The 55,798-nt window shown below is 41.9% G+C and overlaps 2 protein-coding genes across 2 annotated transcripts; one reads left to right on the top strand and one right to left on the bottom strand.

Annotated features, from left to right (window-relative positions):
• Positions 1-458: 458 nt before the first annotated feature.
• On the bottom strand, positions 459-10,793 carry LOC115797530 (cyclin-T2-like). Its single transcript, XM_030754128.1, has 9 exons — positions 9,775-10,793; positions 9,170-9,251; positions 8,957-9,085; positions 6,135-6,195; positions 5,764-5,826; positions 5,598-5,643; positions 3,278-3,441; positions 2,014-2,084; positions 459-1,906 (listed from the first exon to the last, which is right to left on the bottom strand). Exons 1-9 carry the CDS (start codon positions 10,086-10,088, stop codon positions 815-817), a joined length of 2,022 nt encoding a protein of 673 aa, XP_030609988.1. The 5' UTR covers positions 10,089-10,793; the 3' UTR covers positions 459-814.
• Positions 10,794-23,172: 12,379 nt separating this feature from the next.
• LOC115794058 (transmembrane protein 163-like) lies at positions 23,173-53,942 on the top strand. The gene is made up of 8 exons (XM_030749299.1): positions 23,173-23,436; positions 26,472-26,591; positions 34,988-35,031; positions 35,128-35,219; positions 41,991-42,087; positions 50,105-50,216; positions 50,379-50,520; positions 51,181-53,942. Exons 1-8 carry the CDS (start codon positions 23,238-23,240, stop codon positions 51,239-51,241), a joined length of 867 nt encoding a protein of 288 aa, XP_030605159.1. The 5' UTR covers positions 23,173-23,237; the 3' UTR covers positions 51,242-53,942.
• The last annotated feature ends 1,856 nt before the right edge of the window (positions 53,943-55,798 follow it).

Raw genomic sequence — 55,798 nt, 5'->3', positions numbered from 1 at the left:
AAAAAAATACAAAAAAAACCAAAAAACAAACAAACCAAAAGAAAAAGCAAGGGAGGGGGGAGAGGAGGGGGAGGAGAGAGCGAGGGGGGGGGAGAAGGGGAGGAGAGCGAGGGGGGGGAGAAGGGGAGAGAGCGGAGAGAGCGAGGGGGAGGATGGGGGGGAGAGCGAGGGGGGGGAGAAGGGGAGAGAGCGGAGAGAGCGAGGGGGAGGGGAGAGGGGGAGGATGGGGGGAGAGAGAGGGGGGGGGGGCGAGGGGGGAGGGGAGGAGGGGAGGATGGGGGGAGAGAGAGGGGGGGGGGCGAGGGGGAGGGGGGAGAGAGAGAGGGGGGGGGGGAGAGGGGGGGGGGCGAGGGGGAGGGGGGGGGGGGGAGAGAGAGGGGGGGGGGGGGGGGGGGGGGGGGGGGAGAGAGGGGGAGGATGGGGGGAGAGAGAGAGAGAGGGGGAGGAGGAAGGGGGGGGGGGGGGGGGACAAAAAACATGAACCGTAAATTGTCAATGGACAAACTCTTCTTCCCTTTGGTGACTGAAAACAGCCACATTTAAAACAGATGTCAGCTCAAGTTAAGAACATTTAAAACCACCATCCACATCCCAAAAACTTCTCATAAATTTTTTGTGTTACAAGCTCATAGTACACAGCTCTGTGCATATAGTTTTACATTTGACAGTTTGATGAGAATCATCAATAATCAGTGTGTAGACACAACTGAGGGTGATGCAGAATTCAGATAACTTAAGACAAATAAATTCATTTTCAACAGTTCTAATAAACATGGTAATACTTTCTTGTAGACAACACTGGGGACTCTCAGGGTTACAAGCTCATTCCTTGGGCACTTAGTAAAGAGTCCAGCATGTCAAAAGTGTCTTTGTAGTCAGTGTGCTGGCCATTGGATGTCAGCATGCCGTTGGTTCCATCATGGCCATGGTGCTCCATCACCCTCTGGTTGCTGTCCGAGTAATGGGACGAGCTCAGGCCTCCTTTAGATGACCTGCTGCTCTTAGATGGGTGGTGGTGGTGGTGATGGTGGTGGTGGTGGTGGTGATGGTGGTTGTGATTGTGGCTGCCACCATCAGGGTGAGGTCTCTTACGAGACGAGCCAGAGGAACTCCCGTCACTGCAGTGGTTGCTGGGAGCCCGGGCAGATAAGGAAGAGTTGTCCATTGGCCCCCTGTTGTTGGTGCTGAGGGAGTATGAGTGTGAGTGGCTGTGTTTCGAGTGGCGGTGGCCACCGTGCTCCCTGTGTTTGTCTTTGCCAGGCAGCGCCCCGCCCTGCTCTGAGCCACCGTGGCGCTCTGATGAAACTTTGATCCGCATTTTGAGCTCCTCGCTAGCGGCCGAGCCGTTCTCCGTGTACGAGGAGGAGAGGCGAGGCTTTTTAGAGCTAGGCTTTTCTTTCCTGTCACCCAGCTGGCTGGCCTGCTGTGGCAGAGGACGTTTCTTGTGGTGGTGAGAGGAGGAAGCTGGGGGAGTGTACACATCTGTGCTCGGCTCCTCCTTTACACCGTTCTGCAAGGCCAGCTCGGCCGCGTGTTTCTCTCTGTACTTTTCCAGAGTCAAGACTTTCTGTGGGCGTGAAAATGCTGCAGCATTCACACCGAGCTGCTGGTGCTCACTGCTAGACCCGCCTGCAGCTTTGTGTTTGTGTTTCACCACGGTGAAGTCTGAGTGGGGAGGCTGGGAGAACTGGTCGTAGCTACAAGCCTTTGATTGGTCACTCAGTGGCTGGTATGAGGCGTATGGCGCTGCGATGGTATTTAGGGTAGGCATGTCCATAGAGTCGGACACTGAGGTGGAGGGGAAGAAGGAGTTGGTGACACCAGGAAGACTTTCTAAGGATGTCCCCTGGAAGGCACTGTCCACAGTTGGACCCTCTGTCTTTGGCTTTTTAGCAGCTTGAATTGCCTGTACAAAAAAAAAAAAAAGCACAACTCAGCACGACACACGGACACTTAATCTCCACAGTACCAACTGTGCTTTATGTTTTGTGCTGCATGATGTTTTTGCCCTACCCTCCAGTTTCGTATCCTCTTCAGCTTGCTGGGTGTTTTCTCCAGGATTTGAAGAAACTCATGGGTGAGCTCTGAAACAAACATACATATCAGTGACCTCAGCTCTCTAACATTAACATGGGCTTGAATAATGACCTCACAACCAACTACACTGCTCAAAAAAAAAAAAAAAAAAGTACAACACAGTATAACATCAAGTCAGTTAAACTTCTGAGATGGTGATCAGGTCAGAGCATTGACATCTTTATCATATCTATTTTTCACTGGTTTTGCATTTGCCAGCATGATTTCCCCCCCCCATTGAGATCTGATGTGTTTTTCTGAGCAGTGCATACAGGCAGGGTTCAGACTGGGCCTTCAGTAGTGATTATGCCCCGAGTGGTAATTCTATATGTTAATACAGCTGAAATTATAAAACAGCCACAAGTTCAATGTATGTGTGGGGACCTCAGTGTTATAAAATCAGGACTTTAGGACTAAAGCGAAGCATTTATGTGCATTAGTCTTCATGAGTGACGCATCATTATTTCATACAGTTTTCTGAAAATGTATATTGTATATTGTGAACTGGGCTGACTTAAAATACAGCCGATGTTTGCACGGAAAGTCGGAGAGAAACAAAGATGCAACTTTAGCTGCAGATGATTTTTATGCTAAACACATGCAGGTTTCCCCGCTGATGTGGAGAAACTGCTATTAGGGGGACAAAGTTAATTCACTAGGTCCCCAGTTACTGTGATACAGTGAGTGCACGATATGGAAATGCGCTGGTGCTGAAACATGGTGGTTGACACAAAGCAAAGGCTTGTGTCACACCCAATTGAGTGTTGGCAACCCTGTAATACTGATGAAACCGCCGGGAGAGACCGGGCTGTAACTGAGCGTTAACTTCAGAGCATTGAGAACATGACCAGTATATAAAAGTCAGACCCAGTCGAGACCAAAATACCGACGCTTGACTGGCTTATTCTGTAAAATAGAGCAGCTGTGGACGAAGGGAGACCTCACTGCTGGAAGACGGCATTAAGATTTTAAGTTTGTGTTAACCACTGTACATTCAAACACATTTGCAGAATGCTTGATTTTTTTCCCCCTCCTCAAATGTTATTTTCACACTCATGATTTTCTCAAACGCTGGCTAAAACAGCTTTGCAGAAAGTCAGAATACTTTATAACCATGCAGGTTTTGTGCTTTTTCTTATGTGAATTATGTGACCTTTGTTTGCAGGGATATGGATTTTTAGCACTCCAAATATGCTCTTACCGTCAAGCAGCTGTAACGTTACTGTACGGTCCACATACTCCCACCAGTGTTTGCCATCTGTAGACACGGGGATCTCCCATTTGGACCACTTACAGGCCAGGTGGATGCACACACATGCAACAACTGTGGGCCTGTACTGTAGGCAGAAGGTGGTGAGATGCAAACTGCAGGAGACAAGAAACACAGAAAGACAACTGTCAGCTGAAGTGCTTCGTACTGTTTAACAGACACAAAAGTAAAACAACGGTGAGTCTCAGATTCAGATATCTTCACATACACATACCCTTACCTTACAGGACTGCCCTGTCTAAAAACAAACCTACACCTGTTAGAATGTGCTCCTAAATGTCTCACTGAGCCCATATTACTGTTTATGACTGTTTGTGTTAATGTAAAAAAAAAAAAAAGAGGGAGGGGGGAAAATTACAAAACAGTGTTTCTTAATCTCTTAAGAAAAATGAAAACTTTCAGTCTTATTATTATTTACACAGCACAAAATTAGTGATGCTTCAAATGTGCCATCACTGAAGCTTTGAAACGTCAAATACAGCCACTCTGAGACTGAGAAACACTGATGCTGGTAGCCAAGACAAGTGATTAGGGTTTAAGTTTTCCACAGTTAATTTCTCCCGCACCCTAACACCAAAACTACACTGCAAACTGGCCCACACGGGCTAATGGCTCTTTCACTGGTCCTCCGCAGAGCCTGTAGGCAGCTTAGTAAACTGCTATAACATTACTGTCGCCAGGGGCAGCGTCACAAACAAGCAGTCTGTGGACTAATCTCGCTTGCGCTGTTTTTGGTCCTTCACAAAGAAGCGCAAAGGAATAAAACACAAACAGCTAAAGTAAACCTGAGTATTAAACTATGAAAAGCATCCACTGCAGCTGCTGTCTGTGCCTTCCATGCCGTTCTTGATTATTCCTGAATTCTTTCGCGTTTCTCCTGTCCCAAGTTCTGGCCAATTAGTATTCAACCTACACTCAATGTCATCCCCACTGAGCTACATGCTGTTGGGTTTTTGGAGGAAAGCATGGAGGCAAGTTTGCGTAGGGTCTGTATCTCTGATTACAGGCAAATACGTGCGCAATCGGATATGAATGCAGTACTGTAAAACAGGTTTTTACTTTAGTCTAACTTTAATTCTTTGGGCAGAAATAAGTAAAGACCCGGTCCACTATCTGCTAATTAATCTGTAAAACAATGATTCAAAACACTATAGAATCAGAATCAGTAGCTCAGTCAAAAAGTATCTTAAATATTTATTATTTCTGCCACAATATTTCCTCATTAAAAAGACCATAAGCCTACAATACGCATGCATCCATCATTTAGTCGTGAACGGTGTACTATGAAGCGAGATTAAGGGGTTAGAAAGCTATGCTGACCTTTGAGTCAGAGTTTCATTTTGACCTGCCGACAAACTAAAGCGTCTCCTCTATCAGCCTATGGGACAGCAACTTTTAATGTTTACGTATGTCCAGTTTAAAGTTTCAGCTGACATAGTACAGACAGACATCAGCATTGAGAGCGCACTCAGCCTTAAAATAATTAACTGCAATTAAAATGTTTATTTTACTGATTTGTGTGCTAAATCCCAAGATTAACTATATTCTACAGCATTAATTTCCCATCTTGTTTGCAACAGCGCTGCATTTCACGGGTATATTTTTTAATATTTACATTTAATATCATCTGATAGCGTCTCTGGTCTCTGACACTCATAAGGATCATTTCGTGAGCGCACACCGAGCCTGAAGCAGAAAGCGCGGCTTCACAGAGGAAGCTGAGCGCTGACGCTCATCATCTCTTACTGGGGTTTTTAGGTTTTGACAAACCTCTGGAGTGTTATTAAAGCACGCTAAAGTCCTCTACAACAAAAGCATTCAGTTTGCAGTATAGTTTGGTGTTTCATTGTTAGCTCCTCTGGGGTGAAAAATGTGTAAAACAAAAAGTAAAAATGAGAAAGAACTGTAACCGTACTTACCAAAAAACTCTAAAAGTTTAAGAATCTTTAGTGGAAATCTATATTCAGGCTACCGTTTGAGTTTGTTTTTTTAAAGACATGTGCACTCGGTACCAAACAAATTCGAGAGGTAAACAGCAACACTACACTCCACATTGTGCATTCAACCCCTATGTGCCAACACAGAGCCCTTGTACAATACACCGCACACAGCAGCCTGGCCGGTACTTCCCCATTTCGGGGGTTCCCAGGATCCAAGCGCAAACAGGGCGTTGGACACAGGAAGGGGGATCCTGCAGTGCAGGAAGCTATAGTGTGCCATTACAGTGCAATAATGGGAACAGGATAACAACCTGTTGGTAGCCATATAATAGGAAGTCTGTGCCAAATCCTTGCTTGCTGCAAAAGAAGAGAGAAAAAAAAAAAAGAAGTTTAGAGCTCAAGTGATAAAACGCAAAAGCATTTTTAGATTTCTCAGGAAGTCACAGGTGAGAACATGTGAGGAAAGGGTAATAATACCTCGCACTAGCTGGGAACATCGCACGACATCTGTGTGCGGATGATCAACTGTTATTTCAAAACCTGCAACCAAGAATGAAGATCATCAGCTGAACAGAACACCAGTAAGATACTGTTTACTTTCGCTTAATAAGAGGAAGAAATGCAGTATGTTACATATTTGAAATAAATAAATAAAAGCTGACTTCATGTGCCAAATGTCAACATGCCTGTGTGGTATTTAAGTGATTTTGTTCAGTGTGTGTGTGTGTGTGTGTGTGTGTGTGTCTCTCCTCTGAGAATACTGGTGTTAAACTGATTTACTGCAGAAACCAGGAAAATGCAGGACAGTAGAAAGTGTGTGCAGTCTGTGCAGTACACCCTGTACTCACCCAGAGTTTGCAGTACTATTGTTTCCAGTGCTACAAGCTCTTGTGCCTGCTGCTGGAATGCCTGAAACAGATCAAGCAGTGAAGAATTTAAGACGGGCCTCTCAACAAACAGCTACACTGCTCAAAAATGAATAAAGGAGCACTTTAAATCAGAGTAAAGCATCAAGTCAGTTAAACTTCTGAGATATTGATCGGATCAGTTAAGTACACCATTTTTTGTAAGCAGCCCCACAAAAATAACAGGATTAACAGTGGACAAAAATATAAATGGTGAAAGCCTTTTAGCATTAGATATAATAGTTTAATAACATGCAGAGAAGTTTATATATAAATGGTGAAAAGGCTGAGGTGTATTGCTCTCTTCTGTATGGGTGGAATATCTTCTGAAAGAGCTTGTGATGGTCACCTTGTGCTGATATCAGTCAAGACCGAATTAACCCCAAATGCAAAAATCACCATTAAAAAAATAAATAAATACATTTACTTCTGTCCTTTGAGGTAAATGGAAGTTTAAAACCTGAAAAAGATGCAATAGCCATTCTTTTACAGCTTGCGATGGGCAAGAAAAGCGAAAGGAACCGCCAACAGAGCAAAGCTCCAAAGGGGATTCAAGCTGTGCTGCATTTCATAAAAAAGGAGTGCACATTAACCAAATTATCTGTCCTTTCTCCTAACAAACTAAGGTTGAAAGGCATTTGATTAAATTAAGCAAATTCAGCATACAACTCACGCTTAACACTCTTTGATACTCAAACCTTATCTGTGATGATATCAAACTGCAACCGAGGGTACTTCACAAACAAAAAGCGGCCTGCCACTCCCATCTCATCTCAGGACCAGCAATAAAAGGAAAAAAAGGGAGCAATCCACACTGACTCCAGTACATGTGTCACATGTATTGCCCCCTTTCCCCCCTCCCCCCACATAGCCACACGCATTCTACACAGCTTTAAAAATAAACTTGCTGTTTATTTGTGTAGGCGTTTTTATGGCATCAGTAATAATCAAAGAGGCTTGTATCAATGCAATCTGGTATCTGCTTTCACTTTCTTTCTCCTTCTGTAGCAGGTGGGTGAAAAAAATAAAAATAAAACACACCGCCAGTCCAATCCATATTTGAAAACAGTGCCAATTTCTTTCTCTCGAGCTTACATTTCACTGCCCATCAGTGAGCAAAGTGATCACCAATACCTTGCTAATCAAGGCTTTTCAAGCTCATTTTCACATTAAATTATCTTCCACGCTGGTATTAGTGTGGTTGTGGGGAGCAGCTGCACAGTTTCTTCATCATCCTGACATGACAACTGTTTTTATTTTAAAATCGGACGCACCAAAACTGTGCACTGCTGTTCTTTGATTTCCCCAACTTTATGTTTCACTGGGGGAGCGCGTGTTTGTCAGTGAAAGACTTCGATATGTGTGGGGTGAACACGATGGAGTAGGGGAGACACGAGTTATTTTACACATTTAAAAAGAGTGAAAGATCCAAAAAGATCCCCAAAACAAAAACCAGACAAATGTTAAGAGCTATTTTAACTGATGTCCTCCCACTATTTAGCACTAGTCACTAAAGCCATTTTCCACTAGCACCTACTCGACTCTGCTGGGTTTTGGTTGTTTTCCATTACAATTGAATACCGTCTCAACGTGGGTGGGGTCATTATAGCAAGAGGGCCTGAAAGTCCTATGACATCAGTTATATGCGACAAACACAATCGGTCGCTCTCTCTCTCTGTCCCTCTGGATTCAGCCACCAAACACAAAAACATCTGCTAGTGTGCAGCCATTAAACTCATCGTAAGGTTTTATTCTTGCTCTCATAACTCATCTAGTGACGGTACCAGACACTACTACCTAATGGAAAACCCTAAAAACCGAGTACAGTCGAGTCAAGTAGGTATTAGTGGAAAAGAGGCTTAACGGTGTGTGAAGAGGGCTCTCCAGCCGACACCCTCACTCTTCACACCTGAGGTGAGATAAACCCCCAGGTGTGTCTCTCCTTCCTTTTACTAGGAACAGTACTAGAAACAGTGCTCTTTTGTGTTTGGGGCCACATAGTATGCATTATAAAAGGAAGGATAGCACCACTTTAACGATCACAGTGTGGCCCCCAGACGACCCAACCGCACCCCAGCAGTTATATTGCTGGGGTGCGTATTGTTATTGTTATTCTCAACCTCACAAGATGAGGACAGGACAGACTGTGGAGGAGACTGTGCAACCCTGAAGCTGTGTGAAGATGGCTTTCATTTAGCCCACAGCTCACAGCCAGTTTACAAGACAGATCATTTTCAAAGCCAAATTATTCTTTAGGAAATCTTTATGCACCCTCAAAACTGGCAAACATGGATTAAAGGTTTCCAGAGCCAAAAAAACAGATTTCAAATGAATACGCATCAAGTAGGGCACATATCATCCCTTTAGAATTATAAGGTTCTGATATTTTTGACGAAACTGACTTATTGTCATATTCTTATTCGTTGATCACTAATCAACACCAAGATTTTTTTCAATTATATACAACTTTGGCCATTTTATTTACGAAACAAGAAGGGTCTATCTGCAAAATCAAGCTCTAACTTGGTATTATACAGTTCTATTATTTAATATCTCAAAACTGGTCAGAATGCAGACAGAACCTTATATTTCTAAGGGGACAATAATTCAAAGAAAAAGACAAAAACCTCAGCCTCACAATTCTACCAGTTTCAGCAAAACCGGTAGAATTGTGAGGCTATACAAGCCACATATATCCTATAAAGAGTGCATTTTGACCACATTGCAAAGCCTGTGAAACAGAAGAGCGGTCACAGTTAACTCACATTGCTTTTAGTGTCTAGGGCAGGCTCTTGTGGGTTAATCCAGGCATGGGCTATTTTAATGACATGCTCCAGCTTCCTGGGCTGCTCCTCAACTTTAGCTGCCAGGAACAACGTAGTCTGGGAAATCATCTATGGAGGAAAAAAGGAGAGTCAGTTTTGATAGTCTGCAGCAAAGGTGACCTGTTACTAGCCAAACACTGCAGTGATACTTACATTTCTATGGAATTTGGTGAAGGAGTGGATCATATAAAACCTGTGCATATAAACTATAGCAGTGTTGATAATTAGTTGAGAGCTGGGTAAACAGTTAAGGAAAAAACATGGATGGTACAGAGCCAAAACAAACAACGCCATCAGAATGGGAGCTTAGTACTGAGCCACGGAGCTGGCAAGATTCGAGGCCGCGGGTTAAAACCGTATCAACACACTCACAATTAAAACATTACCGTTTCCGATGGGGCCTGGGATCCTCTGTAGAGTGGTAACAGGTTTAAAATACACATACAATCAGTATCAGTACTCACTTATTCCTATTTCCAGCAGACACAAGCTAACAATAGACTCTACAGACTGACGAGCCAAACAATAGCTAAGCTAGCTAAGCTAGCTAGCGGGCCTCGACCCCTCCGGCAGGCGGCAAACGCATTAAACGCATTAAAACAAGTTATCTCATCAGAAAGAACTCTACATATGATAAAAGATTTCATGCGTGTTTACACAACTGCAGTATGAAATATAACAAGCTTCACTGCGAGCTAATCCTAGCCAGAGCTAGCTTAACTGCCGCCCGGCGAGCCTCGGCTTTTCAGAAAGGATACACGTTGAGTCTCTGGCCTATTTCTTGAATTAAGTTGGCGGCCTGCTGTCGGTAAGAAAGCTCTCTGTCGGGCTCAATTCCGCAGCGTCGAGACGGCGTATTTTCGAGCTGCTCCCGGGTGAAGAGCCATTTAGTAGAGGGTCCCCGGTGCGCCGCCATTACGCTCCCACTGTCAAGCCCGACGGTATAGGACCAGAAGGGAGTGGGGCTACCGGGCCACCGGAAGGAAGAAGAAACTTCTTCTTCTCGTCGGTGTGTAAAGTCAGCTGCCATCCAGGATGGCGCATTACCTCTCCTGTAGGACTCTCCAGCCATTTAACCCTCTGAACTTGTTCGTTTTTACTACCCTTTCAGCTTGTTCGTGGCCAAAAATGGCCACTAACAAACAGAGGGCATAATTTTTTACTTTTTTCTTGTTTTTTGATTTTTTTTTTGCATAACGTTCTTAACTAACATCAGTTCTTCACGTAAATGTAAAATGTTCATTCCTTTTTTATTTATTAACCCTTCAAATGCCAGCTTGTTTGAACAATGCACTTGTTGGCAAATTACCTCAAAACTGAGTACTTCATATATTCGCAGTGCTATGGGATTCTCTTGTATTATCAAAAGTACAGCCTGAGATATGTAACTGATTAATAAGAACACTGATTATTATGCATTAATATTTTTTTGCAGGGAAGGCAAAATTGAAGAAACTCCCTTTCAGCTTGTTCGTGGCCAAAAATTGCCACCTCATGTTTATATTCAAAAAATGTTCTAAAATTAACATTTTTTAACCAATTTTCACACTTTCACAACTTGATTTTTTAAATTAGCATCGGTCCTTGTCATTAGAACCAAAATTTGATTCAAACTCTATATTTTAACCTTTTAAATCCCAGTTATATCATGTAGTCCTAATAATTTATAAAATGAGAAAATTATAAATTTACATTTTTTTACCAAATAACACATGCAACCTGATTTATTTTTTTAACCTTCATTGCAGCTAAATGCATGTCAATTATCAGCAGTATCATTGATTTTTATGAATCATTACTTTTTGTGCAGTGATGAAAAAACCTAAAAACTCCCTCTCAGCTTGTTCGTGGCCAAAAATGGCCACCTCCTTTTTGTGCTCTAAAATGCTGTAAAATAAATATTTTTTAACTGATTTTCTCACTTTCAAAACTTGAATTTTAAAATTTGCATCAGTCCTTGTCATTAAAACTAAAATTTCATTCAAACGCAGAATTTTAACCCTTTAAATCCCAGTTATATCATATAACTGCTATAGGCTTCCTCTATTCCCCGTCGCTGACCGCTGGTTGCCTGGGGTTTGTGCACAAAAGAAGCACATTCTTCCCTCGCTTGGGCATGTAGGATACTGCCATGTTAGTTTTGTGAAAAGAAAGACAGATGACAGAATCTTGTGCTGTCACAGTTGGAGGAGGTGGGGAGGTAGCTCTGGTTTGTTTCTCCTTGATTGTACCAACCAGAGCCAGTTGTCTTCTGAGGAGTTCCAAGAAAAATGAAGTAAAGATGTTTTCACATGTGACAGTGTGTCCTTGTAGCTCCTGTCAGTTGGAATGTGACCCTCATTCCATGGTTAACTTCCCAAATCAGAATTCCAATGTAGGCTCTCATCTCCACTTCATCCACATCCTTCCAAACCTCACACCTCCTCCTCCCATGCAGGTTTGTGTGGGTGCACAGAAGATGAATGATCTCTTCTGTGACAAACAGGTCAAAGGCAGACTTCAAGTTGCTGATGTGGGCAATTGCATACAGGGTGGGCCCTGGGGTGAGACCAGCAGATACTGGATTGTAATGCAGGGTCTCTTCAGCAGTGGGAAACCACATAAGTTTCCAATCATGAGACATCCACTGATCCAACTGCTGTGTCTGTATTGTCCTCACACCCTAAAGAAGTAGAATCAGGCACTGGCTGGTACTCTTCATCATCAGTGCTGATGCTGTCAACCTCTGAGGAAGGTGTGCCCTCATCTTCAGGAGTTGATGTGTCTTCAAGTACAGAGGATTTCTCCCCATCTTCGCTCTTTGAGCACATTACATAGTCAAGTGCTTGAAGCAGTGAATATGACCTTCTTGCTGGAGAAAATACGATCTTGAAGCTGCTAAGTTTACTTCTGGCAGCAGTCTTTGCTGCACCTGCACAAACTCCGGGACAGATTTACAAACAGTGCCAGAGGTTGTTGTTGTTTACCCTGCAGCTGCAACTTTGAACTCTGCAAGATGGCCAGTGAATTTTTTTTAAACTTTTTTTAGAGGTTAGATATTTGGGTGTGGTATTTTTTTTAATGAAAAGAACAAAGCTACAAGTGCTTTGAACATGTGCATCAAAGCCAAGTTTACCTGGGAAACTCAAAGCTGAATAGCTGGTAACTTGGAGGTCATAATTTATTTCAGTCTGTCTTTCAAATACATATTTCTGCTAGAATGTCACATAAAGGAATAATTATTTTCATGCACACACACAAAAAATTATGTGACATCACTCCTATGTCAAAATTGTGTGATTTATTTGCTCCACTGGAGTGTAGTAAGCCATCATACGCCCCATTGGAAACTAAGAATATTACATAAAATTGCCTGCTCAGCAAAAAATTAATAAATTATCTAATCTGGTAGAAACTGTTAAAAATTACAAATTCCATGTCTTGAGTTTAGAATGAAAGCAGTTGTGCCCAAAATGCATGCTTTTATGTTGCATATAACAAGAGATTTAAAAATGTAGTTTTAATGGGTTTCAATGGGCCAAAAGTGGCCACGATAGAGCCAAGAGGAACAATTTGATGTACACACTACATTATTGACATATTTCAGTAGCTGAAGTGGAAAATTAAAAAATCAGAATGAAATCTAGACCCTTGTGAAATTTTATTCCATATGCATTAACACAGTTAAAATGGTTAAAAAAAAGAGAGTGAAGTGGCAGCAAATGGCCAGCATAGAGCTCAGAGGGTTTTAATATCACTAACCAGTCAACTTGCGTCTGAATCGGTGTCAAACAGGAAAGGAATGAAATAGAACGAAATAGAATGGAACGTATAATGTTTTAAATTTGATTATGACGTGATTGTACAAACTGTCCAATGAGATTGGAGGGCCACTCCTGTTCAGTTCTGTAGAAAGTCACACTTTCTAAAATATAAAAATATACAGGAAAAATAAAATAAAACGTATAAAAATATATACATTGTACAAAATTAAATAAATATATACTTATGAGGCTCGTGAGGCCAGACTGAGGCAAAGACTCCAATCCGGTTCACTGGATGGCTTTGGAAAATGTGAAGGAAGGCATACATTTTGGACTTTCAGAAGAATTTTCAGATGTTTCACAGCCTTTTCCACTGATTAAGACCTCCTCCATGGCCATTCATGCTTCACCAACTTAAGTAATAGATAAACAATTAAATAACAGATATTTTTTCACTATCTACCAGAGAATTTCCTGATTGTTTTTTTTTGGTTGTTTTGTTTTGTTTTGTTTTTACAATGGATCCACAGTAAAAGAAAGAAAGAAAGAAAAAATTTTCTGTGAATTACCGGTTTTAAAATTACAGGACAGGCTGAGGAATAAGCTACCTTAAACTTTTTCTGTAATTTATTTCTTACAATTTAAGCCCAAAAAGTCGTGCTGACAGATTTCTTTCATTTGCTACAGCAGAATTTCTCCATCCTGTAGGAAAAACTGAGAGATATTGTTGAAACTGAACTTATTTTTCTTATATCGAGATATCTCAGGCTTCTTCTACACTGACAGAAAGGGGACTTTCACCGGTCTGGCCCACTTAAGGTCAACGTGGGCTGCATGTGGCTCACGGTGAAAAATGAGTGCAACGTCTCTGCTCTAGATCTTCCTCAGTCTAGTCTTTTTGAGGTAACTCAGTACTGCTGCCCTACCTGTGTCACTATCCGCCCGCTTTAGTAAACTTCTAACTAAATTTCCTACATGACAGACGAACATGCTTAACTGACTCAGCCTCATGACGTTGTTCACAGAGCCCACATGGACGTTTCCCTATTATGAATAAAGTACTGTTAAAGTTGCTGTGTCCAATCCTGATTCTGCTCATCATGACTTGATCTCTTCCACTCCAACATGGAATAACAGCAATGTTGTTACAGCAGATTGCTGTGCAACAAAGAATGGGTAGACAAAGGCAATTGGTCACCAATTCGCTTAGATGAGAGTAGCAGCTGTATCCTCTCACAATGATTTCGCTCTTAAATATGGTCATTTCATTAAGGCTAAGACATTCTCTTTGGGGTTTGATTAGAGGATCTTTAGCATCCTCCACTAATCTTAATCAGCAGCTGCGACTTCAGTGAAATCACTATTCCAACCAGAACACTCAGAAATGTATTCAGTGACATCTCACAGCCCATTCAGACTCACAAAAACTCACTCTCACAAATCTTTTCCTGAAGCACAATTCATATTTCAAGGACTAAATATTTTTAATTTCCCATTTCCCTGAAGGCAAAAGAAATTCATTTGAAGATATTAAATGGAATATGTCCTTCCAGTGACTTGTTCATTTTGAAACCAACTGTTGTGCATTTTGAGATAATGATATTGAATTTGTAGACCATTAATCGTATTCTGAAGCTTTCTGGTGTGATCTTGGCTGCATCCAAAAGTGCTTCAGCCAGAAAAATCCTGCCAAAACGATATTATGTGTGGACTCATTATGGAAAATAAAAACGATTATTGTTTGGTAACCATTTTTCAGATTCTAGGAAAAACATGTAAACACAAATCCAAACTTGTGAAACTGACCCCCAAATTCGGTGTATCAGTCTATCCTTTACTGTTGTCTCATTTCACTTTTGTCCACAAATAAATAAAGTTGAATTAATTAATTATGTCATTAAGATGCATTACGTAGCTGTGTTTAGCCCAGTAGCCCTGACAGCAAGTTTATTTTCTTTCAAACATAAATAATTTTAAAACAATGACTAATATAGAAGTTATCTGATTAGCCACAGCAGGTCACAAGTGTACTTTGGGCCCATTTACATTATTATAAATGAACCCTTGAGGTGTTATTTGATTAATTTGTGCTGATTTTCATGATTGTAAATAAAATCAAAAGTAAAATATAATTCAATTCAATTTTATTTATATAGCACCGAATCACAACAAACAGTGGCCTCAAGGTGCTTTATATTGTAAGGTAAAGACCCTAGAATAATACAGAGAAAACCCAATAATCAAAACGACCCCCCTATGAGCAGCACTTGGAGACAGTGGGAAGGAAAAACTCCCTTTTAACAGGAAGAAACCTCCAGCAGAACCAGCAGGTTCTAGGCATAGAAAAGACAGATATCTATGCAAGCAGGCATATTCCCCCGTATTCTCCAGGGGTTATATGTATTATTATTTTTTCCCTCATTTTTAAATTTATATTATGATTATTATCTTTGTGTTTACATAAATAGGGACAACAATTTTTAAATGATCCCTGCACATTAAAATAATCAGTGCATTTAACTGATCGTGATGTGATTTGTATACAAAAACATAGTCTACACTGCTTTCACTGCACATTTTCTGCAGTTTAGCCACGTTGTTCCACAAATGCAGCCATCCAGACAGGTATACCAATATTACTGTTGAATGATGTCCTATCATTTCTCACCATTATCCATATACTGACAGAGGATGTCAGTATTGCACCAAGGATATCCACAGCTTCGATTAACATTTATTTTGGCTTGAGGTATAACTTACTCATACTATGGAAAACATGCATGTTCTATATTGTTAGACTAAAAACATAAAATAATATTTTAGAAAAGCAACTATCAAATGTATTTAGAAACAAAGTTGTTAAAACAACACATTCAGTGAAACCCCATCTGCAATACTCTGCATCTTCCACTAAAGGGAAGCAGAGACCAAGGACAGGACTGAAAGCTCAGCTACATGATGGATGGTCTGTTTGCTCGAACACAGCAAAGATGAATGCAAACTGGTGCTTTAGCTGCTGCTACATGTTCCCATGTAGCTTATGCGGTTAATGCTGGTAAAGTAAGACTGACAGATAGGTATAAAAACAAAAATGTAAATATTCATATTTATACAAATATTGTTAGGAGCACCTTGCTCCTGGAGTGTGGTCTTTGTTTTAGAAAAAAATGACAAAAGTAAAAGGGTGGCATGGTGATTAGCACTGTTGCCTCACAGCTAGAAGGTCTGGGTTCGAATCCACCTTGGCCCGGGGCCTCTCTATATGGAATCTGTATGTTCTCTGCGTGGCTGGTCTCTGGTTTCCTCCCACAGACATGCAGTTAATTGGGTTAGGTCAATTGGTGATTCTAACTTGCCCATGAGTGTGAATGGTTGTCTGTCTCTCTGTGTTAGCCCTGCCCCATCCCAGCTGCCATAGGGGGATGGCAGCTGGCTCCAGCCCCCCCATGACCCTGAACAGGATAAGAGGATAGAGGGAAAAATTGAAAAAAAAAGGTACAGTGTTTATTTGTATAATGTCACAGCATGATATATGCAAGCACTCTGCAGTCTATTTTTCTTTCAAAATAAAAGCCCAACAACTTTACTACAAAGTATTTTATTTTGTAATATATGCTAAATTAGCAATAGCAAATAGGTTAAATAAGGAGAACGGTATGAAGTTCAGTAAAACATGACCAAACAAATATCTTAATAAGCAAAAAATTAATCTGAAAGCAAAATACAACAAAGTAAAACAGCTATACACTTAAAAAAAAAGTGAAGTCTTATAAAATATAGTATTTTATTTTTCCAGATTAGTAAAGAAAAAACTCTGAATTTCAAATGGTTTGCTAAGTGTAGTAAAAGCAGCAAAGCAAGTATCAGATGGCGTTAAAGTGACCCAGTGTAACAGTGTAAAGTGTGGTGTTTTGTTCCTTCCTTCGTACGACTTCAAATTACACACGACGCGTGTCAGAAGCAGAGCGTGCAGTCCGCATGAGGTGTTTCATTTCAAAAAGTGTCCAGATTCTCTTTTCTGTTTCTGCGCCTCACATCCTGTCATCCTTACTGACTCTGTGCAGCTTGATGTGACTTCCCTAATGAAATATCCCCACCACTATTTTATCAATATTTAGGGGCGAGCTGCTTCTGGGATGCATCCAGTGGCTGTGTGCTTGGTGAATTTCAGGATTTAGTGTGTTATCAAAACTCCTATGGATCAGTAATCAGTTTGAGGGAAGTAGGAACAGAGCCAATGAGCTGAACACTTTTTTTCAACAGGTTCAGCACAGGATCGGCAGCTAAGTCGTCCCCGGCACCCTCATACACGGATCTTACATCCTGCATTCCCCCACAGTTATTTCCCTACGATATCTCCCAAGTGATAGCGACCACAGATAGACAATCCTTTCCGTCCCCAATTCCTACCATGCATCCTTACACAGCCCACTCAATACCTACTGGACTTCAATACAACCCAAACATGGATTCTTACAAAGCCCCATTGACACTTTCAAGGAGCTCCTTAAATTGAGGTAATATTGGACTCTTCTCTACCCCCACCGTACACCTGTTTGTTTCCAGCTGGCAGGTTAAGAATCAACTGAAAAGGGTATACCAGAACAAGGCGGCGGGGTCAGATGGAATTAGCCCCGGGGTCCTGAAGTCCTGTGTGGACCAACTTTGTGGGGTTCTACAGCACCTCTTTAATCTTAGCCTAAGCCAGGAGAAGGTTTCGGAGATTTGGAAAACATCTTGCCTTGTCCCCCCAATGAATATAAACCAGTCGCCCTAACATCACACATCATGAAGGTCCTGGAGAGATTGATCATAGCTCATCTTAGACCTCAGGTGGGCACCTCTCTGGACCCACTACAATTTGCCTACCGCCCTGAGGTTGGAGTTGATGATGCCATCATCTGCCTGACACAGCGCACTTACTCCCACTTGGACAGATTGGGAAAAACTGTACGGATCATGTTTTTTGACTTTTCAAGTACTTTTACTACCATTCAGCCCTGTCTGCTGAGGGAAAAGCTCAAAAACATGCGGGTTGATGCCTCCTTAACCTGCTGGATTATTAACTACCTGGCGAGCAGACCACAGTCTGTGCGGCTGAAGGGATGTGAGTCTGATCGGGTGGTCAGCAGTGCAGGAGTGCCACAGGGGACTGTACTCTCACCCTTCCTCTTCACCTTGTATACCTTGGATTTTCAGTACAACACAGAGTTCTGTCATCTACAGAAATTTTCAGATGAGTCTATTCAATTCAATTCAATTTTATTTATATAGCGCCAAATCACATCAAACAGTGGCCTCAAGGTGCTTTGTATTGCGGGTAAAGACCCTACAATAATACAGAGAAAACCCAACAGTCAAAAACGACCCCCCTATGAGCAGCACTTGGCGACAGCGGGAAGGAAAAACTCCCTTTTAACAGGAAGAAACCTCCAGCAGAACCAGGCTCAGGGAGGGGCAGTCATCTGCCGTGACCGGTTGGGCTGAGGGGAGAGTCTGTGATCATTGGATGTATCAGCGGTGGACAGGAGCCTGAATACAGAGAACTGGTAGACCGCTTTGTAGAGTGGTGTGGTTACAACCATCTCTGAATGTAAGTAAGATGAAGGAGATGGTAGTGGTTTTTAGGAAGACTACTACTGCACCAAATACTGTATCCATCCAGGGAGAAACGGTAGAGGTGGTGGAGAGTTACAGATACTTAGGAGTTTACCTGTACAACAGACTGGACTGGAGATTTCACACTTAAGCTGTATACAGGAAGGGACAGAGTAGACTCTACTTTTTGAGGAAGCTCAGGTCCTTTGGTGTGTGCAAAAAGATGTTGCATATCTTCTACAAGTCTGTTGTTGAAAGTGCATTTTCTTTGCAGTGATCTGTTGGGGAAGTGGTATCAGATCCAGTGACCTAAAGAGGCTAAACAAACTCTTGAGGAAGGCTGGATCTGTCCTTCTGGAACCCCTGGAGATGACTGTCGGGAGAAGGATGCTACACAAACAGATCAAAATAAGGGACAATACAACGCACCCCCTGCACAATCTACAGAGCAAACAGAGGAGTGTGTTCAGTAAGAGGTTTTTACAGCTGCGTTGTAATAAGGACCTTTACAGGAAATCATTCCTGCCCACTGCAATAACTTTATATAATGACTCATCCCTGTCCCAATTAAGAGGTTCACATACCTATTACAAAATGGGCCCACTGCACATTGTATAGCTTCTTCTGGCATGAGTGTGTGTATATGTGCATATATGTATATATTTTCTATTGTATTTTTATCTGGGTTTTTTATTATGTGTAGTACTGCTGCTGCAATACAGAAATTTCCCCTTAGGGGATAAATAAAGTATTCTATCTATCTATGTAAATATATATATATATAATTGACCAAATGAACATCATGTTGTATTTTAAAAGACTTTAAAGTAGCAACTGAGGCCATAAACTCATTAAGTCGTGCTTCAAGTGAACAGTAGGATAATTTTGTCATAGATTTCTGTTGAGGTTTCTCATGTGCATGTTACTTGAGATTTGTCTGCTATATTTAAGGGAAAAATGTGGATTCCCCAACTAGCTGGGAGTGACTCTTGAAGGCTGCTGGCTGTCACAGAGTGAAATCAGTTGCAATGAAGGTGCTGCACCAAAACTTTCCAGTGATTTGCATTGGTTGCTACCAGATTTCCATGGTTGCCCGTGGTTTTTCATGTTTGTCTGCAAACACTTGCTAATCACTCGCCGAGTGGCAGTGAAACCTAAAAAAGTGTAACACAAACTAGAAATATTTAAGGTTAACCTTTAGAGCAATGGGCCTATCGCACTCGGCCTCACAAACGGCACTGCATGCCAAAAATGAAGTCACATCTGCTGGCTTAAGTCGTGCTTTGGTGTCATTTTGACCAGTTGTGCACCTCTCAGTTTTTGTAACCTTGGGTGGGTGCTGCAGCTGGTGTCACCAGGTTGAAGACATAAGTGTACAATACAATCATTTTAATGCTCTATCAGTACAGGAGCTTCACAGAGATTCACAAGTTATAGAAAAGGAGGTGTTGCAACATTTTGAAAAGATGAGACTTTCTGGAAAAAACTGTGAAAAAAAATTCTGTTCTATATTGTTAGTTCTTTGTTCTTTGCTTCCTGATTTGACTTCTTCTCCTCTATATTAGTGCTGATGTGAGGTTTTGTCTGACAGGGAGCCAATGAAGAGAAGCCAATATGGGAGAAATCTGCTCTCTCTTTCTAGTCCCGGTCAGTACTCTAGCTGCAGCATTTTAGATCAGCTGAAGGCTTTTCAGGGAGCTTTTAGGACAGCCTGATAATAATGAATTACAATAGTCCACCCTAGAAGTAATAAATGCATGAATGAGCTTTTCAGCATCACTCTGAGAAAGGATGTTTCTAATTTTAGAAATATTGCACAAATGCAAAAAAGCAGTCCTACATATTTGTTTAATATGTGTATTGAAGGACATATCCTGGTCAAAAATGACTCCAAGATTTCTCACAGTGTTACTGGAGGCCAAAGTAATGCCATCCAGAGTAAGGATCTGGTTAGACACCATGTTTCTAAGATTTGTGGGGCCGAGAACAAGAATTTCAGTTTTATCTGAATCAAGAAGCAGGAAATTAGAGGTCATCCAGGCCTTAATGTCTTTAAGACATTCCTGCAGTTTAACTAATTGATGTGTGTTATTTGGCTTCACGGGATAAAGCTGAGTATCATCTGCATAACAATGAAGATGCATGCTATGTCTTCTAATAATGCTGCCTAAGGGAAGCATGTATAGTGTAAATAAAATTGGTCCTAGCACAGAACCCTGTGGAACTCCATAATTAACCTTAGTGTGCGAAGAAGACTCCCCATTTACATGAACAAATTGGAGTCTATGAGATAAATATGATTCAAACCATTGCAGTGCAGTACCTTTAATACCTATAGTATGCTCTAATCTCTGTAATAAAATGTTATGGTCAAAAGTATCAAAAGCTGCACTGAGGTCCAACAGGACAAGCACAGAGATGAGTCCACTGTCAGAGGCTGTAAGAAGATCATTTGTAACCTTCACTAATGCTGTTTCTGTACTGTGATGAATTCTGAAACCTGACGGAAACTCTTCGAACAAACCGTTCCTCTGCAGATGATCAGTTAGCTAGTTTACACCATTGGAGATTGGCCTATAATTAGCTAAGACAGCTTAGCTAATTATAGACAGTCAAGTGATGGCTTTTTAAATAATGGTTTAATTACTGCCACCTTAAAGGCCTGTGGTACATAGCCAACTAATAAAGACAGATTTCACTGGTAGGACGTCTTTGAGCAGTCTAGTAGGAATGGAGTCTAATAGACATGTTCATGGTTTGGAGGAAGTAACTATTTAAGTTAACGTAAAAAGATCAATTGTAGAGAAAAAGTCTAAACAAATATCAATAGTACTAAAAGTAGCTGTACACAAAGATCCATCTTTGAGATGGTTATGAATAATTTTTTCTGTAATAGTTAAAATTTTATTTGTGAAGAAATTCATGAAGTCATGACATGAAGAGGCTGGACATTAAAAAGAATTCAGGTTTAAGGCACTTCTGCACTGGTTTCACTGTTACTGGGCTTAACCTTTTCTGAACCACAATTATTGACATTAGCAGCGGCAGCCAGGACTGACCTTACAATCACAGTATTTTCAACACAAAAACTTTGTGAACTTTGAAAAATGACAGTGATATAGTTTTGTAAATACACAACAGAATATTATTTTAATGATCATAGTGGCAAGAATTTGTAATGCGCCCAAAAATATATTTCATGATATTATAATCCTGTTAGTAATAATATGTTTAGTAAATATGAACTCTAATTTGAGAAAACAGTAACTAAACTGACCACTTTTACCCAGGTTTACATATTTCCTATAGTGCTGGTAGTTGGGGAAACGCCACAACCTATGTAATAGGAACTCCTCTATAAATATATTTTTCTTCATCATCCAGACATTTTATTTTTTGTTCTAGAAATATCTAACATAAAACATCCAAAATGCTTTTCAGGATATGATACCATAATTAGATCATTCATAAAATCACAGCCTTGATCTTCAGTAGTGATACATGTTGTGGTGATGAAAATTCCCTAAATACGGACATTGTTTTCTCACGGAATTTAAAATAAGCAGAAAACCGGGAGGTTTAACAGATAAGCCGGATTTGTCACACCCCACACTCTTCAAATATCAGCTGTTCCTTTCTGACGACCATTTATCTGCAGACGAGGAAACTGATTAAATGATTTTTGGGGGGAGGGAAAAATGATTTTATTCTTAGGAAAAACAAGACTTGTATCATTAATTTATTTTTTATGTAGTGTACGTGACAGGTGTGTAACAGGTCTACAACTATCTGCACGCGCTCACGTCCGACAGCTCTTTCAATCCACATGGGACAGATGGTCTCCTCGCGGACGCACAGCACAGCAGCACGAGCGCAGCTCTCGTGACCTCCGCCGGGAATAGTAATTAGAGTCCAGGTGTGGGGATCTGTCGCCAAGTCGCGAATCGGAGGCTGATGTGAATTTTTCCTTTTCCTGCGGCTCGTCCAGGCTGTGCGCAACACCGTTTGTCAGGTGTGTCAGCGCATACACACACTAGTTCCGGTAAACCCTTTCAAAATAAATGGGTACAGTGTCCGTCTTGGAAACTGTTTCTAGTCATGCAGTAACGTACAGTGGCTTACTTTTTTACTGCTAAAGCTACCTAGATGTGACTGGCTTGTTAAATCATGTCAGCAAACTTTGAGTCTAAGGCTACATAACATTACTAGCCCTATTATAACCAACGTTTAGCCTACTGGCACATGGGAAAACAGCATTTTGATGCTACTAGGCCAGGGAAAGCTATTTTTAACCATTTCCTTATCGTATAGGTCAGTTTATAATAGTAATGGGTGGCAGGGTAAGTTCAGTGCTTTTAATACTTTAATCCACGGACAGTGTTTTCTCACGGGTGTTTTGAACCAGATTAAAATAGTGGAGTAAAAAGTACAATATTTACCTCGGAAACGCAGCAGAAATAGCCAAGAGGACAAAGTATAGCCAGCAAATGTTAAAAAAAAAAAAAAAAACTACTTCAAAAAGTAGCAGATTATTTGTGGAGCAGAAAGTAGTCTTTGATTTTAAAATAAAGCATGATGGTAATTAAGTGATATCAGATAAAATTATATAAAATATTTCACTTTACTGTCAATTTTAACACAAATAAATTAATTAAAAAGCAAACACTTTTCAAGTTGGGAAAAATGGCTTTTGTTTTGAAATCCACACCTCCGGTGTGATTTCGCCTTACTGTGTGTAATTTGGCGCAACTGGATGAGCACCCTGTGAGGAGTCTACCTCCCTTCTTCTCTGTCTCTGGGTCTGTGTCTGTTTGTAAGCCTGCACTTCTCACACAGGTGAGACATTTGTGGAGTGCCTCAATACAACCGCAGCCGAGAAGATGACAGAGCCCACACCGCCAGACTCCACCGCCGTCCCGGACCCGGCTGTAGTTGTGGACCCCACGGTGGTAAACGGACAGTGCGAGCCGGCGGACTCTCTACAGCAGCAGCTGCAGCAACAGCCCAACACAGAAAATCACGGGGAGGGCTTTACGATGGACCAAGAGATGAAGATAACGGAAAGCATAGAGGACAGAGGTAGGCGGTCTGAATTATGCTTAAAGTTTCGCTGGATGCCCCGTGGCCAGGACGCACACCGTGCGTAATACCATGTAGACTATTGCATGCTTTACTGTATACACACTGGAAATACACATCAATTAATTCAACTATAGCCCACTCAAAATATTTCTCTTCCGTCTACATTTTGCCTCCAGATGTTCCACACTGTGCATGAATCATGCATGATTTCTGAGGGAAAAGGCTGCTTAGCTGAGGACTGACACCTAAATGTGATGACCAATATATGTGTGTTAAATTATTCACAGATCTGGGTAGTAATGCAGTGCAGAGTGTGCAAACCTGGATTCCTTGCAATGAAATGGTGCTGCAGATTCTATCTGTAAATGAATTAGTGGAGGCTTGCTGATGACCACAAGCAGCATTTAAACAGTAGCAGGTGTTCCATAGCTTCAAAATGGCACAGAGGGACGTGCTTGTAGCTTTTCCTGTGCATTGTGTGGCATTTGCCTTCATCAGGTTTGTGAAGATGTTTAGTTTCTCATCCAGGAGGCTTCTTCACTTTTAAAACAAGTGGCGGAGAGTCTCAGGTGATAAACCTCTAGCAGGAGCTGTCCCCTTCAGAGGTGGTCCTGAGGGTTGTTAAACCCATGTGATCATGTGAGTCGTCACAGGAGCCAAGGTGTGGAAAACAAGGTGTGGGTCATTACTGTCACTGGGGTCAGCAGGTGAAACCTCACATCCCACCATCATGTGAGCTACTGAGGTCACCTGAGGCAGGGTGTGAGTGGGGGGTTGAAGTGCCTTCGAAGGGATCTCAAGACTGCATTGTAGGTGGCTAACAGCTGGTGTCGTAACCCATCACCTCTGTTCAAAGATGGCCTCCTTTACTCCTTTCTGTCTTCTCAGTACAAAATCAGCATCATAATGTTGTTAAGATTGTATTTGGGTGTTTTGAACCAGTTTTTTTCCTGAAGTTGCTAGGTCTGAAATGCACCGGGATGTAGCAGGTTTGTCAGAGAATTTCCTCTAAGTATAAGTGACCACAGGGGTGTTTGCCATTCTGTTTCTCCATGGTTGGTGTCTGATCTTCTGTCCTGTGCAGCTTCACTGATTTGATGAAGGCCCAGATGGGATAACCACTTGTTTTAAGAGCCTCCTTTACATGCTTGTTTTTACATTGATATTCTTTCCCTTCTGCCTCAGATGGCACGTTTTCCGCCCGGCGTTACAGGGTCCTGATCACCCCAAGTTTGTGTTCCAGTGGGTGGTGGGAGTCAAAGTAGATGCAGGTTTTTGTGTGTGGATTTCCAGTAAACTTCAGTGCTGAGGCTTCCATCCTCCTCAATGAGCATGGTTACCTATTTTTCCTTGATATCCTCCCTGGTGGACGTTTACCCACTGAGTTGATGTGTTTGGTGAAGGCCTCTACCTCTTGAGTTTTGATTTTGACCCAGCTGATCATGTGATGACTCATATGATCAGTAGTGGATTAACAACCCTCAGGACCACTTCGAAAGGGGACAAGTCCAACTAACAGTTTATTACTGGGGACTCTGCCAGGTGCTTTAGAAATGAAGAAGCCTCTTGGCTGAGAGGTGAAACATCTTCACAAACCTGAAGGAGTCCAGTTGCTTTTTTTGTTTGAGCTCTCAAGACTACCATGATCTGGATGACTGAGAACCTACAGAGACAAAAGGAAGACATCAATTTGCACAAAACATTTAGCCTTTATCCAAATTCTGTCATAACAAAATGAAAACTCAGTTGAATTTGAAATATTGCAGAATGCTCTAATACCAATTTTAAAAAGCAAAACATCCAAACTTGTTTAGATGGATGGATTTAATAAGGCTGCAAACACTGATCAGTGATCACATGACACACATGCAGTTCAGTAAGTGGATGGCAACAGCACAGCAAAGAGGAGCAGGAGCGGATGTGTATATCATTTTATATTCTTAGTTGCCTGCTTAAAGCTGGTAAACAGCACCCCTAAAAATGAGCAAAGAGGTTTGAGTGTTCTCAGATATTCTGCATGCCATTTAGTCCATCATCATCATCATCATCATCATCATCATCATCATCTCTGCAAGGGTTTGTAGCATCTATGATCTCAGGGCTTTACTTTTCCAGTCTCTAACTCAGCTGTTTTGGTTCAGCCTTGATGTCGCTTCCACCTTTTTACAAAAATGCACACCACCTGCTCTGCACCAGACAGCAGACACACACACACACACACACACACACAGTTAGCATCCCTTTGGTGAACATGCAGTAGTGGAGTGTTCAGCAGCTGAAGTGTGAGTAACTTTTGTCAGGGTTTGGTAGAGACTGCAGACAGTCACAGAAGCACAGCTCTAAATGAGGGTCTAATTATGTTGGCTGGGTAAATGGGTTGCGGTTTGCTAACACATTCAGAAGATCAAGTATATAAGATGACAACAAAAACAAAAGTTTCCTCCTCATTATATAATTTAAGTCAGTTTGATAATGCGTAGCTCGGAGCGTTTCATATTTACCTAATTAAATCTGTGAAAACTGTACCTACTGTATTATTATGCCTATTATGCATATTCACAGTTCTATATTTTTATGATGTGACTCTACTAGAGTAGCTTTGCATGAGTTACAATTCAAAATAATCCTTATTAATCTTATACTGGGCCTCAGGGCAGGTCCTCAGTCTCAAACAGGGCACTTTCTCTCCTTCTCATTTAAGTTCATTCTCCCTTTAAACTAAATTACCTCTGACTGATTACCCCTCACAGACAGCATTTTTGAGCAGCAGGTAGACTATGTTAAAGATTCTCTCTCTATGACATCACACAAATCCAAGAGTAGAAAAAACAGTTTTAAACGGAGCATTTAGAGCAGTATGATTCGTTGCACATATACCTCATATTTTGAAACTTCTAATATGAGCAGCCGTCACTGTTACAGTGTTTATATGTGACAGAAAATATGGAAGAGTATTAAAGGTCCACTTTAAAAGCAACTTGAAGCTGTGTTTGAACATTGTGGGTCACTGAGCCCTGCGACACTGTCTGCAGGTCTTCTGGAGAGCAGCATGCGTCTGAAGCCTCATGAAGCACAGAGTTACCGCAAGAAAGCTCTGTGGGTGTCCTGGGCGTCCATCATGGTCACCATCGTCCTGGCCATCGCTGCTTTTAGTGAGTAACACATTATGATCCTGTCCTTCGGTGGCACATTACATTTCTTGTGCGTGTAAAAACACATAAAGGCAAAGTGAAAAGAGTGCTTGATGTTTGTTTTGTCAGTCGAAGGACAGCTTGGTTAATTACTGCAACACCCTGCTGGTTAATGCGACACCCAACAGATTAAACAGTCGTTCTCAAAATCAAAGGCAAGGTGAAGCAAAAGCACTTCGACGTGCCAGCTCACGCCAAGATCCTGTTTCATTCACTCGTAAAACTCGAGCCTCCCACGGCTCACCCTTCTACCAGTTACAAAAGCAACATGGAAGGTTTTTGCTGTCAGCGTTTTTGTGAAGTTGACCTTCACTCCTGGTGCATTTATTGAAGTTTCAGTTCTTTTGAGGCAGGATCTTATTTGAAACAGTAGGGAAACGCTTCATCTTTCATTATATTTTCCAACTTGTGAAATCAGATTTAAAGCCCCCTTTAGATAATTCTGTAGATGAGACGTGTGACAGACTGTGGGTTATTGCACAGATCTGCCACCAAATACCCATCGCTTGATACTCAGCTTCCTCTTCCTCCTCTGCAGGAAATGCATATTCGTGCTTGACTTAAGTAAAGAGCACAAGCTTTGCCTCTGTGAGCCGTATCAACTCATCACTGGTTTGTATATAGATATGAGTTTCCTGTAAAACTGATGAGAGTGAGGATAATAACCTCCCTCACCTTGTTTTTCAGTGTGTTTGTGTTCATTAAGCCATTTCTCTCCACTGAATATTTTTCTTCATTAGACATTCTTACCACATTTCTGCAGTCCTGCAGTGGGACTCTTGGTTTTTCTCATATTGGCTGATCTCACTCATAAATGAAATATGGCACCGCCTTCAAATCAGATGCAGAAATGAGCACAGGAAGAGACGGATGAGACTGACGTAGCAGGCGGGATTTCTGTGAACAGTGATTTGACTCACAGTGAGAATCGCTCCACACACACACACACAGAAGAAAATGCTGTGGTTTAGTGATGTACAGTACCAGTGTGTCCAAACTTTGACCAATACTGTATTGAGATTACACAGTAACATTTCTTGATTTTTCTTTGATGTGTGTGAAATTCCTCTGGGTACTTTGGCACCTCCCACAGTCCAAATTCATACTTGTTAGGATAATTGTTAGGATAAAGCTGAATTGGTGGGGGTGTGAATGGGAATATGAATATTTGTTTGTCTCTTTAGTTGTCTGTGGTAGTCTGTCCAAGAGCACGATGTTAAAGTGCAAACTGCATCCAGCAACTTCAGCTCTTTGCAAGCATCCGCACAGACAGCACAGTAACACAAAGCTAGCAAAGAACCCAGAGTGATGATAAAGCTGAGTGCTGATCCCAGTCCAGCAGCCAGAGCCTGAACGGCAACAGGTAACAAAAGCAGTGATGAGCAGTCAGGCTTGTAGCCACCATTCCTACCTTCATATGTTTCTACAGTAGATTCACTGTGGTGATCGCTGTGGTCTCTTTGGACTTATTTTAAATTTTTCTTTGTGTTGTCAGCTTTGTGTTCAAGCCGAAAAAAGGTCTTGTGTGAGGATTTGGGTTTTTGTCAGTGTGTAGAACGGCAGCCTAAGGTTTATACTTGTAACTGGTAATTATGTGACAACGCATTTTAGGTCATGTTACAGAGTAACACAAAAGTGTTACATGTTAATAAATGACTTAAGTAATTAAGTAACATGCATTACTTTTAAGAAAAGTAAGTAGTAATGTGTAATACATTACTTTGTTTGAGCAATGACCCCAACATTCTTGAATGGTCTGAAAATCCTCAGCAAACATTACAAACTGAGCAGACTTTAAGTTAAACATTTGCCAAATTAATATTTGGTGTATATTTTGCAGCCATATGAAACCATTAATCACATTCCTCAGTTAATCATATTTTAAATGCCGCTGAGATGTGTGGCGCTTTGCGCTGTGTCGAATGTTCCAAACACACACGGTGTCACATTAGTTTGCAGAGTCTGGCTAACGTTAGCAGTGCTAGCAGCAGTAGCCTTGGCTGCCTCCATGCTAGTGTAGTTTCAGTTGGACTGAAAACAATGAAAGGAACCAAACAAAACCTAAACATGAAGACCTCAGAGTGGGATAACTGCAAACAATATTTGGCAGTGTTTTTCGAGTTTAACAGTCAGTGTGATATTACACTGATTATTGACTATTTGTATGTAACCTGCCAAGGGACTGCAGATATAAATTAGCTTTAAGCTAACTCTGGTACAGTGAATCAAATGCCAACATTTATGTTAATACTGTATTACGTCAAGCTTTATTAGCCATCCATCTTCACCATGTTTCTGCCACTTCGGGTTTATTATGTTCCTCTCTGAGAGAGGCATATTCATTGCAAATTTAAGAATGTTATCTCCTTTGCAGTAATTATTTTGCAGATGTTTTGCATTGTGGTGAAAAAAATGTGATAAATATCTTTTTGCTGTAGTTTTGCATAATTTACTAATTATATCACTGGCTGGACAGGGCTCCCGTTTGCTTAATTTGAAATTAATCAGTTTAAGTTGTAAGTTGTATGCTTTGTTTTGTGATCTGTGAAGTTACGGAAATACTGGAAGAGTGATTTTAGACAGTGGTTGATAATCACATCTATACAGCAGCACAAATTAGATTCACTCTGGTCTTATTTCTATTCCTGTTTGATTGGTACTGTAAAGAAAATGAATTTATTAACAAACAATCCACTGCTCCAGTTTCGTGATCACTCTTTAAACACTCATTAAATCTTCAGTGGAAAAGTAGCCGGCTCTTTGGAAACAAGCCAGAGTACACTGAAATCAACCACAACATTAAAACCACTGACAGGCAGGCAAAAATGTTACTCATCTCACTGAAATCTACTGCTCAGCTGGGAAACCAAGGGTCCTGACGTTCATGAGGAAGTTATTTTGGTGCATGTCACCAACTAAACATGACAATACAAGTATCCCCAAAACCCCGTGGCCTTCCCTCGCAGGAGGATGCTTTAGAAACACAACAAAGAGGCAAAGGTGCTGATCTGGCTTCCAAGATGGTGCTAGTAACAAGCTGTTTTTATAATCCTGTGTAAATAGGAGCCTTTGAATGTAAATAGACTGAGCGAGAATTGTGCTGTGAACCAAAAGCAGATACCATCCTCTTTCATTTTTAGCTGTGTGTTTACATTTGCTGGACATATTTGTTTCCATAAAGGAGCTCCCTGCGTGAGCCAACATAAACCACACCAAACAAAATATTGTTAAAAGGACGAGGCTAAAGATGCGCAAAACACACACAGAGAGAAAAAACCCAACAGCTCCCTAATTACTCTGAATTATAAGTTTATCTGAATTATATAACACTAGGGTTAATACCCAGGTCCCCGACAATGTATCTGACTGGTTAAATGTTTGTTGGTACAGGTGAAGAACAGATGGATGGACAGTGTTTTCTTAAATTATTAGTAATTTTGCTGCTATGGCGAAGATAAAGTCAAAGTTTAGCTGGTTAAGAGCATTTTAAATAAGTTCTAGCTGAAAGTTAAGAGTTAAAACCAAGGAACAGTGAAGGGCCTTCAAAGAAAAACACTGAGAGATGGTATCATAGTTGTATATCAGTGTGAAGGACCTCATTAGGATTCAAACCCTGAGGTCCAGCAGTGTTTTACAGACTTATCAGAGCTCTGCGGGGAGTCAGTCCAGTCAACACCACCTGCTGTTGTTCTCTGTGAGCTCTGCATAACGACAGAATGATACAGCCACTGGGTAACGTATGCCCTGCAAAAACATTGGCATTACTCTAACATGGAAAAGACCAAGTGCGTGCGACCTTTACTGTAGGCAGGCAGGCAAGTGCAGCTTTTTAGTTTATAGAAAAGAACATCTCAGTGGGGAAAATGTCACGGGACAGTCATCACCTAAGAAGTGTTACTACACGAAGTTAGGGAAAGGTTAACTTTGGACCATTTTCATAGCAGTTTCACACCTGGCTGTATATTTTTAGACCAGTTACATTCAGCAGTGTCAAAAAAACACTAATGCTTTGATGGAAATGGCTCTAGTGACGATGTCCCAAGAGCGCTCTCAGTTTATTTACAGCAGCTCAGATTAGAGCGTCATATAGTTCAAAGAGTAGACACATCCCAACAGGAGTGACTAGTCAAGTAGATGCTGAAAATGAGCTCTTTTTGCTGTGTTGATTTGAGATGGAATGACCCTCATCCCTAATCCGCAAAAACACAAACAAAAGATGGACAGAACCCACCTAACCCATTCTGTGGTTTGTAAACTTGGATTTTGAAGCCTCAGCTTTAGATTTATGGCCACTGGCATCTTGTTTTGATCATATTTAGCTGAGAGGGTATTGTGCTGAGCTTTCAGCTAATGCTACCAAATCTAGTTTGCAAACTCCATCTATTGCACAGACATCGGTACCTGCTAATTAGTACTAAGTAACAGGCTAATGAAGTACTACAATTTCATCAAAGTGGAAGAATTATGATAAGCCAACAGAAAGTCATGTTATTTGTCAAATCATTGAGTTAAAATACTCCAACAGGCACCAACACTACAAACATGGTTGAGAAGCCCAGTTCAGTGATTGAAAGTAGCACAGTGAAGCCTAAGCTAATAGCTACAGCTGCCTGGATTGCTCAGTGCCCTAGTAATGCAAACTTTAAGCACTAATGCAACTTAAACAGGCGAGTTATGTAAAGTTTTCAAATCCACCATCTGGACCTTATAACGTGGAGTTTGCATGTTCTCCCCATGTCTGCGTGGGTTTTCTGCAGGTACTCCAGTTTTCTCCCACAGTCCAAAGACATGCACTGAGGTTAGGTTAACTGGTGATTCTAAACTGCCCATATGTGTGAATGTGAATGGTTGTCTGTCTCTGTGTTAACCCTGCAACAGACTGGTGACCTGTCCAGGATGTACCTCGCCCATAATCCACCCATGATCCTGAAAAGGTTAAGGGGAAGAAAATGGATGCATGGATGGATGGAGTTATCCTCTTGAGACCCGAGCTCCTGTTTGCAATGCATTTTCAATTTCTCTTAGATATTTGTGATTTGATGGACCTGAAATGTATTTAAACTAAGCTTCCTCTTTGGACAGGAAGTTGTATTTTGTTACATGGTTGTTATATACTTTTGTGAGAAAAAAAAAAATGTCCTCAGATGTGGACACTGGGATTATTTTATAGCACAACACAACAAAAACAACATGACTTAAAGTATAAAATACTATTGAGCACAATATAAGGTGCAGCAAAGCCAAAATGTAATGTCCCCATATGTGGACGCAGGGTCTCAGGAGGTTAAGTTAAAAAAAAAAGTTACTCCCTGTAATTGTCATGAACAGAAATTAGATACAGAGACAAAACCAGTTTTTGTACTGGGCTGTAAACAGGCTCTGCAACAGACTGGCAACCTGTCCAGGATATTACCCTGCCTCTCATTGGGATATGATTTTAAGCTCCAGAAATTGCTGCTTGTTAAAACAAAATAGTAAAGAAACCATTTTCTTTTGATTTGATAAAGGGTGAAACTGAGAGTTTATCTGAATCTGAACTGCATCTTTGGGTGAAATCTAAGCAGACCTGCAGTCGGGGTTTGGTTTTAGACCTCCAGCTCATGTTTTATTATCAAGGAGAACTGAGTTGAATAAATAAATGGAGAAACTTTAATGACCAGGCTTATGCACTGCTACAAGCAGGGCAGTCAAACAAACACCACCAGTCCACCAACTGCAAAAACAACTTGACAGTGAAGTGTTTCACTGATATGCATAATGCTGCGGCAGAATCAGACAATAAACTGAAAGAGCGGATGGTGTTTCATCTTCTCCTGCTTGTCTTGTTAGATGTGACAAGAAGTAAGGAAGAGGAAGAGGGAGGCTAGAATCTTCAGCTGAGTGTGTGTGTGTGTGTGTGTGTGTGATAGCCTGATGTGCTCCCGGAGGTCCGTCCCCGCTGACACGCACCCAGCTTTCTTGGGAGCTAATTAGTCATTGCCGGGCTCAGCTTTGACGACCGCAGAACCGCAGCAGATTCATTTATACACAACTTGCTCTCTCTGCTCCTAATGAAGGCGCTAGGAGGCGAGGAAGGGAGGACAGAGCCAAGAAGGGGAGAGGAGCAGAAGATATGCATTTCTGGATAACATTACAGTCATATGTTTTGGGTTTATTATCCCAAATGAGATCTTTAAAAACTGACATGATAGCACGAGAGCAGAATTCACAGTGAAGGAATATGAAGTCTTTTCAGCTATCTGGAGAATTTAACTTGGAAAAATAGATACTGTCAACTCTGTTTTGTACTCTTAGATACAAATCTGCTCCCTTGATGGTGCAGCAAATGGTTTTGGATCAAGCTTGAGTGTGCAGGAATGAATCTGACTGCAAAACCGAGGCACTTCTGTGTAATCCTTGCCTTGTGTTTTGTTTCTATTTTTTCTACTCTCACGTACATGCTCACCTCAGTTGCTTTTGGCAGAGTCCTTAGCTTGTAAACCAAAGAAAATGGTCTTGTTTGCCTGCTACCTTTGCCTCGTTATGTCAATTCTGGCAGATAAGTACCTCAGGAGCCCTCCCTCCTTATTTATCTTCATTGTAACAGCTGCCAGTTCTATTTGCTGTATCATGCATTGTTGACACATGGAGAGATGAGGCTCTGACTTATAAATGTCCCCACCCTGGATGTTTAAAGAAGAGGCGAATGCAGCAGTGTGTTAATTGAATCGCTATAGTCAAAAGGAGCCAGCATTTATATTTGGCGGTGTGGCTCTGTTCTGGTACCTCCTTTCATGTGCAAACACGGAAAGCCAGAGACAGGGAATGCAGCAAGCAGCAAGACCCCATCAAACACAGTTAGAAATAGCTTGAAATGCAGGTGCTGGAGTGGAGGTGGGTTGCAAAGGAGCTTGCACTTGTGCAGGGTAAGGTATCTTAAATAGTGCGGCCCAGCTGTGTAGAAGGTTATCAGCTGAGCCGTCACCTGATGTGGGCTGGCTCTGAGATCTGCCAGCCTGTCGTTTGCTTTCTGAGCTCGGACGCAACCTTCCAAAACTCAAAGGGTAAAATCTTGTTATTACAGGAAATACAGAACTCAAAAGAAGACTGATATTTCCGTCTGCAGGAATTTATATTTGTCAACATGGCCAAGTTGAGCATGCAATAGATATGAGACGGCATGAAAGGAGGAGCTGGGGTACAGGTGGGTTGCAAAGTGGCTTGCAGAGGCAGCAGCAACTTTTTTTTTTATTACTGACAAGCATTTCATCATTTTGCTGTGCTTTTTGTAAAGCGCTCTGGTCATTGTGGTGTAGAATAAATCCATAAATTGGTAGTTTGGGAGCAATTAGTTGCATATGTGTATGATTATAATGTGTCGGGGAGCATTTGATGCAGCTGTCTTCATGCCAGTCTTCATGGGCTTCATGGGCTTAAACCAACCACAGTTAAATTACATCAGTATTTTTGGTGAACGTGCTGATACTACATCCACTCTGCACCGCTGCAGATTTCAGGTATCATTAAAAAGATCCCTTCCACTCATTTGCATTCAAGGGTCGCTCATGTGTGCTTAACTGTGTGCGGGAGAATGTGGATGCAGCATCTGTTTCTGTTTTCATTTTGGTCTGGGCTGTGGCAGGTGAGTAGGTGATTGTGCCTTCAGGCTAGAGAGAGCAACCGAATGTAGATGAAACAATAAGAGAGGAAAAGCGAGGATGGATGGATGAGAGGGGCGCTTGGGAGGCTGGAGGGAAAAGAAAAGGAAGCACAGACAGGGAGAAGGCATAGGAGAAAGAAAAGATTTGACTCTTTTCGCAGCAAATAGATTGAGCTGCTAAAGGGGGGAAGAGTGAAAGTGATACCACACAGTGCTGTGTTTCTGTATGCAGGGCTGAGGCGAAATGCTGGCCCCCTGTGAGTCTTGCTAAAAATAAACGTGGGAGGAGAGGATTCCTCCCTTCTATCTGTGTGCATCTTTCTCTCCTTTGTCTCTTCTTCCTTCTCTCCTCATTCCCTCCCATTGCAGGTGTGTGTGTGTGGGTACATATAGCTATGTTCCTCAGTGTTTGTTTTTAACATATCTACAGCTTACTATTATTAATCCAAATCACAGGCAGATATTCAGTACCCCAGTCAAAACAGTGCTTCCAGCAGGTTCTCTGCAGAAACTCACAGTAATCATCGCTGCAGTTAAACGGGGGGGCAGTCAGCACACAGACTGCAGGACAAATCTGAAATCTCTGTTGACTTAAAATGAGAAGATCACAATCACTGATTCTGCGTTTACAGCACTTAAAAGCCCCGAATCAAATCAAATCAAACTGGAAATGAATATGAACCAGGCAGTGAATGTTTTTCCTCTCTTTTCTTTTTAGCGGTTTCTATCATGCGCCACAGTGCTTCAGCGTTTGGATTTGCTGTAAGTCCAGAGTAAAGACTCCACTTCATTACAACTAAAAAAAAAAGTGCATGTTGTGGTGAAAGAAGAACTAATGTCTGTGTTTACGCTTTGCAGTTTGATGCCACACTGGATGTGTTATCCTCTATCATTGTGTTGTGGCGGTACAGCAACGCTGCAGCTGTCCACTCAGCGCATCGTGAATACATGTAAGTACGATAACAAGGCCATCATTTATACTGTCTGTGGCATATATGCTACTTCACATGCTGGGAAACATTTTAAATCAAAGCCAGCGTGGAGCCAGTTTTCAGACTGGGATTTTTATGCTCATGACCTGTTTTTTTGTGGTGTAGGAAATTAGATAACTTAAGTGTTTAGTGTTTTATCTGTCTCCTTAGCAATGCAAACATGTGTTTGTGGCTCAGGAATCATCTGCTAGGCTGCTGCTTGTCCTTTGCTTCTGCACCATCAGACTTATTTGTATTGAATGGTAGGAAGTAGGGAGAAGGCCTTAGCGGAAACATTTTAGTAAAGTCTGGTCGTTTGAACAACTGCTGATGCAATAAAGTATTATTCAGTAATTTTATTACAGTATTACAGTGTATTGTAATATGCTGCTGTGACATGTGCTGCAGAAGCTTTGACTTGATATACATTCATCTTATTTTGATTGAGGGCAGCACGGTGGCGCAGTGGTTAGCACTGCTGCCTCACAGTTAGAATACCATCTGGAAGGCCTGGGTTCGATTCCACCTTGGCCCAGGCCTCTCCCTCTCTCTGTGTGGAGTTTGCATGTTCTCCCCGTGCTTGCGTGGGTTTCCTCCGGGTACTCCGGTTTCCTCCCACATTCCAAAGACATGCACTTACTGGGGTTAGGTTAATTGGCTAATCTAAATTGCCCATAGGTGTGAATGAGAGCATGAATGTGAGTGTGAAAGGTTGTTTGTCTCTCTGTGTTGGCCCTGCGACAGGCTGGCGACCTGTACAGGGTGTACCCTGCCTCTCGCCCTATGACAGCTGGGATAGGCTCCAGCCCCCCCGCGACCCTGAACAGGATAAGCGGAAGTGAATGGATGGATGGATTATTTTGATTGATATGTTGCTACTTTCCGCTGAATCTACGATGAAAACCTTAGAAGCCTGTGAACATCTGGATTTTAGAGCCACTGTGTGTGGGCAGCAATAACTTTAATTCATGTATACTTTGTATGTACAGTGTACATATCCTCTTCATTCCCAGCATTGGAAACCCATAAAAATACTGTGAAATATAATTTTACTGTTGTTTTATCTACAGTGGGGGGGAAATAATTATTGATCCCCTGCTGATTTTACAAATTTGCTTACACTCTCTGATTTTTATATTTTCATTTTAATGGAGGGAGACAGAATATCAACCAAAAATCCAGAAAAAAACCCACATTAAAGTTATGACTTGATTTTCATGTCATTGAGTGAAATAAGCATTTGATCCCCAAGCAACACATGACTCAGTACTTGGTATGGAAACCCCGGTTGGCATGCACAGCAGTAAGATGTTTCTTGTAATTAGTCACAGGTTTGCACTCAGATTTTTTTCCTCTCCTCTTCACAGAAACTCTAAATCTTTTAGGTTTCTTGGCTGCTACTTGGCAACTTGAAGCTTCAGCTCCCGCCACAGATTTTTTTTTATAGGATTGAGGTCTGCAGACTGGCTAGGCCTCTCCATGACCTTAATGTAATTCTTCTTTAGCCACTCCTTTGTTGCCTTGGTGATATGTTTTAGGTCGTTGTGATGCTAGAAGACCCACCCACAACCCATCTTCAGTGTTCTGGCTGAGGGAAGGAGGTCCTCGTCCGTCCACTGGCCCCTCAATGCGGTGAAGTCATCCTGAAAACCAGCACCAAAGCATAATGTTTCCACCTCCGTGCTTGACTGTGGTGATGGTGTTCTTGGGGTCATCCTCAGCATTTCTCTTCTTCCAAACACGGCGGGTCGAGTTGATGTCAAAGAGCTCGAGTTTGGTTTCATCTGACCGCAGCACTTTCTCCCAAACCTTCTCTGAATCATTTAGATGTTCACTCTCAAACTGAAGACGGACCTGCACATGTGCCTCCTTGTGCAGGGGGACCTTGTGGGTGCTGCAAGATTTCAATCCATTACAGCGTAGTGTGTTACCAATGGTGTTCTTGGTGACTGTGGTCCCAACTGCCATCATATCAGTGACAAGCTCCTCCTATGTAGTGTTGAGCTGATCTACCACCTTTCTCATGACCATCCTCACCCCATGAGCAAAGATCCTGCATGGAGCTGCAGACTGAGGGTGACTGATGGTCATTTTATATTTCTTCCATTTCAGAATAATCACACCAGCAGTTGTCACCTTCTCTCTGACCTTCTTGCTGATGGTCTTGTAGCCCATTCCAGCCGTGTGCATGTCTGCACTCTTGTCCCTGATGTCCTTTGACAGCTTTTTGGTCTTTGCTCATGGTGGTGGAGAGGTTGGAATGGAAGAAATTGATTCTGTGGAATTGATTGATTGATTGATTGATTGATTGTAATCAATGTGCCACATGGGCACATAGCTAAGTGGAAGCCAGAATTCTGGCTGGGTTGTCGGGGATCAAATACTTATTTCACTCAGTGACGTGCAAATGAATTTATAACTTGTATGTAATGTGTTTTTTCTGGATTTTCAGTTGATATTCTGTCTCTCTACATTAAAATGAAACCACCATAAGAATTAAAGACTTTTCATTTCTTTAGTTTATTTTGGTTTTCTCACACCAGTGAGAAAACATACAAATTCAGCAGGGATCAAATAATTCGCTGTATGTCTTACCATCTGTTCTTGGTGTATCTCGACAACTGTTTGACTTATTTCATTTAGGGGGTCTTTTCCTTGGTGCTTTGCAATCAGTGGTAATAAATGGGCAAAGTCTTTCACCCCTATCATATGCAGCCAATAATGTCACTAGATGTTGCAGCTTTATCAATATTTTTACTTTAAAATGAATGTTCAGCCCCAAAAAAATACTTTGACATTTTTGTTTCTGTAGAAAGTGTTTTTTATTCTTCATTTCATATTTGAAAAATAATAGCAGAAGCCTGGGCATGCCCTCGTGTTTAAATAAGTCTATAAAGACCAAACAAATCCAGCAAAGCGATGAAATTGATTTCAGTGTGTCTACAATGGCTAAATGTGAGAGAGGGAAGAGAGTGTGTGCGGTCTGCTTTGTCCAGTAGAGAAGTGTGCCGGACAGCGCGTCTCTTCAGCTCTGTCAGGCTTGGCCCAGTGGGACCGATCACAGACGAGCACCTCACATCTTATCTCTACCTGGCTGAGAATAAAGTGTGTGTGTGTAAGTGTGTGTGTGTGTGTGTGTGTGTGCTGGCCTTTCAGAGCCTGTTGAATGGTCAGTGTGCTGCTGGCAGCCAGCAGGAGACTGAAAGAGAGAGCGGAAGAAAAGCCAGTCCATCACTTCAGTCATTACTTTATTTCTGGTCTCTTCTGAACAGTGTTGTATCAATTCATCCAGCGTTGGATGGACTCCATGCAAAACAAAAATATCAGTTTACAAATAAAGTAAAATCTCAAAGTTTGTCCGTACTGTAGGAACTGCTGGTGGTTTAACAAAGTGAACCTTTCACTCCCAACATGCATTCACCCTTAACAGGAAGGACAAATAATTGCAGTAGAGACGACAGATGAGCTCATATCCTCAGGAGACAAGACACTATGTACATGGAAAAAGATTCAACAGCAAAACAGGCACAATGTGAACAACAAAATAACAGTTAAAATACTGCTTTAAAAGCAAAGCCATGAGGAGGCTGCAGCGAGGCTGATTGGGAGTCTGACTCTGCCTAACAAGTATAATAAGGTAATTATTGGATGTGCTGGTTGTTTAGTCTTTTTTTATTGTCGAGATTGGGATAAGAATAGTAACGTTTGTTTGTATCTAGAATACTACTAAAGCCAATCTTGGTGTAAAACCTGGAAGCAGGGGAAACAACTGGCTCTTTCCAAGGTGAAACTAGACAACATCTTGAAAATGATTCACACTGGCCACGTGCCAGTGAGTTCTCGGACCACACCGGTCTTTGAAAATATACGATTTATACATCCAAAGATGCCACAAATACAGTTGCTCTTATTGAACATACATCAAATAAAGATACTTGACAGGAGGAATTATAAATATGTTACAAATTGAAAATAAAATTAGGATAGGGGTGTAAAACGGGTCACTTAGCTCCCCTACTTCCTGTGTGCATCTATTTAAATGATATGCAAATAGAAATGGCATCTTCCTTAACCCCTAGAGACTTACAATATCATCAGTGACAAAGCCAACCAAGCTGTCTTTATGTGTTACCAATGCTCTAACAGCTTTTGTGCTACCAATATAAAACTACTTGTAAAATAAAATATTATTTACAGCAATGCAAGGTAACCCAGTATGAAAGAAGGGCATGAAAAGACCTGCCTTATAGTTCAGTTTTCAGGTTTAAACATTTAGGCCCCGTTTACACGAGAACGATCCAGCAAGAGATTTGAAAACACTGTAGTTCCCATGTGGGCCACAAGGTGGCGGTGTGTGTATAGGAGTCGCAACCATAGTGCGCATGTGCCAGTACCTCCCGTTTTTAAAAAGGAGCGTTTTAGCCATTTACACGCAGACGGAGAACCGAGCATTTCAATGCTTGTTGCGTTGCCGTCGTGTAAACAGCCGCAACGCAACAAAACTTTAGTTTTTACCTGAAAACGTTCTCGTGTAAACGGGGCCTTAGATTGGTGCATTTATAGGAATTTTCTGAGTAAAAACCAATGAGAATTCCTGTATGCTTAAATTACAAACTCACCACCTGCATAAATCACTATCAATGCCTGTTAAATCCTGAAAGCCATTTCTACCCTTTATGCTAAGCTAAGCTAACCAGCTCCTAGCCAGTGACGCCGCTCTCCTCCACTAACTCTCAGCCTAAACAAATGAGAGTTAGTGTTAGCTGAAACACTAACACACACAGCGGGAACTTTTCCCGAATAAACATTTCCTGAGCCTCAAATTATTGGATTATTAACTGATAACACATAGGTTAGCTAACACCATAAGCTACAGGTTACGCCAAATCAAGTGAGCAATAATATATATTTAAACTGCAGTATTATGTTTAAGGTTCAGTTGGTGTGTCAGAAAGAGCGACTGAATCTACCAGGCAGGCTGCATAAAACAGTCAGGACAAACAGGAAGTGTGTGACTAAGGACCTGTCTGATTAATCCCAGCTGTGTTTTTAATATAAATGTTTGACAGCATGTTAAACCTTCACATTAGAACATCGACACAAATCTACTTGAATTCATTTTATCATTTTAGTACCTAACTGGAGAATTTAGACAAAGTTACAGAGCTGTAATTGGCTTCACTGAGGAGACTGCTTCCTCCTGATCACAGACACTCAGACAGTCCCTGACAACTGCACACACACACACACACACACACACACACACACACACACACACACACACACACACACACACACACACACACACACACAGAAATACTCCTAAAATACACAAAAAAGACGAGAGTCACCCAAAAGCAACAAAACCCTCAGCAGGTACCTGGCTACAAAGCTACCTTGGGCTGCTCTCTGATACATAGTTGCCACAGTGGGCAGCTCTACATGTTTGATCTGGCTTTGAGTTTTACGCTGGATGTCCTTCTTGACACAACTCTAAAGGGGATTTGGGTCTCTAGCTGGAATTTAACCAGTGACTCTTTGCTTGCCAAGCAAATGTGTAAACCCCAACACTATATTACTTAAACAGAGGGATAATATACGTGCATACCTTGACTGCAGCCTGGTGTCGTCCTGCCGCTGTAGTGTTTTCCTGTTTGTTTGTCAGGCAGCCAGCGGCTCACAGCAGACCGAGCGAGAAGGCCACCGATTCACAACGAGAGGCTCCGCGTTATTGTTCTTAATTTTCGGATCTGTCTGCGAATGACAGAGAAGATGCGGTTAAGCAGCAATGCCCAAGTACCGAGTGGTTGCCAAGGTAACAAGCTTAAGGTGTCAAAGTAAGACAAATTGGGGACTTTTACTTTCCACGTGAAAACACAAATACTTCCATTAAATCACTAAGATTAGAGATGCTGTCATTGTGAAGGCCTTGATGCTAAAAAAAAAAGTGATCAACATCTGTGGATGAAAACAGAAGCTGGAAGCTTTACGGGTCTTTTTGCTGCTGCAGTAAACAGCAGCTCAGAGGGATGGTGTCACTTTCCATCCACAGTACGCTGGAAACAACAGGGGGCTGTAGTGGTGGATATGATGCTCCCATGTGTGTGTGTGTGTGTGTGTGTGTCTGTACGCGTTTGTGCGCCGTGCTGTGGACTTCCCAGAGTGATGTTGGGTGTTGCCTTGGTTACCTCATCAGGTCAAAACCCGGGGCTCGAGTGTGGCTCGAGAGCAGCCGTCAGATTTGAACACATACACTCAGGCGTTCATCTGTGACCAGGGCATATGCTCCGATTGGTTTTTGTGTCCCTCTAGACTTTGTTAATTGGGTAAAGGTGCTTAAAGGACATCTGCTGCTTCCAAATGAATCCTCTCTGAGCTTCTCTGCTCTGTATCACTCTATATGAATATTATCTGTCATTCAGGATCATTTTGGGTGGCGGCAAACTGCAGCCTTGTCTAAGACTCTACAGTTGTCCTAGGAGGTCTGCGAGGCTGCTGTTTTGAGCTACTGCCTATGACTGGATATTAAATTCAGTCAGGACCAATGCAGTCAAAAGGAGATTGATATTTTTATGTTTGGCTCTGATCAGGGAGGTGTGAGGAGACACAGGGACATGCAGACTCCGCACAGAAAGGGCCGCCTGTTGCATCGGGATCTGTGCAGGATGGAAGAATGAAGAATCAAACCTAAAAAGCACGCTATTTGTGCGGTTACTGATCGCCTGCTGTCTTCTTTCCTTTCCTCCACAGAGCTTGTGTTATCCTGGGTGTGGTTTTCATCCTTTCCTCCTTGTGCATTATCGGTAAGGCCATCCACGATCTGGCCACAAAACTGCTGCCTGAAGTGGTAAGAGCTCATCCATCCGTCACACTCTTTCAGCTGGAAGTTCACTCATTTTTAGAAAGATTTTACGTGGGATCATAAACCAAATGTGAAAGGACAAAAAACACAAATGCTGCTGAGCCCCATATTTTAATTGTTCTGCACTTAGAGCACATGAAAACACTGGATGAGACTAGATAATAGCAGATTAGAGTTTACTACCACATGATTATGTTCCTACATGGTGGGCAGGAAATGGCTCCAGCTGAGATGCAGGGGTCAGACACGAGATAGACGGGAGCTTTGGATCAAGCAGCCACCATATGGGATGCATAATGGTATCCATTTAGCATTCAGGGGAAACCCCTCCTAAACATATTAACATACTGTTCACTATGGCAGCTGATTTACCCACAGTCAAGCCAGGTCACGGTTTGGTTCATCTCTCTAAACCCGTGCCAAAGGTTTAGTGTATAATCAGATTTTTCTGTGGAATTTTTAAAGCTTTTTTAAAGCTTTTTCCACATAGTAACCACTGATCTATCCAGCCAGGAACAGGACTTTGCTGTCCCTGGTGTAATACCAACAGCCTGCCCGAGACGAGGATTTCATTTATAATTAAAAAAAAAAAAAGCTCTAATGACATTGCTCTCATATCTAATAATATCTTTAAAATCACCATGCAGGATGTTTATTTGCATGAAGCTGTGTGTGTGTAACTTGGTTGACTTTGTCCCTGTCAATGGATCTAACGGGACAGCATATTTTCATCAAGAAACGTGGAGGAGGATGTTATGGACATATAGATGTTACTGAAAAGATTAAATGTGTGCGGGTTTGGTGTTTGTTTCAGGACATCACAAGATCATTTGGTTTTAAACATACATACATACATACATGTATGAAAAAAATTAAAGGAACACTTTGAAATCACAGCAGATCTCAATGGAGAAAAAAAAATCATGCTGGATATCTACACTGGTGTAGATTGGGTGATGTGTTAGGAATTAAAGGATGCCACATCATTTGATGGAAATGAAAATGATCAACCTACAGAGGCTGAATTCAAAGACACCCTAAAAATCAAAGTGATAAAATGATGCAGCAGGATGGAACATTTTGCTGAAATGTCATTGCAGCAGCTCAAAATGGTGCTCAGTAGTTTGTGTGGCCCCAACATGCTTGTATGCATGCCTGACAACGTCAGGGCTCCTAATGAGATGATGGATGGTGTCCTGGGGGATCTCCTCCTAGATCTGGACCAGGGTATCACTGAGCTCCTGGACAGTCTGAGGTGCAATCTGGCAGTGTCGGATGGAGCTAAACATAATATCCCAGAGGTGCTCTATTGGAGTTAGTTCAGGTGAGCGTGGGGGCCAGTCCGTGGTATCAATTCCTTCATCCTTCAGGAGCTTCCTGCATACTCTCGCCACATGAGGCTGGGCATTGTTGCGCACCAGGAGGAACCAGGGCCCACTGCACCAGTGTAGGGTCTGACAGTGGGTCCAAGGATTTCATCCTGATATGTTATGGCAGTCAGGGTGCCGTTGCCTAGCCTGTAGAGGTCTATGCGTCCCTCCATGGATTTTCCTCCTCAGACCATCACTAACCCACCACCAAACTGATCATGCTGAACGATGTTACAGGCAGCATAAAGTTCACCGCGGCTTCTCCAGATGCTTTCACGTCTGTCACATGTCCTCAGGGTGAACCTGCTCTCATCTGTGAATAGCACAGGGCGTCAGTGGTGGACCTGCCAATTCTGGTATTCTAGGGCAAATGCCAACTGGGGTCTCCACAGTGAGAGGCAATGAGCACAGGGCCTATTAAAGGACTTTGGACCCTCAGGTTTCTGATTGTTTGGTCAGAGATATTCAGAGCCAGTGGCTGCTGGAGGTCACTTTGTAGATCTGGCAGAGCTCATCCTGTTCCTCCTTGCACAAAGGAGCAGATACGGTCCCGCTGATGGGTTAAGGACCTTCTACAGCCCTGTCCAGCTCTCCTAGAGTAACTGCCTGGAATCTCCTCCATGCTCTTGAGACTGTGCTGGCAGACAGGTTAAAGTGGTCATGTACATTTTGGTAAAAGTAAATAATTTCTGTAGGTGACAGTATGGCTTCAGTAAATGTTGAAAAAGTATATTTCACTGCAATCCAATCAAACTTTGGAGTGAGATTATTTTCATGTTTAAAATATCCCAATCTCAAGATTGATGGGACTGAAAATGCGCACTTAAAAAAATTTCAGACTCAGAAACAGATTTGTTTTCCCTTTTAGTTTAGTTTAGTGTGTGTGTGTGTGTGTGTGTGTGTGTGTGTAACACCCTGCTCCTGTTTGATGAAGAATGTCACAAACCTCATGTGTGAAGACTCACACCACTGTTCAGAACAGGAAGCTGAGGCTACAATTTGCACAGGCTCACCAAAATTGTGTTGTTGCTGACCATGTCCATCCCTTTATGACCTCAGCATAAAGGGATGAGCCATATCACGAATCTCAGATCAACTCAAACTGGTTTGTCTAACATCACAATCAGTTCACTGCCCTCAAATGGCCTCCACAGTCCAGTACAGCACCTCTGGGATGTGGTGGAACAGATTTGCATCATGGATGCACGGCTCACAGATCTGCAGCAGCTGTGTGATGCTGTCACGTCAGCATGGACCAAAATCTCAGGAGTGTTTCCAGCACCTTTCTGAATCTGTGCCATGAAGAATTAAAGCAGTTCTGAAAGGGAATCCAGCCCGATACTAGCAAGGTGTACCTAATAAAGTGGGCAGTGAGTGTAGGTGCATGTATGTTGATGTTAAGGTAAATGCAAGTTACCTATTGCGGAGGAGTTTATTTCCTCTGTGTCGCTGCAGCCTGTTTTGCTGTGATGCTGCTGTTAACCGAGCTGGATGCATTTTAATCAGACTAATCATTGTTGTTGGATCAGCTGCTGAGCAAAAGAAAGGCTTTCAAATAGTCTCAGTAACTCACTCGGCCTCCGAATCCAATTAGTTTTTTAAACCCTTTACAGATTTATTGACACAACTGTGTTTTTCTTCGATTCGTCTGTGGCTGCGTGGAGGGAGAGAATCGCCCGGCGCGAGCACCAAAGCATAAACAAAGGCAGACTGTGAGTGGTGAGGCCGACAGATTGTGTTTTTCTGAGTCTACCCGCTCCTCTTCTGTCGCACACTCGGGTTCTACCAGGCTGACTTCTGGTGCATCGCAGCTGGAGATCTAAAGCTTGCGCCTCGCATTTGTGCCAGCATTGAAAACTAAGATTTATTTTCACTGGCGTCTTTTCTCCCTATAAAATGTTAATAAGGAAAGCGGCTGCTCAGGTATGCAGCGGTTGGACAGAGTGAGGTGGGGGGGAGATGTGTGGAGTAGGATGTTGGGTTTGACACCTGACGGTTCCTGCTCTGTAAGTCCTCCGTGTCCAATTAATGTCAGCATCCAAAACAAAACCGTTCTCTGCATGACATACGTGCTGCGAAAGCCTTTTAACTCCCAGCAGGGCTTTTCATATTTCAAATTAATTCTGACCTCTGACAGCTGAGAGATTCTTACATCCTTGAGGTTTATGAAATCCTTTCCAAGGCCGCAGAAAGACCTTCAAATACAACACGAAGACAAACACGCGTTAGTCACTCAATAACAGCCTTTTTCTCAGAAGGAGTGAAAGCAACCAGCACGGCCAAATTTGTCCCCCGATAAAAATCTAATTGTTTAATTGTTTTATCTTTCCTGATCGGATTAACATGTTCTATCTTGTGTGTTTTAATCTGCACACAAACTAAGATGCAAAGGAAAAAGTTGCTGTTGCCGGCTGCCAGATTTTGCTCAGAGATCTCTAGTTGTTAAATGTAAATGTGAAGTGCTCCTGGGCAGTGTGTGTGTGTGTGTGTGTGTGTGTGTGTGTGTGTGTGTGTCCCTCTGCCAGTGGTCCAAATGCCAGACAACAGCGACCATGGGAAAATTGATTATAAGGTCACTGGGGGATTCCCCGTGATAACAGAGTGAGTCACAGCATCCTTCATTTCAGTTGACTGGACACAGAACTTTCCAGAATAAATAAGTGATCTGCAGTCTGCACCTCACTTGGTACATTCACTCATCTCTGCTCTTTGCTTTTCATTCAATAAAAAAATACAAAACATATCTTTTAGTTTTGACTATACCAACTGTTCTGTCTTGCAGCGCCTTGACCGTTAGGTACGAGTATATCGATACCCAGGGGCGTAGGAAGGAGTTTACTATTGGGGGGGACACATATCGGGAAACCTGACAGATCCGTAAATGCTCGGAGCAAAGCATAAAAAATGTTATTTGATCTTTTACTTTTTTCTTTTTCAAATGTTTCTTGGAAAAATAGTGTTGTGTACACCTATATTATTGCATGTATAATTTACATATAATATGTTTTATAATCATAAGACGTGGACAAACCACCAAACCAAATGGCTTGAGTCTTTTATGAAGCATAATGACCATGTCATTCCAGGCTGTAGGGCTTACTTTATCAGCTGGCCGCACTGGTACTAGTACAAAGGAGCATCAGGGCCACATTGAGAAAAAATAAATAAATTCTGCATTTTGAGAATAAATTCAAAATTTTGAAAAAAAGTCAAAATGTGCAGATTAAAGTCGTTTCAAGTCAAACAACTGCCACGACACGTCTGTTATCCCCTCCAGAATGTCTTGTATTATGAGTTAGTGAAACTATACTTTAGAATCGGTTTTAGTAACAAGGAAATGATTTCTCTTTTAGTACATAAACACGATGTAGGGATTAGTATGAGGACGGTGAAGAGAGAGTGCAGAAAGCTGCATCTGCTCAGAAGGAAAAACCACACAAACTGGCAACGGTTAGCTGGAAGGATGGCTGCACCTTTGTACAGTACAGAGAGGACATGTAGAACCACAAGACACAATAACACAGCTGATCAAGTTGTTTCTACCCAAGGCATTTTGTAGAGAGTGTAGCAGCTGTGGCCGTTATTTGACTTGAAATGACGACTTCGACGATTTTGACTTTTTTCTCAAAATGATTAATTTGTTTCTCAATGTGGCCCTCACACTCCTTCATATAGTAGCAAGCTAAATATTTCAGTAGCACAAAAATCATTTAATAATGCACAGAAGTGCAAAGTTTGATATGTTTTATTGGCCGAAAACATTTAATAACATTCAGACATGAAAAAAATCCTCACAGATAATGTAATGAACAAATGATCCACTTTTTAAGTAAAAAAAAAAACAGCTATTAAATTATGCCTATTCAGTTTGAAACTCTAATCTAATAAATCAAAATAAATATCAATAAAAATAATAAGAAGCAAAAGAAATAAATAAAAGTGATACCTCTCACATTTAATAGACAAGCTGTGTGCCTCTTTACAGCCCTGCATTTAGCCAAACAGGTACAGAAAAGATTAAAAACATTGGCCTTTGCAGGAGAGCCAAAATGATTTTTCCGCCTCTCGTATGAAAGTAAACTGACAAACAAGCCATATTCATGGTAACATTCCTGACAGACCGTTTCACCTCATTCAAAGAGTTTCTGACTCCTGCCGCTGTCTCCGGCTCACAAACACTCGGAGCCGTTCAGAGGGGGGCAGAGGGAGCGCAGTGGCATGTAGTGTAATTTCTAGGTGGGACAAATGTGCCTGTCTCCAATATTGGGGGGGTTCCTATGCCTATGTCGATACCTAAATGTGCTTATTTTTTATTGCACTGATAAATGTAATGCATTGACATAGACTGTATATAAAAGATGGAAGTAGCTTCTGGATCTAAAAAAAAAGAAACCAATGCAGAAGTGCGATATTTGCTTCAAAAAGAAGTCTGTGGGAAAATAACTGGTTGACTTTATCCTCAGTAAACACTCTTCTGATGAGTTCAGGTCTCATTAGCTAGGTTCAAATTTTACTGAATCCAACATCAAGTTAATTCTTTATAAATGATGGTCCCAATTAAAGTCAAAAAGGAGGATAAAGTAGGTTATGCTTTCAGGTGGGCTCACCTTGTGATTGACCCAATGAGCGTGCAGCGTCCCTTCATTTCTCAGTCATGTCTGCGCCTCAGTTTCAAAACACCAAGATGGCAACAATGAAAAAGCTCTGGCACAATGGCTACTTCCATCATTTACATACAGTTTATGCACAACACATTGCAAACATGTCTCTAAATCTGATTTGAATAAGTTTATATAATATTTATATATAATGTTTATATAATACTAAATATAATTTAATATATTTAGTTTAAACTGTACTAATTTTACAGTGTGCTGCTGCTGGGACAGATCTCTTCTTGTTGCATGTCTTGAAGATATGCAATTTAGATTTTAGTTTCAAACCTGAGTCACAGCATTGACTCAGGTCCATCCAGCATGCCGAGGTTTTCTCTCCATCTCCTCTTTGTTGTCTGTGAGCTTGCCAAAGTAGCTTTTCATGGCTCCAAGGCCATAGTGCAATATTAATGTTGCTGCAGAGACTCGGAGTGCTCTGCAGCTCCCTTTTCTCTTCTCTAATCCATTTTTCCTCCTCCATCCATCCTTTGTGCATTTGCGTTTCAGGCATTTAGTGATGCGGCCCTCAAAATAGATGCAACAACGAAGTGATCTTTACAGTTTTGAAATCCAAAAGGATCCATCAGGAAGGGCCAGTTAATCTGAGACTACACTAATCAGAAAAAGATTTGTCAGGAAAAGCAATTACATAAGAGCTATGGGGAGCAATGAAGAATGTTTTTGAACCATTACTGGAGGTAAACGATACTGAGGGGAGGTGATGAAGGGATGATGATTGTGGGGGTGTAAGGTTTGTTAGTGGTAGCATCTCTGCTGTTTTGGTAGGCAGACAGTGCCGCTAACAGCACCTGGATTGATCAGTTAAGTGTGAAAAGTTGATGTTACTAAGTTACTGATGTAGTTGTTATTGGGCACACAGTTGTACGTGAGTGTGTGGGTGGAAATGTGACGTAACGCTGAAATAGGGCTTTTCTAAATAACCTGAATGGATTGGAACGTGAAGCTTGCTTAAAGGCACCTACAGTCCTGAGGTGTATGCTGCTGTGGGATCTGGTCAACAGTCAAGAGTCCATTTGAATTAAGAGTCCAGTACATACTGTAGGTATCAGTATGCAATGAAGTATTGGTTGTACTTCCATTTTGTAAATAAAGATTTACCCCAGTATTAGTTGGTGTTCTGATTTACTGAATAGTAAAAATAACAAACAACAAAAGAATTATACGTTCTGGTAAAGGCCATAGACTGTAGATAAAGGATGGCATAACCGTTCTGAAGTTTCTGACCTCTGCATTTGAACCCTTTGTGATCCACCATAGAGCAAGTCCGCCAGAGCTTATCTTTACTTTTTTACATACTGTAGTGCCATTTTTTTTTTGAGAATTTAAACTTGTTGTACATCAATACATCAAAATTCCACATTTTAATAATAATAAAGAAACTTCTAAAAAGTCCAATAAACCACAAAGAAATTTAAACTCTTTTTTTTTAACACATATTTTTCTAGATACAGAAATGTAATAGCTGTATCCCTGAAAACTGTAAACGCGTTTACAGCTGGTTTTATTATGATTCCGATAATTCCATTAAAAATGCACCAGGAAACACATTTAAAACGTCTGGTGCAGATTAGCAGGGTTAGCACGGCATTGACTACGGCCGCCCGTGGTCGAACATCAACAAAGCCACTGAAGCCATGCCACCAAATTTGTCTAAAGACATGAATTTTAAAAATACCCACCCCCTGTACAGTTGTTATACAGAAGGAAATGAGCTGTTCAGGCTGTAAATGAGATAATTTTGTAACTGAAGCTGAGTCACTTTTGAAGCCAGCCTCAAGTGGACATTAGAGGAACTGCAGTTTTTGGCACTTCATTTAGACCTGGAGGTTGCAGCTTAGTAAAATTTCATGTTCTGAGCTGATAGTAATAATTAAAGAAGTGTTATGAATCAGTGCTGCACTTTTGAAGAGGACGATGAATCCCACCGTGTTGCTGTGCTTTGTCTGTTTCTCACAGGATGACTTCCTGTTCAGCGTGTCCATTGTCAGTGGGTTGGCGTGCATCATATTGGCTGTGATTAAGTTCATGCTCGGCAAAGTGCTGACAAGCCGAGCTCTCATCACTGATGGTAGGTGCACACAAGAATCGGAGTCAGTTCAAGCATCTGCCACACGTCACATGTTCACTGGCATCCTAGAAGGTTTCTGAAAGCTGACCTCTGAACCCTCAAAACCCCCATCAGCTAACCTTTAAGCAACAGTGCGCTTTGACATTTGCTGTCTCTTTCCAGGATTCAACTCACTGGTGGGGGGGGTCATGGGCTTCTCCATCCTCATTAGTGCTGAAGTCTTCAAGCACGAACCCAAGGTGTGGTACCTGGATGGAACAATAGGTGTGCTCATAGGTCTGATCATCCTCGCCTATGGAGTTAAGTAAGTGGTTAGTACTTGGTGAAAGATGGCATACTTTCATTTGGTATCATGGAGATAATTGTTGATATTGCAGGCAAACATCCACAGATATGACACTGAATGCGTCAAATACAGCATGAAAGGAGGAGCTGGGGTGGAGGCGGGTTGCAAAGCAGTTTGCAGCTCATCAGGTTTGACTGAGTACCTGGTGGTGTTTCAAGATATCTGCCAAGTTATGAAACTTGGTAGAAACCATGTTTTTGTTTTAGTTTTTGTCAGGAGAAGTCACAAGATTTTGTGTAATACTGTGTACAAATTCAGTTTGTGCATTTTTGTCACTGGATTCTTATAAAAGCATGACAGGTTATATTGTGTCCACTGAAATAATGACAAAATGAAGAAGCGATGTGCTTGAAATTCTGCATCATGCTCACCAGGTTTCAAAGCTAGAGAATTAGCATTCTAACAGCTGGTAGGGGTGGAGGCGGTTTCTCTTAAACTCTAAATTTAGTCTGAAGGTTTCCATCGTCTGTGCTGATGCAGTGAGATTCTCTGCCTTGAGCACCACCCAAACCCCCCAAAACAACTTCATGTTTAAGCGCAGTGCTGAACTGAGATGCTCAGAAGTACCATTAAATGGATCAAAGTCTTCTTCTTTCTTTGCTGTTTTCTTTGCCGCAGACTGCTCCTGGACATGGTCCCCCGGGTCCGACAAACCAGGAACTACGAGCGCTTTGAGTGACGGATCACAGACGGCGGGTTTGGGAGTGCCGACTGAGGTGACTGACAGGATGGGGGCTGCAGAGGCACTCCACAGACAATCATGATCAGTCCTCGCGGTGCCAGTGAAGGCGTCTTTGTCTGTGCAGTCCTCCCATTCAGAGCTCAAATGGAAGATGCCAGCGTCTGTGGCACCTTTTTAATGTTTTACAGTTTAATGTACATATAACATGTTCATCAGTCAGAGGCGCAGCCTGCTTTTTCATGCCTCCATATTTAAAGAGCGAGGATAACAGAGGCAGGTAGACAGCTTGTACTGCAGCATTTCATGGACACAGAGACCTCATAATGTCATAGAAGCAGCAGATTTTTTTGTACAGCTAGCTGATGTTCAGTACCTCGGTTACACGGCGACATCCCATCGCACCAGTGCAGCTTGTTTTTCCCATGGTTCCTCGAGGCCTTTGCTCAGCTGTGCTATAAAGTGTTGCAGCACAAGCAGGTCAAACTGATTGATGTAGCTGATGTAGCAGTGGAGTATTAATGGTGTTTACCTTTTTATGACTAGAGAGCGGATATATATATCAATAAAATGCCAATTTGGCACAGGGAGTGGGTACATAAGCACGCACACACACACTGGGAGGCTCAGTGATGTGCGATTTGCTGTTTACAATATTTATCCAGACTGTTGCAGCAGCATCATTCCAGAACCAGCTTACAGTCCTGGAGCAAAAAAAAATAAATCTTTTTTTGGCATCCAGGCACACAAGAGAGTCATGACCTGACTCTGTTTCACTGTAGTGCTGACAGAAGGAAAACAAAACAGCTGCGCTGCATGTCAGTGCACCGCCTGGGAAAATCACTTCTAACCTTCAGAAATTACGCCATCTACTGACCAACAGAGGAACTTAGAAAATGGAGGTCATTACATGTGAATGTTCATCAACACTGGCCCCTGAGACAAAAGTGAACACAAGACACTCGTAAAGGTCAAAGAAAATGAGTTAAAGTCTTGCACACTGTTGGCACTGAGCTCATTAGAGATATGACTGTCATGCTGATCGGCATCAGGTTCACCACGTGACACAGACTCAGATTTATAATTGAGCACGTGCTGCATCAGCCAATCAAAACAGGAGCCAAATGTGGTGGGAAATATTTCTCAGTCACGCCCTCTCCACATGTACACGGGCACTCTTAAGCTCAGCTAAAGTTCAGCTCAGTTTGGTTTTGTAACATCTTAGTGGCAACACTCCTATTGGGCCAACCTGTCCATGAAGGTAGAGTTCGGGCCTCAGTTGTGTTTTTGCACTTTAATACGGACAGGGTCACAATATTTGTCAAGTTCAAGTATTACAAACAGCCCGGGCCTTTAGACACCTGTGAAGCTGCTGCTGCAGGAGGAGCAAAGCTTATCTGAAAGAATCAGAGGCTGATCTGGTTCACTGGAGGCCTGAACGATGCAGCAGGGTTTGGGGTAACACGTCCTCCTTGGAGACTTCTGAGATGTAGTTTTAGCTTGGTCGGTGCAAAAAAGGAGCTGGATTATTATCGTGTCCAGTAAAGTCTGATTAGTGAAGGGGGGAGGTGTGTATACTGGAAGAACCACATCACCCTAAATGCATTAACAGGTGGCTGCTGTATGCATGGCCACATTTGAGCACCTAAGAATGAAGCGGTCCCTCTGTGAGTTCGAGTGGTTGAGCTCAGGAGGACAGCAGCCTGCAGGTTCTCCTGTTAGTGTCTGCTTCCTGGTAGTTGAGAGGACGACTCCACCACAGGCGTGTTAATGAAGGGCAGGACTGAGACTAGTTAGTGGGTTAAGTTAGAGCGGTGTTAGGGCCTCTGTGAGCTTACTGTGTCTGTAATGAACTCATAAAGCTGATTCGTGTGCTCATTCATTTCTGCCTGAACACCTTTTCCTAGTTGTGATTCAGCTGTGATGGCAGCAGATCCTCTCCTTGGCTTTTATTTTGATATTTGGATACACATAAGAAATCTTTAATTTTCTAGCCATCATCATCATCATGCAGGACTTTGTGTGACACCATCCCAAAGCCTTAATTTTGCTGATCAGTGTTTATGTGACTTGATCTGTTTGTTTTTTTTCCATATTTCATACGTTTCCCTCAGTCCGTGCTTGCTGCAGTGACTGTAACTGAATGTACACACTGTGCTGTGATACTAGTTTTTATGACCAACATGTGACTGTGCTGTTTGGGTTTATTTAAATACAAATAAGGGATCAATTCTGTTCTGAGCATATGGAGGTACGTGTGTGTCTAAAATCTGTGTGCGTGCAACAGCACATGTAGATCACAGGAAAAGACTCTCTGAAAGCCCACAATATATAAAGAATTACAACAAAAATAATAACAGCTTGTAATAAATCATTTCCTGTGTTTAATACGTCCCAAACACTGAGACACATTTAACTCCATATCAGCTCGGTTTTCTTTAGCTTTGTGGTACACAAACACGAGCTGCTCTTCAGCCTGCTGACTGTACAGTTGTGTGCCTGTGTAAATACTCTGAATGGTTGTGATGTAAAACCAGAGTCTGAGCCATTTGTCACAGAAAAAAGGTTTATTTAAAAATAAAGTTGTATCCCTCTTACTCGTCAAGAACTGTGAAAACAAAAACAAACAGATGCCATTGTGTTATTCACGTTTCACTGCTTGGACCACAGTCATGGCCGCTCTGGGGTTTCTGACCCTGGACTCTTAACTGAGAGCTTCAAACAAGTTTGGAAAACAAATATTCATCCGTGTTGGTGCGAGTAACAGACTTCTGATACAATGGAGACATTCAACGCTGAGGTCAACAGGAGACGATATGGCGATTTGTTCTGTCCAAGCTTCGCTGATGGCTCAGCGCTCTGAGCAAGTTGCTCCGGAAACCAAACAGCTGATGATCGGATCAAAGGTGTGCTTCCGACGAGCCCGACTGGCAGAAAAGAAATAAGGCTCTGGCTGCAACAAAACCGGTTTTAGCTGCTCACTTAAGCGGGGCTCAAAGTCGTGGCTATTAAGAAGCGACAGCGAAGGGTTCAAAATGTTTGGCTGTTCATTAAAAAAAAAAATGCACGAACTCGAGCATCTCGGACGTGCACGAGCTTTAAACGCTGGTGATACTCTACTAAAGACCACAACCATCAGTGACCTGAACGTCTGACACATTCTCATACAGTCCCACCTACTACTCAGTCTGCTCTGTCCTCCTGTTTTAACAATCACTGCTAACCACAGAGCCTATATTAGATAGCCGCAGTAACACAGCCGTGCAGTAATCCTCTTGTGAGTCAGTGTGTGATTGTGTGTATTTGTCATCAAGGTGAAATGTGGTCCTGGCGATACGGGCTATAGCGGAACTACTGCAAGAGGCAGCTGATTATTGCTCCAATATTTATTGTAGAGCAGTGCATAATGTGATCTTTCATAATTCACTGATGAGCGTGTCGGTGCGCCTCCTTTTGCATGCATGTCCCGCTGTACCAGCAACTGATTATTGGACTCTAGTTTTACATTCTCAGCAAGAACCAGTGTGTAAACTACCAAGTTGCACTAATCTACTGTTGGGTGTTTTTTTTTTTTTTAATTTGCTTTGAAGTTGAGAAATATGAAGCACCATCGTTTCTTTCTTCCAGCCTGAACCCACCCGTGTATTTGTCACATGTGCTGAGATCACATTTGGAAAGACAACAGATCACTGTGAGTAATCAGTTTAAGGCATTAAAAATCAGACAACACCCCCCCCTTTACATGCGCCGCGGTCATCCGATTCCTCTTATTACTGATTACTCAGCTGGTTAATCGAATTACATGTGGATCCACCGCCGAGCTCGTCTGGTAAACACGATAAGCTGACGCGTTCCTTTTTTTATTTTAGTTCTGACTGATAAACTGATTTGGATCTTGCAGGAGTAAACATGTATAACAGGTTAAAGTGACCCTAACCAGGAATCACCACAGCCCCACCGACAGTCATCAAACTAAAGCAGAACCAAAGTCAAACCACAAAAAGGCACATCATGTTCCTCAAAACACTAAGTTGGCGGCAGATCAGTGACCTGCTTAACAGGGTAAGAAAAAAAAAAGAAAGAAAAGGTGCCTTTCAGGCTGAGCTGAAACATGTGCAAACAGAAACAACAGTGAGACAGAAATCAAAGCACAAAGTGTACGAGGATCATTTCACCATAAAACAGGCGTGTCTGTCTGCTCCTGTCTGCGCCACAGAGCGGGATGAGAGAAAAATCAAATCCTAGGATTCAACTGGAGACTGGAAAGCTGAGATTAAACCAGCCCTCAAGTATGATTTGAGCTTTTTAAGGAATAAATAATCAAATCACTGATAAGACAGTTTCTATAATTACAGATCAATTACAAAGGAACTCTAATAGGTCCAGGTCTGGAGGTACGGAGGCCCATTTGACCGATTTTCTGCACTTATATCCAAAGGTGTTTATTTCTCACATCACAGCTGAAAGCAAGACAGCAGAAGACGGAGTCCTGGTCTTATTCATACACTTACAGACGAGTATGCTTTTTATTACATTTAAATTACCCTCCATAAATAA

This window comes from Archocentrus centrarchus, chromosome 2, assembly GCF_007364275.1.
Source record: "Archocentrus centrarchus isolate MPI-CPG fArcCen1 chromosome 2, fArcCen1, whole genome shotgun sequence".
NCBI lineage: Eukaryota > Metazoa > Chordata > Actinopteri > Cichliformes > Cichlidae > Archocentrus > Archocentrus centrarchus.
The sequence above is the reverse complement of the archived record's forward strand: the minus strand, read 5'-3'. Positions and strand labels throughout refer to the sequence as shown.

Excerpts from the sequence above, each read along its gene's own strand:
- LOC115794058 (XM_030749299.1), top strand. The coding sequence starts at position 23,238 with ATGACAGAGCCCACACCGCCAGACTCCACCGCCGTCCCGGACCCGGCT. Across the intron at positions 23,437-26,471 it reads GGAAAGCATAGAGGACAGAG|GTCTTCTGGAGAGCAGCATG; the intron begins GTAGGCGGTCTG and ends CACTGTCTGCAG. Across the intron at positions 42,088-50,104 it reads CAAAACTGCTGCCTGAAGTG|GATGACTTCCTGTTCAGCGT; the intron begins GTAAGAGCTCAT and ends TGTTTCTCACAG.
- LOC115797530 (XM_030754128.1), bottom strand. The coding sequence starts at position 10,088 with ATGGCTGGAGAGTCCTACAGGAGAGGTAATGCGCCATCCTGGATGGCA. Across the intron at positions 9,086-9,169 it reads TCACCAAATTCCATAGAAAT|ATGATTTCCCAGACTACGTT; the intron begins GTAAGTATCACT and ends TTTCCTCCATAG. Across the intron at positions 6,196-8,956 it reads CCCTAGACACTAAAAGCAAT|GCATTCCAGCAGCAGGCACA; the intron begins GTGAGTTAACTG and ends GATCTGTTTCAG.